The 72,089-nt window shown below is 41.0% G+C and overlaps 2 pseudogenes; one reads left to right on the top strand and one right to left on the bottom strand.

The window, feature by feature from the left end:
• Window positions 1–10,944: 10,944 nt before the first annotated feature.
• On the bottom strand, window positions 10,945–14,161 carry LOC132483141 (UDP-N-acetylglucosamine--peptide N-acetylglucosaminyltransferase 110 kDa subunit-like; annotated as a pseudogene).
• Window positions 14,162–39,051: 24,890 nt separating this feature from the next.
• LOC132476143 (centrosomal protein of 78 kDa-like) lies at window positions 39,052–57,655 on the top strand (annotated as a pseudogene).
• The last annotated feature ends 14,434 nt before the right edge of the window (window positions 57,656–72,089 follow it).

Here is a 72,089-nt window from a genome sequence, read left to right as displayed (position 1 = left end):
TAGACAAAGCCTCCAAGAGACAAATAGCCCTTAGGGAGAGGGAAATAGTCTTTCAAAAAGGTTGATGCCCAGAGGAGGCGTTTTCAGTCATCTCAGCTTAGAGGTCAAATATCCAAAATTAAAAAGGTTAAAAAAAAGAAGAAGAAAGCAAGGAAGAAAAGAAGGAAACAATTTTCTTATCTCATAGTAATAAGGCAGTTTTCCTTAAAAAAAAGACTCAAGCCATAAATTCTCTTTCCTAATCAAAATGTGCTTTTCCGGGCCTCCCTGGTGGCACAGTGGTTGAGAGTCCGCCTGCCGATGCAGGGGATACAGGTTCGTGCCCCGGTCTGGGAGGATCCCATATGCCGTGGAGCGGCTGGGCCCGTGAGCCATGGCCGCTGAGCCTGCGTGTCCGGAGCCTGGCTCCGCAACGGGAGAGGCCACAACAGTGAGAGGCCCGCGTACAGCAAAAAAAAAAAAAAAAAAAAAAATGTGCTTTTCCATCTTTAGACTATTCCTCTTATATCCTGTATTATTCATGATGTTTAATTCTTGAAATAGCACATGGCTGAAAACAGAAGCTAACCTCTTGTTCACTGTGAATTAAATCTTCTTTTCCTAGGACCCATCTACAATGTACAATTTGGGGTTGGCCAACATAATTATTTTCTCTGAAATACGTTACAGCATTTTGCCTTTTCAATATATAGTTATACAATACATTGTTAACACAACATATTTAATATAGTCAATATAGTAAATACAACTATAACACACATGATATGATGCCACTTTGGCGATTTTCTTCATCCATGTAATTCTGAAATTTGACAGTATAGTTTTCATATTCTAATGAGCTGAGTATTACCTTTGCAAGGATAGAAAAATAAAATAAATTCATAATATTCTTGGTGGTTTGCCCCTGGGGTGGATTACCATAATGGGGGGATATTTGAGCCTTTCCCCAAGTCATTAAAAACCCTCCAGCGAGCAGCCCCTTGTCCTCTCCAGGGAGTGGGGGGAAAGGATCTTTAATCATAATAATCCTGGGGGGAGAAATCTCGGAAATAAGACATCTGCTTCTGTGCCTTGTTGTTTTGCAGAATAGCAATGATTGCCTTAGCAGCTTCTATTGCCATATGTATACAATAAGTAAATGAACAGAAAATTGAATGAATGCATAAAAGAAGGATAAACCCACCCAGCTTAACAAACCCACTCTCTCACCTGCTGTGCCCCGAAACATGAAAGAAAGAATCACGGGATCATAAGGATTAATAAAATAACAGTCTCTGTTAACAATATTGACAGGAGGTATAAGGATAATTTGTCTGATGTGGGACCAACAGCTTAACTAACTGCTTAATTCTTTTTTTAAGGGCAATTCATTCATTTATTGTTTAAAGATTGCAAGACAACATCTGAATTTTTGTAGCACAATTTAAATGTTTTACTTTTTTTGATAAAGCAGAGTATAATAGCAAAAACAATTAGTTTCCAGTAATATCTATATCTCTATTCAGAATTAAGTCTTCCACAGACATGTAACCTGGAAACAAAAGCCTGTTACAATAAGCAAAGCTTCAACGGAGTGGCTACTTTTCGGGCCAGGGAAAGGTTCATCCCTATAGGAGGATGATGTGCTATGTAAAATGGCTGCAAGGTCACAACCTTGAGGGCGTTGGAAGTCTAGTATCCTATTCCACATTAAGTAGTTCGGGGAACTTCAAACGTCCGTTCATCTGCAACCAAGCTGGCAACCTTTAACTGATATTTCAAGCAGGTAAGAAATAAATGAAAAGAAATCCCTACATTGACGTTCCTTGATTTACACTGTTAAATGGTTCATTAACATGTAATTCTGTCTAAGAATTACATTTGAGACTCCTTGCTCAGATTTTGGTTAACAGTACAAATCTTTCAGAAATTCATGTTTTTATTAATCAATAATTTGTCAGCTAGGATACGTTCAGGCATCAGCTACAACTTCAAAATAGGTGCACTGCCTCAGCGCTTTGGAAAGACATAATCTAAAACACTAATAGCAGACAAAATATCTGTTACTAGACAGCATATGTGCAGTACAGCAAGACAAAAACATATTCATATGTGCCACGGACCAGCCTCAGAAAGAGGATTTCACCGCCCAGGGTCAGAAGGGACGGGGTAAGGAACTGAAGTAGCACTGACGAATGGGGTCAGAAGGACCAAGACAACTGATGGTTGCAAGGCAAGTTTTATTATGCTACAGTTGCAGATTATATAGACTAGAAAAGGGAAGGTTGCCAGACAGTGGTTTACATTATCTAATGACTGTCTCGGCTCAAGGTTAACTTCCCTGGGAGAAAACCCATAAACCCAGAATCATCCAAAATAACCTGCACGTGCAGGGTGGAGACAGATTGGCTTGTCTCATTTTCCATTCTTTCTGATTTCTGGGCCCTGGTGATTTATCTCCCATGGAATGGAACAAGGAGGGGAACAAGTAGGGACAGTCCCTTCGAGCAGCGGCGGCATGCCTGGCATGTCTGTAGCCTGCTCTCAAGGCCGACTGCTTCCCACAGGTCCCCCTTTTTTATTTTTTAATTTTTGCTGCAAAATAATTCCATGAAGCTTAGTGCCGAGAGTAGTATACTGTTGCATGTGGATACGAAACAGACATGAGAAGATTATTATCAATAATAGGCAAATTATGGCCAGGGTAATAAATCCTGACAACCCTCTAGTAATCCACGACTAAGGGTTTAACCACTTTAAATGATCCAGTAAAGTTTGAATTACATCTTCTGGTGAAATATCATCAAGATGTGCATTTTGTATATCCTGAATTTCAGCATTTAATTTCTTAAGATCAAGACTAGTATTATTATCTGACCAAACACTCAGCAGATGCATTTTTACTTCTTCCCATTCCCAAATACAGTCATTGTACTTGTAAGGAATAACACAAATCCACGTATACTTTGCATGACAAGCTAAACGCATCCTCAATTTTAATGCTGCCATCTGATCTCCAATCCTCAAAATTGCGTTTTTAAATTCATCTAACTTGTTATTAATCTGTAAATCTATGTGACTTTGTAAAGATTAAGCAAGACTGGTATTTTGAGATAATTGATTAGCAAAGTGAGCATGATTAATACTCTGTGAAAGAGCAAGATGGGCAGTAGCCGCGGTAGCAGACAGAGCAGCCAAGGCAAGTAAACTTACTATTAGCCACCCAATAAAGCGTCTCCTTCTCTGCAAGGCTTTGGAGAGCTCCACCCATGTCTGTACTCCAGTATCTTCATACCAAGGTTCTCTCAGATGTACAGGCACCATAACATATATGGGTTGCCTTAGTATAAGCACAGATTGTGTTCCTGCAGAAGGGAACATACAACTGCTAAAAATACAATGAACACAGCTAATATTATATCCTCCTTTGGAAGAATTACCGATGTTAATAGAACCAATCAAAAGTGTATATGGAGGAGCAACACAAGTTATAACAGGTGTATTGGAATAAGTTAGAGCTAGTTTCCATATATCCCAGTTCTTTTGAAATGTGATAAACCTATCTATGATGGGAATAGAAGAGATAAGAATTGACCCCTTGGTATGATCTGTAGTACACCATATTTGGTTATTATTCCAAGATGCATTGCAACATTCAAAATTGGATCCAGCAAAGTTAATGGTCATAAAAGGAGGAAATTGAGTTTTTGATTTTCTGTTAAGAATAGTAACCTTATGTCCAACTATAAGTATCCCTTGTCCTCCAAGTTAATGCTTCACACAGAAATAATTTCCTGAATCTTCACCTGGAACCTTGGCTATAGTAATAGCGGAATCCCGAAGTGGTGAGGCATATGAGATTCGACCTCTAATATTAATAGCTTGCCCATTTTTATACCAAATGATGGTATCCTTAAGATCCTCTCGTCGGCTGGTAGCCGGGCCTGTAAGAGTAACGTTGGTTCCTGTAAAATGAAGGTTCATGCAAGCAAAACAGTGTAATAAATGAGTGATAACATGTTTATTAGCTTCTCGGGTCTGTGCTGTAGCACAGAGGAAACCAGAATAAGTATCAATAGTGACATGAACAAATTGTAATTTCCCAAAAGACGGGATATGAGTAACATCCATTTGCCATAAATGACTAGGTAATAATCCACGAGGATTAACACCATAATGTGGAACAGGAAGGTGAGGTAAGCACTGTGGGCATTGCTTAACAATTTGTCGGGCGGCTTCACGAGTAAGGGAAAATTGTTTGCGGAATGTAGCCGCCGACTGATGGTGTAAAGCATGCGATTGCTGTGCTGCTTGTGAAGCAGTTTGATCATAACTTACCATAATATGAGGGTGTCCAGGACATGGACCATGAGTATCAACAGTATGTAGATAATGAATGCAATGCCTTAGCCATTCTTTTTTTTTTTGCGGTATGCGGGCCTCTCACTGTCGCGGCCTCTCCCGTTGCGGAGCACAGGCTCTGGACGCGCAGGCCCAGCGGCCATGGCTCACGGGCCCAGCCGCTCCGCGGCATATGGGATCCTCCCAGACCGGGGCACGAACCCGTATCCCCTGCATCGGCAGGCGGACTCTCAACCACTGCGCCACCAGGGAGGCCCTCCTTAGCCATTCTTGACAGCATGACGAACGGAAAGGAGGAGGACGGTAAATTGGGATATGTCCTGCTTTAGGGGAAAGAGATTGAGGAGGAAGAGGAACTTTAACTTTATTTTGGGGAGGAAAACGCACAGGATAAAGATCACGTTTAGATCGAGTTAAAACATCTGCAGTCGCATTAAGATTAGACAATGGACCAGGCAAGTTAGAATGAGCACGGATATGCAGAGCTGCAACACGACCATCGTGGGAACCAATAAGCTGTTGAAGCAAACGAAAAGAGGATGATAATTCAGGGTCATTAGTATGTCCTCTGGTCGCAGTCTCAGAAGAAATAATAAGCTGATAAGATATTTACTATCAGAAAACAAATTAAAAGATATAGAAGGCAAATGTTTAAAAGCCATAATGACAGCATACAGTTCAACACGTTGAGCTGAAGTCAAGGAAGTTTGTTTAATGAGTTTGGTTCCATCGTCAATGATTACAGTAGCCACTCCTGAAGAAGAACCGTCTGTAAAAACCAAAGGTACATGAGGAATAGGCTGTTGCCTAATTATAGAAGGAAAGATATAACAGTTAACTTTGTCGAATTGGATCAATTTATCAGCAGGGTAATGGCATTCCAAGGTACCTGAAAATCCTGCAAGAGCAAGACCCCATTCATTACTATGTTGAAGAAGCCAATTTTGTTGACTAACTGAATAAGGGATAATAATTTGAGAAGTTTCTATACCCAGAAGTTGTAAGCATCTAGTTCTACCTTGCATTATTAGCTTACTACTAAGTTCAAAATAAGGGTTAATAACCTTAGAGGATGTAGTTTTCATATGAATCCATTCAATAATTCCAACAGTTTGCCAGAAGATGGCAGTAGGCACATGAGGTGTTGGACTAGTAATTACAGAAATTGGCAGGTGAGTATGTATTCGAGTTAATTGTGCAGAGCTGATAGCTCTATTAACTATTTGTAAAGCTTGAAGTGCTTCTGGAGTCATAGAGCGTGAAGTAGAAGGATCTGAGTCACCTTTAAGAATATCAAACAAAGGCTCTAATTGAGCAGTAGTAAGTTTTAAGGAAGGCCTTGGCCAATTAATATCTCCAAGTAATTTTTGAAAATCCTTTAATGTTTTTAAATTATCAACTCGAATTTGCAGTTTTTGGGGCCTAATGGTAGTGTTATCAATATATTTTCCCAAATAGAAAAATGGAGATTGTCTTTGAATTTTTTCTGAGGCAATGACCAAGCCAAATGATTGTAAGGATTGTTGTAAAAATTGAAAAGCAGTCTCTAATAAAGAAATATTATCAGTGGCTAAAAGTATATCATCCATATAATGTATGAGATATAACGTTGGAAACCTTTTGCTCACAGGAGTTAAGGCCTGAGCCACATATTTTTGGCATAATGTAGGACTATTTGCCATGCCCTGAGGCAATACTTTCCATTGAAATCTCCTCATGGGTTCCTTAAAATTTAAGGAAGGCAAGCTAAAAGCAAAATGTTTTCTGTCTTCAGGAAACAAAGGAATAGTGAAAAAAACAATCTTTTAAATCTATAACTAAAAGATGATAATTGTGTGGTATGGCTGTTGGAGAGGGTAGACCTGCTTGAAGAGCTCCCATTATTAGCATAGTTTTAGTAACAGCTCTTAGATCCGGTAATAACCTATATTTTCCAGATTTTTTCTTGGTAATAAAAATAGGAGTATTCCAAGGACTATTGGAAATTTCTAAATGCCCTAATTGTTCCAGTACTAATTGTTCTGCAGCTTCTAATTTCTCCTTTGTGAGGGGCCATTGGTCCACCCATACAGGGTCATCACTCAGCCAAGTAATTGGATCAGCAGTGAGTGGAGGAGAATCCAAGGCCCCTAAGAAAAACCCAAACCTTGTCTATCATTTTTTATTTTCACATCAATAGGATAGACAGTTCCTTGTTGATTTGTCCCCAGTCCTTTTGTGGGAAGAAATCCTTGATCCAACATCATATTAGAGACTTGAGAATTTGGACTATAAAGTAATACTCCCATTTCTTTTAATATATCTCGGCCCCAGAGGTTTAAAGGCAGCCTAGGCAAAACATAAGGCTGGAAGTATCCTGAATGGCCCTCACTATCTTGCCATAATAATAACTGACTACTTTGCATAGGAGAAGAACTCTGTCCTATTCCTTGAAGTTCTGTAATAGTAGGACTAACGGGCCAATGTTTATGCCAGTGAATCTGTGTCATAACAGAGACATCAGCTCCAGTGTCTAACAAACCTGAAAAAACCTTTCCATTAATGGTTCATTTCATTTCTGGACGTTCTTTCCCTATCTTCTGAATCCAGTAGGCAGCATTAGATGATCCAAAAGCCTTTGTGTCTCTCTTTTGATGTCGTAAAATTTGTCCATGAGGTACAAAGGGCAAAAGTAGCAATTGTGCAATTTTATCCCCAGGAGAAATCATTATTATATTTTTAATAGTTTGTGCCATGATTTTTATTTCTCCTTCGTAGTCAGAATCTATGACTCCTGGCATAATAGTTAAACCCTTCATGGTGACACTACTTCTTCCCAATAATAGTCCCATCAAGCCCTTGGGTAAAGGTCCATAGATGCTTGTAGAGAAGGCCTGAGGACCCATTTCAGGAGTTAATACATATCGGGCGCAGGTACTGTGGTCCAGTCCTGCGCTTCCTGCTGTTTCTCTGGAGAGCAAAGATATTGTATGTTTTTGTTTTTGGTTAATGTCTGATTGATAGTTTGAGGAGGATACACAGACATTGCCCCTATTATCTGTTGGGGCCGAGGAAGGCCCCGCGAGGAGTTTCCCGACAGTGGTGTTCCATCCTTGTGGGCCACTGAACGACAATCTCATGCCCAACGTTTTCCCCTATTGCATTTAGGGCATAAACCAGGGATCTTCTGACCATCTGGAGGGTTTTGAGTAGGGAAGGAAGGACCAGGGTTACAATGAAAAGATCTACATCCTCCAGCAAAATGACCTGCCTTTCCGCATTTAAAACTAGTCTTTGTTCTCTTTGGATTGTTTTTAAACCCCACTTTAGTTAATGCTGCAGCCATAGCAGCACCCTGTATATAAGCAGGCCCAATGTCTGCACAAAGGCGAATATAATCCTTCAATGTTCCCCGTTTTCTCCAAGGTCGAATCGCAGCCTGACATGCCTTATTAGCGTTTTCAAAAGCAAGTTGCTTAACTACAATTGTACCAGTGAGTCCATCCACAATGAGCCTCCCCACCGGCTGTAACAATATATCTACAAAATCAGCATATGGTTCATCAGGTCCCTGTCTAATTTTTGAAAGATCCTCAGTTTTGTGTGTAGAAGATAATTTCCTCCAGGCTTGTAATGCCAAATGATTTATTTGAGGATAAGCAACAAAGGGATAAGTTAATCGATCTTGTAAAGCGATATATGGTCCTTCCCCAATCAGCATATGATAATCAACTGGAATATCATGGGTAGCATTCTTTTCTGCTTGTTCAGCAGCCCGTTCATAAAAATCAAACTTCCATATTAAATAATCTCCACCATTTAAACAAGCTCGTGCAATAGACTGCCAATCAGCAGGGGGAAGAGCTTCTCCTGTAATAGTGTCAACCATAGCAGTAGTAAAAGGAGCAGTGGGCCCATATTGAGCACAAGCAGATTTTAAATCTTTCAAAACTTTAAAAGGAAGAGCCTGATGCTCCCTAATAGCCTGTTGAGGATTATTAGGATCAGGTCTTTCCGTGACAGGACAACAGAAAATAGGATCTTCTCCTCGTTTTATTGCTGCTTGTACAGCACGTTGCAAGGGACTGAGCATTTTTACAGATGGAGAATTTTGAGGAAGACAGTCCTTACTAATTTGCAGCTTTTGCACTGACTTATCTATTATAGCCATTAGAAAATCATCCTCAGGATATTTCTCTCTTTTATGTTTAAAAGCCTCATCTGTTAAGTCAAAATGTTCCTCTTCATCTGAAATATTTAAATTAATTAGCTCTTTCGGTTTAGGAAGTGGCGACACAGTAGCTGATAATACAGTCTTTTCTTCTGTCAGAGGCTTATGTTTTTCTGACTTTACATTCAAATCAACACTATCATGAGAAGAACCTAAACATATTTTTATCAGATTCCACAAACTAAATGTAACAACGGCAGTATGAGTAGGCCCTCGAGACTCATAATAATTTTTTAAATCTTCTCCAACTTTCTGCCAGATTTCTATGTCACAGAGCCGCCATCAGGAAACCAGGGAGATACATCATGGATATGCTGCAAAAATTCAGTCAACTGTGAGGTAGAAACTTTATTACCCCGAGCTTTAAGCATCAAAAGTAAAACCAGAGCAAATAATTCACGGTCCTTTGAGCCCTTTTGCCCCATCTTATTTTACTTCTGACTGTTGCCTTATGCCTCTATTAGTTTCACTTTTACTCGTGTCCACACATATTTTGCATAAGGGTTCTCTTACCTGCACTTTCTTTTTCTTTTAATTGGCTTCACGCTTCAGGTCCCTGTTCGGGCGCCACTTGCTGCAGACCAGCCTCAGAAAGAGTATTTCACCGCCCAGGGTCAGAAGGGACAGGGTAAGGAACTGAAGTAGCACCGACGAATGGGGTCAGAAGGGCCAAGACAACTGATGGTTGCAAGGCAAGTTTTATTATGCTACAGTTGCAGATTATATAGACTAGAAAAGGGAAGGTTGCCAGACGGTGGTTTACATTATCTAATGGCTGTCTCGGCTCAAGGTTAACTTCCCTGGGAGAAAACCCATAAACCCAGAATCATCCAAAATAACCTGCACATTCAGGGTGGAGACAGATTTGCTTGTCTCATTTCACATTCTTTCTGATTTCTGGGCCCTGGTGATTTATCTACCGTGGAATGGAACAAGGAGGGGAACAAGTAGGGACAGTCCCTTTGAGCAGTGGCGGCATGCCTGGCATGTCCGTAGCCTGCTCTCAAGGCTGACTGCTTCCCACACATATGTTGGCTTGTTTAAACCTTAAGCCCTTGATCCTTTGTTGAAATACAATAATTTCATTCCTATGGTTTTCAATACCAAAAACTCAACGTCCAGGAGGGCTAAAGTCTAATTTGTACTCCAAACCAAGTAGCAGTGCAGTTCGCTACTACTGAGGCTGAATCCATAAAGACTTCAAGACCATGACCAGAAGACAAGTTATTATATATAATACCCTAGAAGGCCTGAAACATATGTATATGAATACATAGCTGGTCCTTCAGAGCTTTTTACCTATAACATGTTTTTTGATGAAAGTTATTTAATGTACTGGAGATAACTGTGACTTACTGATCAAATATTTGAATACTTATACTTACCTGCGATTTCATTTCTGCTGAAAGAAAAAGGAAGAACAGGACTCACCTAAAAAAAACAAACTTTAGAAATGAAAGTAAAAATCTTATCACACACTATCACTTTTGGAAGCAGCATAGAGGGGCAGTCAACGGTAAAACAAACACTGGTGAAATAGGTCAAAACTCTAGGCCAAAAATCCATTATTATTATCGTCAGTGACAGTACCACAACTGTGCCCTTCATAATTAATAAGCACTCCTAAGAATCTTCATTTGGCACCAGATGATGTGTTGAAGAGAAACACTCTGGGAGGTTTTGAATCACACTTGGTATTTTGTTAGCCAAGTTACAGGAGAATTTTTAAAGTGGGGGAAGGGAAGAAGGAAACGGACCAGAAAAAGAATTGAAGCCATCATCTACAAAACAACAAAGCACTGAGATTTCCAAACGTTATGTCAGACACTAAAGTGACTGATAGAGGCTCAAGTGGTTTATAAAACCTATAAAAAGACTACACCAACAAAGTCCCCATTTATCGGTAGAGTTCAGAAACTAAAACAAGGAATATTTTAGCTTAAAACCTTATCTCAAGAGAATCATATACACTTCACATGAATAAAAATACCTGAAACCAAACATTTTTAAAAGCTCCAATACCCAAAATATAAAGAAAAAAATTAATTCAGAAGACTCAATCAATCCATGATAATCACAAAACGGCTGGGCAATCTCTATCTCCCTTCCACATTAACCATCCATCCCCTGGAAGACCAAGGGAGATCAGACCTTCCAGACTTACCTTCCAGACTTACCTTCCAGACCTTCCAGACACCTGGCTGCTGCAAAATTCGATGGAGACTCCTTGTGGAACAGCAGTTTCGCATCTCTTGGGTCTCTCCCTATCGTGATCATGCAGGAAGCAAGTCTGGCTGTGCTATTTCTTATCATTGTCTGTCACCCATCTGCACCATGATATTGAAAAAGTAGTTCCCTTTCCCCCAGAAGGTTGAGGCTCAGCTACAGGGGTAATTCTCCTGGGCACACAGTCATTATTTAGGCCGACTCAGTGACTTCAACAGGCTTAATCATGTGATCAGGTTTGTTGCCAGCTGCATAATGCTCCCACATCTGTAGGTAGAGCCGCTCTAGTTCCATTGTGTATTGTTTGGTGTTGAACAGAGGGCTAGATGTTCTCTGCTTCCAGACTTTGCCACGAATTTTCTTCAGGTATTCGAGATCAGTTCCCAGTTTCACAGCTAGCTCTTCATATTCTTGTCGATTTTTAGCAATCAGCTCAAGACAGCCTAAACAAGTGAGCTGGGAACCTGCAACTCGGGAAGCAAGAGTCTCTCCTGGCATAGTCACCATGGGGGTCCCTGCCCAAAGGACATCCATCCCTGTGGTGTGGCCATTACAGAGTGGAGTGTCAGCTGGCCTCTCCGAACATGTTCCTCTTTAGGAGCAACAGGTGAAAAAATGATACGGTTTGGGGGAAGGCCCACATTTTGCGTGTACTGTTGAATATTAGCTTCTCCTGCTGCTGGAAAATGCAACAGCCACAGTACACTATTGGGAACACGCTTCAGAATATTTGCCCACATCTGCAAAGTAGATGGGTCAATTTTGTATAACTGATTAAAGTTACAGTACACAATGGCATCTTCCGGTAACCCGTACTGAGAACGTGTGGTTACAATAATGGTACAGGGAACCTCCTCTCCAGTGACAGCCTTATTGTTGATCAGGGTAGTTGCCAGTCCATTGCTAATACTGAATCCATTAATTGTAATCTGAATTTGTCCTCTGTTAATCATTTCAATAACTGCTTCTGCAACAGTATTCATAGGAATGACAGGCATATTAAGAGCTGTATTACTGCTGTCTGCGTTGTCTTCTCCATCAGGACATTTCATCTTGACTATTTGCACATCTGATAGACTATCAAGAAATGCTTGGAGGTCGATGCCATTCAGCACAATCCGATTGTCATAAATGTGCCCATTGGACTTAAAATCGATGACGGCTTTTTTCTTCAGGTGAGGGAACATATTAGCATGATCACCAATAAAGAACGTATGGGGCATATAAGCCAGTTTCTCAGAATACTGCTCAGCAACTTCAGCAGGTGACGTTTCCTGATCAGTGATGATATAATCCATGAAAAGCACGCCACTAGTCCCAGGGTACCCCAGCCACATTGCCTGAATAGGAGCTGGCCTGAGAGCAAAGAGTTCATTTCGAGCACCCCTGGTATAACCATTCATATTTACAAGGATGTGTATACCATCTTGATGGATGCGATCAGCTGCTTTCCCATTGCATGGAATCTGAGAAAGATCAGTGAAATGATTGGCTTCTGCCATCACCTTCGCTCGGAAGTTTGTGCCATCATGTGGGCTCAGGGCATAACAGAATATCTCAAATTTATCAGGATTGTGCATGCCTGGAATAGACTGCATAAGGTGAGAAGTAGGATGATTCCCAAAGTCAGAACTCACGTATCCTACACGCAGTCGACCATCACTGAGCTTCAAGTCTTTTGGATGTTCATACGGTGGTTTATGAAGGACACTTATATTAGCCAAGCAGAGGTTCCCATGCCTCTCAGCAATAGCCTTCCTGAAGCCATGAGGAAGAGGATAGAGCATACTATGATGAGGCTGCACAGAAGGCAACCTATTCTTCTCCAACTGGTCAGCCACAATGCTGACCAACTTCTTCATTCGCTCATCATAGTCTGTCCAATCACAGACAACCTGCAGGCAATGAGCCAAATGACAATAAGCGTCAGGAAAATCAGGTTGAAGCTTCAGAACAGTGCGATAAGAAGCAATTGCTTCTGGAATATTCCCTGAATCCTGGTGAATGGAAGTCAGATTGCTGTGGGTATCCGCAAATGCAGGGTTGATCTGAATGGCACGAGTATAACACTGCAAGGCTCCCTGAACATCCTGCATCTCCCATAGAGTGTTTCCCATATTACAGTACGCATCAGCAAAGGTAGGACTGATTCGAATAGCCTCCTTATAATGCATCAGAGCTTCGTGCAGTTTTCCCTGCTGCTTCAATACACTTGCTAAATTTGAATGGGCATCAGCAAAGTCTGGGCAGAGCCCTAATGCTTTACGATACAAGCGAACTGCCTCTTCACTGTTTCCCTCTTCTCCTTTGATATTGGCTAGGTTATTCAGAGAGTCTGCATGGGTGGGACACAGCCGGAGAGCTGTATGATAACAATCTTCTGCTTCAGAAACACTGCCCTTCTCTTTGAGAGCGTTGGCTAGGTTGCAGTAAGCATCAGGGAAATGTGGTTGCAATTCAATAGCTCGCCTGTAGGTGTCTATTGCCAGATCCATCAGGCCTTGCTCAGAGTATACACAAGCCAGGTTGCCATGTACCACTGCATGATTTGGACTCAAGCTTAGGGCACGAAGGTAAGCTGCCACAGCTCTGTCAAAAATCCGTGCCTCATTGAAGACATTTCCTAAATTGATATAAGCATCCAGAAAATTGGGGTCAAGGGTGACAGCCTTTTCAAAGTGATGAATTGCAAGCCAAATCTCCCCTTGTGCATTGAAAACACAGCCAAGATTACTCCAAGCTACTGCAAAGTTCGGTTGTATCTCAATTGCTTTCAAATAACATGCCTTGGCTTCTTCTAAGCCACCCAGGGCTTTGAGCAGGTTCCCCAGGTCACTGCGAACACAGTACAAAGAAGGATTGTACTGAAGAGCAGAGACGTAAGCTTGTACTGCCCCTTCCATGTCGCCTGCTGCTACCAAAGCGGCTGCCAGGTTAATATAACCATCGATGAAATATGGTTTGAGACGCAACGCATGCCCGTAATGCTCAATTGCTTCCTGCAACTGCCCTCTTTCCTTGTACACATTCCCCAAATTCGAATAGGCTTCTGCCAGAAGAGGGTTCTGTTTAATTGCCAGAGTACTAAAGTGGGCAGATCTGTCCAGCCTTCGACACTGGAAGTGTATAGATGAAAGTAATAAAAGTACACCAGTATTGCCTGGCTCTTGTCTCCAGAGCTGCATGCAGTGTCTCTCAGCTGTCTCAAAATCTCCTGCCTGATATTCTCGATGTGCCAGCTCAGCTAACCCTTGGAAGGAAAGCATACGTTTCGTTGGTTCTGTGCTGTCGGCCACGTTGCCCACGGAAGACGCCATCTGGAGCTTCTGGAGAGAGTGAAAAAAGGGGGTAATGGAGTCCCGCTGCCGCCACTACTGGCAAGAATGTTTCTAGTGGTAGCAAACATGAGCGCAGCAGCCGTACCACTGTTTTGGCACGCTTAAGCAGCAGCAACAGTTACAGGCACCGAACCTTAGGAACTATGGTTGGCCATCTACCTCTCATGCTCTTGAAATCTTAATTCTTAACCCTGCCCTCTTCCACCATTTTTCTCCTAATCAGGGAATAAAAATTACCTATCCATTTGCCTTAGAAGAAATCAAAAGTCACTAGGCCTTTTTAAAATATTGTTTTCTGTCCAGTTGGAAATGAAATACATGACTGACTTTTCTTCATCGTTCATATAGTCAACGTGGAAAACATTAGGGCTGTGAATTTCAATACAGTAAGATGAGAAAATTTTAAATTGGCCTTCCCAAACCACTAATAAGTAACTGATGTTGTATAGAATGCTAAAATCTTAGAGACCGAGTTTGATATTTTAAAAGTTCTGCAAACATTAGCTAATTTCTCCTCATCAAATTTCTCATGCCTCAAACCTGAGTATTACTTTTTAAAAGATAAATTTATTTATTTTTATTTATTTATTTTTATTTTGGCTGCGTTGGGTCTTCAGTGCTGCGTGCAGGCTTTCTCGAGTTGCGGCGAGCGGGTGCTACTCTTTGTTGCGGTGCCCAGGCTTCTCATCACAGTAGCTTCTCTTGTTGTTCCACAACTCTACGGGTTCCTTTTTAGGTCCTATGAAGAACCCTAGAAATTAGTTCATGTCATTATAGGTTTTTGCAAAATTGTCAAAAGTGAGATATTTAATTTAATTTAATTTCCATCAGGTAAGTCCAGCGTCTATTTCTTTGTCAATTTTCCTTCTATCATATTCTGCTATGTTGGATCATATTAGATTGGTAACAGGCTTTTTTGAAATCTGGCTAAGGAGATGTTTTAAGTGAGGCTATTATGTGATTTTCAGACACCACCATATGTAATTGACTATATAATATCCCATTACAGGAATAACTTCCAGTACTCTTACTGACTACTCTACTGACTTAACTAGCACAAGACACAGAAGCGTAAGGACAAAAACCACCTTACAATATAGCCATGTCTTGCACTTCACAGCTCTCAAAGCATGTGCGTTTGAAGAAGAAAAAAAGAACTGAAAAGTATAAAACCAGAAGTTATTCTGTGGAAAATTATTTCAATCATCAGGCATGTGAAAGATAAGTCAAAGATTCAGTTTTCTTCAATGCTTAGTCAAAACGGAAATTTCCTTCTGTCAAGAATATACTCCAGGGCTTCCCTGGTGGTGCAGTGGTTGAGAGTCTGCCTGCCGATGCAGGGGACACGGGTTCGTGCCCCAGTCTGGGAAGATCCCAAATGCCACGTAGCGGCTAGGCCCGTGAGCCATGGCCACTGAGCCTGCATGTCCGGAGCCTGTGCCCCACAACGGGGAGAGGCCACAACAGTGAGAGGCCAGCATACCGCAAAAAAAAAAAAATATATATATATATATATATATATATATACTCCAGGGGCTTCCCTGATGGCACAGTGGTTAGGAAGCCACCTGCCAATGCAGGAGACACGGGTTCGAGCCCTGGTCCGGGAAGATCCCACATGCCGCGGAGCAACTAAGACCGTGTGCCACGACTATGGAGCCTTCACTCTAGAGCCCGTGAGCCACAACTACTGAGCCTGCGAGCCACAACTACTGAAGCTTGTGTGCCTAGAGCCTGTGCTTTGCAACAAGAGAAGCCACTGCAATAAGAAGCCTGCACACCGCAACAAAGAGTATCCCCCAGTCGCTGCAACTAGAGAAAGCCTGCGCACAGCAACGAAGACACAACACAGTCAAAAATAAATAAAGAAAGAAATAAAAGAATATACCCCATCAATAATGTGTGTAATGGAATGGGGTGAATGAGTATTTTATCAGAATTCCTGTAATGCACAAACCTATAGCAGTACTGAAATCAGTAATGCATTTATAATAGTAAATATTTATGAGGAAGTAATCCATAGAGGTTTTCTCAAAGTTAACAATGAACATTAATGCGACATTATCAATAATAAATTGTGACACTGAAATAAACTTTTCTAAACTATTAATAACTAAAAGCAAACTCTAATCAACCATGTGAAAAGAAATCTATGTCTATAAACTACAAAGTTTATTTCTTAAAATTTTATTTCTAAAACACATAAACTGTCATATGAGGAGGCAGTTAAAGAATATATAGCTACAAGAGTAGGGAAAAAGTTTTATAGAGACACATCTGGCAGTAGTTAATTTTCAAATGTCATTTTTCTAGATTTTGTGACACCTATAGTATTGATACTTGAAAGCATTTAAAAAATTGTAATTTGAAGATTTGCTACTTCCAGGTAGAGTAAAATATTTTGAAGCAAAACAACATTTCCACTGAGAAAAATTTTAAAAGCCAAATAAAATAGTCAGCCTTCAATCAAAAAGTTCTAGACATACCAAGAGATAGAATCATATGACTAAAATTCTAAGAAAAGAACAGATAATACAAAAATATTTATATACGATATTGTGTATATTTATCAGGAAAAGTCTTTATCAAGAAAAGACTTTAAAATCATCAGAATTAATATTACATTTTATTTATATATAGATATTTATATATTTATATAAAGAACATAAAGATAAAGCCCTAGTTAAGGCAGTGACAAAAGCAGTAGCAGTGGGAGTGAAAAGAAATGGTTATATTCAAGGATATTTTGTCAGTAAAAGTCCAAGATCAAATGTCTGACTGCATACATGGGATGGATAGACGGAGTGGGAAAAATCAAAGTGAACTATAGAGGTTCTAGTGAAGATGGGGTTTCCATCACCCAACCCAAGGGGTTGCGATCATCCCCAAGGTCTAGGAGACTCAAAGGGTAGGTCATGGTCGACGAAAAGTTAATTGCTGAGAAAATAAGACTCCCAGTCTCTCCAGCTCCTTACACTAGTTTTTTTTTAAACATCTTTATTGGAGTATAATTGCTTTACAATGGTGTGTTAGTTTCCGCTTTATAACAAAGTAAATCAGTTATACATATACATATGTCCCCATATCTCTTCCCTCTTGCATCTCCCTCCCTCCCACCCTCCCTATCTCACTCCTCTACGTGGTCACAAAGCACAGAGCTGATCTTCCTGTGCTATGCAGCTGTTTCCCACTAGCTATCTATTCCTTATACCAGTTTTGTTTTTCTGCTCATATACGTAGCAGCATTTCATTCAAGGGGAAAGTCATTGATCTGACTGGTCAAATTAAACACCATAGTTCAAGGCACATTTACAGTGGTTAGTTCCTCCACAATTTAGAAAGTAACGTTCACAATTCCCCTCTTCCGACACTGTGGAACACATTGGCCATTCCTCCAAAGTTTCCACTCCATAGAGTGGACCAGAGATGACGTTAGCCCAGAACTGAGAGCTTGGCATGAGATGGTGTCAACCCCACCTAGAGCTCTGGCATAAGTTATGACCCAACCCAGCTCTACAGAGAGTTCTGCATGGAATCTTGTCTCAGCCATAATAATGTGATTCTGTTTTTCATTTGGTTTTCTTCTTTGCTTAACTTTCCCTGGCCACTCTGACAAACAAAATTTCAGGCAATCCTGGGCCACTCACTAACTTTATTCCATCTAATGTTATCCAGATTCCCAAGAAAATTACTAACTATAAAGGGGGAAATTTGGAACATGGTGAGTTTAACGTGCCTGAAATATACAGGTAACTGAATCCAGTTAAGTAGCAAATTATTTGGATCTCAAATATGCCAGTAGAAGAGCAGACTAAGCTCAATTTAATGTACTCTTACTGGAGACACATGTAAATTCTGGGTCAGTTTTGAAAATGTTAAAAGCACATAGCTGAGATTAAAAGAAAGAAAGGAACACCTGCATGTTTCAGAAAGTAACAGAGAAATTAAATCCAGAGAAATAAAAGCAGACTGATGTGTATGGGTTCCGTTCCTTAGTATAGGCCTTATGTACATAGGGGCTGGAGCTAGAAATCTAACATTACCTTGAGGCCAGGAATTTAGACTCAGGATGGAACAATATGGAGAAGTTAGTACAGATATCCTACAGAACTTTCATGAGGAACTGCTTAGTCCATTAAGAGGGCCAAGGGAGGTGGTGAGGAAGATTGATATCTCTTGAAAACCTTCAGGTACAGAAAACATCAACACCTCTGAAAAGTAGGCCTGTCCTTCCCAGAGTTGTGATGGCCAGGTTGTCACTAACCTGTAAGGCCCTGTATGAATCAGAAACTGCAAGGAGAGTAATTCAAAGAAAACCAGATGCAGGATGGGTGTGGCAATAAATCCTAGGACCCTATCAGAAACAAAATTAAAACCACTCTAGAGGGAAATTTTAACAAACCAGGGCAGAGAGTATCCTAACCAGAATAAAATAATAATTCTGAGGAAGTTACTTTACTTATTTAAGTAAGATTCAATGCATTCCCATGGCCAGGCCCTTTTGAAGAATTCTAAAACATATACAAACAATTCATTTACATCTTATATATACCACCATCCAGAGCAAAATTCACTTAAGAACTGTACTGGTGGAAATTGGGCAGCACTATGGAGAAAATAAAATGTGTTTACCATCAAAAAACATGAAGGTAAGAAAGATAATGTCTAATTTTTAAATTATCCTGTGGTTTCTTGAAATCTTTTGGAAACCCAAACTAGAGAAACCTAGGAGGAAATGAAGATTTAAATATTTAGAGATTTATCAACTCATCTATAAAAGCTTTATTAATCTCTTCTTTTAATAACATTCCTGAGAGGTATAAATGTGTCCAGTGATAGGGTTGAATAAGCCTGAGAGAATTTCAGTTGTTTACTATTCTTGGTCAGCTCTTAAGACCTTTCAGGAGCATTTTGATTTTCATGGCCTCATCCAACAAAAGCAGGATATTTTACAGAAAGTCCTGGTCCACTTTTTGGCTTGCTTTTGTGTTTATGTTTTTGGTGTTTTCACATCGGGCGGTACATTAGGCTACCTATTGCATACTCCGTCATTCATGCATGCATTCATTCAAACAATATTGACTGAGTTGAGACATTTAATTAACACTCAATAAATGATGTTTAGATGAATGAATGTGGTTTCTATCAAAGTAAGTGTAAGTACTGAGAAAAATTACAGAATGTATGATCCCGGCCCCACAAAAGCTAATAACTGTGTTGAGGATATAACATATGCTGATGAAATAACTAATATATCATATTGGACAGCGTCTAAGTTCAAAAATGAGTTTTTATAAATAATCAGAGCCTAAGGAGCACAAAGAAGGGACAGTTCATTATGGGTTGAATCTATCAATAAATGTACATTTCAGATGAGATTTGAGATTGACCTCAAAGAAGAGGACTTAGATATATGAACAGAGAACAAAAAAGGCATGGTGATAGCATGTGCATAGATAGTGTGGCCAATATTTATGTTCTTCATTAAAGATAGTCAGAGATAACCCAAATGTAACTGTTTTCATGGGTCCATTCTCAGTATCCAAAGAAAACGGCAAATCCTATCTTAGTAAAACTAATGAAAAACACAGTCTTTAACAAAGAGATTGTGAAGGAAAGGGGGAGAGAAAGGCTTGCATCCCACACCACACAACAAAACTTACTGAATTATTTGTTTAATTGTCTCCCTCTGAAAATTTCCTCTCCCTCTCTCTGTACGTGTCTCTTCTCCCACATCTGGCCACACTCTACCAGCCATCTTTCCAGATCTTTCCAGAACTCTCCATCCTAGTTTCATTAGGCCACAATTTAAACATCTCACAGGTCTCCAGGATACATCCCCATCACTTATTCCACAAAGACAAACAAAGGACACTTCTCAGGATCACGTTTCTTTGAAGGAGGAGGTCATGAGGAGTGATTATAGATAATATAAGGTGGAGAGCAGTGACTTAAAATACCATTTTTCAGCTTAGAATGTGAATACAGGGAACTTTGGGAAACTAGAAAATCTAGAAAGGATTCACTGATAATTATTTACGTTCAATGAATAAAATAAAATGTAATAATACGGCTAAACTCTGACAGATTCACTTTTTCAAAAGTTGCTTTCACACACTTTCACTATTGGGATGTTTGATAAACACACCTTTCCTTCTTTACTTTCTTCTTTCTTTGCAGATACTGGCTCCAAACTTTCAAACAATAAGAACCTTCCCATAAGTCCCTTGCCAGGCAAGATTAAGGTATAACAATCCAAACAAAGTTTTGAAGAAGATAACTGCTTGAAAGCACAGGAAAAGAGCTGGGTTTCTCTTATTCAACAGTCACATAATGAGTAATGTGCGAATTGGTTTAAAAAGTCTCTCTGCATGAGGGGCTAAGGTTAAGATTAGAACTTCTGAGGCCAGAAGAGCAAAATGACTACAACAATCCACATATTTTCAAGAGCTGCCCTTTGGATGTGAGGGATTGATTTTTCCCACTATTTTTTTCAGCAACCCAACTGGTGTCTTTATTAAACGACATAAGGGAATACAGTGTGGCCAAGGAGGCTTATATTTCCTTAGCCCCAAGTCAGATATTCTCCAGTGACTGTCCACTCAAATGAAAAAGAGAGATTTACAAGAGGAAACTGGATACAACTGAGTGTACTTTAATTTTACCTGAATTATTTGTTTTGTTTTCAATTCTCCGCTGAAGTGCCTACATTAATATATTTTTAAGAACATTTCCTTAAGTTGAAGTATTCATTCAGTATATTCATTTACTATAATTTAGAAAAGCCAAACGATTTAGGCAAATTCATTTCTATATGGCCACAGCAGTGTATTGTGAACTAAATGACACCTGGCAGTTCTTTACTCAGATACTAACTCAATTAGAAGGCAGAACAAGGATACCTACCCATTCAGGGAAGGAAAGGTCACTTAGCCTCTGTAGCTCCCTTAGGTCTCTTATCATCACAGTAACAAACTGAAGACTAAAAACCATATGATCATCTCAATAGATGAAGAAAAAGCTTTTGAAAAAAATTCAATATCCATTCATGGTAAAAACTCTCCAGAAAGTGGGCATAGAGGGAACACAGCTCAACATAATAAAGGCCATATATGACAAGCTCATAGCTAACATACTCAATGGTGAAAAGCTGAAAGCATTTCCCCTAAGATCAGGAACAAGACAAGGATGCCCACTCTCACCACTTTTATTGAAGGTACTTTTGGAAGTCCTAGCCACAGCAATCAGACAAGAAAAGTCAATAAATAAAAGGACTCCAAAATGGAAAGGAAAAAGTAAAACTGTCACTGTTTGCAGATGGCATGATACATAGAAAATCTGAAAGACACCATCAAAAAATTATTAGAGCTCAAAAATGAACTTGGTAAATTTGCAGGATACAAAATTTATATCTAGAAATCTACTGTATTTCTATACACTAACAGTGAACTATCAGAAAGAGAAATTAAGGAAACAATCCCATTTACAATCGCGTAAAAAAGAATAAAATACAGAAGAATAAATCTGCCTAAGGAGGTAAAAGACCTGTACCCAGGGAACTATGTGACACTGATACAAGAAATTAAAGATGACACAAACAGCTGGAAAGATATACCATGGTCACAGATTGGAAGAATTAATATTGTTAAAGTGACCATCATACCCAAGGAAATCGACGGATTCAATGAAGTCTGTATCAACATATCAAGGGCATTTTCCACAGACCTAGAACAAATAATTTTAAAGTTTGTATGGAAACACAAAAGATCCCGAATAGTTAAAACAGTCTTGAGAAAGAAGAACACAACTGGAGGAATCATGCTCCCTGGCTTCAGACTGTGCTACAAACCTACAGTAATCAAAACAGTATGGTACTGGCACAAAAACATCGATCACTGGAACAGAATAGAGAGCCCAGAAAGAAACCCATGCACTTATGGTCAATGAATCTATGACAAAGGAGGCAAGAATATGCAGTGGAGAAATGTCTGGGCTTCATTAGGGATGGTTTCATCAATTAATTTGTTTTCTTAAATGGACCATACTTTTCCATGTCTTTGTATACCTTGTGATTTTTTTGGTTGAAAATTTGTCTTTCAATAGTATAATGTGGTATCTATGGAAATCAGATTCTCCCACTTTCCCAGGGTTTCCTGGGCTTTTGATTGTTGGAGGCTGTAGTAGTCTGTTTGTTTAGGGACCTTTCCAAACTATTTTTGCAATGACTGTTTTCCTTATCGTATGTACGCACTGAAGTCTCTGTTCCTTTAGTTCATGTTTAGCTAATGTTTTGACAGAGATTTCCTTGAATTCCTGCACCTAAAACAAACAAAAATAAATACACACAAGCACATCCACATGCACACTCAAAACCACACACCTCTGCCCATTGTGCAGATTGCTGGATCACTCCTTCAACATTTAGCTGACCTGCATTGAGTTCAGGGCTCAGCCCATGGTAAAAGCTTAGAGACTCCTCTGGTGTTTTCAGAACATGCATCTTATCTCGAGTATGCATGTGGCTTTCCTAATTTCTCTGGACACATGTGTACTTTTTGTAGGTTCTAATTTCCCAAAGAATCTCCCCCAACTTTGGCTCCTGCATCTTCTGTGGTCTGTTGTATTTCAATGCACAGTCTTCTGCCCCAGGCATCTGTGCTTTGTTGGTTCACCTTGCACTTTTTTTGAGCAATGACCACTGCTTTTCCAGACTGTGTTCCAAGTTAGCTAAGACAGAGATAAGCATCTTGTGTCAGTCCTTCAGGTAGCGCCCAGAACAGATAGGTTAGAACAAATACACATAATAATCTGAGAGTACGGTCTCTTCTGCTCCCTCCTGAAGCAGGATTGAGGGTCCCATACTAGGAATGGTCTGCTGCTACTTTAAGACTATCACTGCATTAAGACTCCACCACTTTAAGACCATCACTACACTAACAGTGGATGGGACAAGGGCAAGTAAAAATGCCACAAAGCTTTCCTGCGATTTTCAAATTGCCTCTTCCCTGGTTCACTATGTGTTTGGTTGCTATAAATCTTTGGCTGATTTCAGGACTAAGAGAAACTCAAAGAACCCCACAGCAAAAAACAGTATAATCAAACTCTCAGAAGCCAAATGACACAGAAAGAATCTTTTCTCCCAAAGGAGAAAGAAAAAAGAAATTTGTTACAAAGCAGGGATCCTCAAAAAGATTAGAGCTAATTTCCTATATGAAACCACGGAAGCAAGAGGCCAGACATATTTAAAGTGCTGAAAGAAAAAAGAATTGTCCACCAAGAATTCTATATTTGGCCAAAATGGTTTCAAAACTTAGGGAGAAATTAACGCATTCCCAGATGAACAAAGGCTGAGGGCATTTATTTTACAACTTCCTACCATTGCCCTATGAGAAATGCTAAATTGAACCTTCAGGTTGAAATGAAAGGACACTAGACAGCATCTCGAAGCTGTAGAAAGAAATAGAAATCTCCAGTAAAGATAAATACATGGGCAAATACTAAAGCCAGTATTGTGTTATTGGCTTGTAGCTCTACTTTTTATTTCTTACATGATTGAAAAAACAAATGTATAAAATAATCATAAATCCATGTTTTTGGGCTCACAAAGTATAAAGCTGTAATTTGTGACAATAATAATGTAAAGAGGAGGAACGGAACTGTAGAGGAACAGAGTTTCTGTGTGCTACTGAAGTTGGTTTCAACTGAAATTATATTGTTTTAACTTTAGAATGGTAAATGTCATCTTCTTGATAACCACAAAGAAAATATCAATAGACTATATGCAAAAAGAAATGAAAAGGGAATCAAGAGTTCACCACAAGAAAATCGGCTAAGCACAGAAGTCAGTAATGGAGTAAATGAGGGGCAAAAAATGCATAAGTCATACAGAAAACAAGCAGGAAATAGACAGAATTAAGTTCTTCCTCATCAGTAATTTTTGAAAAAGTAAGTGGATTAAGCTCTCCAATAAAAAGATAAACATTGGCAGAATGGACTTTAAAAACAACCATAATCCAAGTATATGCTGTCCGCAAAAAACTCACTTGATTTCAAAAGACACAAGTTGCTTGAAAGTTAAAGCATAGAATAAAATATCCCATGCAAATAGTAACAAAAAAGAAGGAAAGAGAGACAGAAAAAGAAAGGAAGGAAGGAAGGAAGGAAGGAAGATAGATCTGGGATGGCTATGTTACTATCACACAAAATAAACTTTAAATCAAAAACTATCACAAGAGGAAAAGGAGGCCACTATATGTTGATAACAAGTTCAATCTATCAAGAAGATAGAACACCTGTAAACATATATGTACCAAACAACCCCCAAATATGTGAAGCAAACATTGACAGAATTGAAGGAAGAAATAGATAGTTCTAAAATAATAGTTGGAGATCAATACCTTGCTTTCAATAATGGAAAACACATCTAGACAGAAGATCAGTAGAGAGGTAGGGGGACTGAATAACACATTTAACCAACTAAACCTAACAGCCGTATATAGATCACTCCACTCAACAACAGCAGAATACACATTTTTCTCAAGTACACATGGAACACTCTCCGGGAAAGACCATATGTTAGGCCACAATACAAGTACCAATACATTTTTAAGAAATTGAAATCATACAAAGTATCTTCTTTAGCCACAGTGAAATGAAGGTAGAAATCAATAACAGAACCATTGATAGCCATTTCCCATCATGCCTGCCACACATGATATAAAGCAATGAAGGGAAAAACATAATTTACCACTTAGAAAAGTGGGAAAGAGGACATACCATTGACACAGAGTGTGTGCTGTTTCCCATTGTCAGGGACAGAAATAAATTAGCATCATTTATTCATTAGTGTGTTAATTTCTTGGTCAATCATTGGGCAGCCAGTGTTTCTGCCTGATGGGAAGATTTCCTATACTCAGTGTTGGGTGGAGCCAACCTTGAAAGGGACACTTTAAAGGATTATACTGTGATGGGCTTCGCAGTATCCTTCCTCCTATGCCAGTATTTAGGCTGGGGTATTTCCATGGAGTGTGTACAATCGTAGGCCCCAGTTCACCAGAATTTAGTTTGACTCGTTCTGTTAATACATTCCCTCAGTACTTTGTCTTTTGTATCCTTTTGCATTTACTTCATTCTTTATTATCACTGCGAAACAACTTTGTTTCCTGTTCAGATGCCAAAAAGTGGATATCAATACGTCCTGAGTTTTACACATCACAGATCAGTTTTGGATATCAGGGACAGAGACAACAGCTATTTCCAATGACTTTGAGACATACTTTGAACATGTGATTAACATGTTGAGTGTTGAAATGTGTGTTGAGCTCATTATACGTGCTCTAAAAGGTTTCAAACTGCAAATATTTAAAAATCTCTATCTTTGAATAGTTTTCCTCTGCTGTCCCTTTGTGTCAGACTGTTAATGTGCAGTCTGGCACCTTCAGATAATGTGGTAACCAATTATTTACATGTTGTTTTACCCACAGAGAATCTTTTTTTTTTAATAAATTTATTTATTATTTATTTTTGACCGTGTTGGGTCTTTGTTGCTGCACACAGGCTGTCTTTAGTTGGGGCGAGCGGGGGCTACTCTTCATTGTGGTGTGCGGGCTCCTCATTGCTGTGGCTTCTCTTGTTGCGGAGCACGGGCTCTAGGCGCTGGGGCTTCAGTAGTTGTGGCACGCGGGCTTCAGTAGTTGTGGTTCATGGGCCCTAGAGCACAGGCTCAGTAGTTGTGGCACACGGGCTTATTTGCTCCATGGCATGTGGGATCTTCCTGGACCAGGGCTTGAACCCATGTCCCCTGCACTGGCAGGCGGATTCCCAACCACTGTGCCACCAGGGAAGTCCCCACACAGAGAATCTTAAGGTCAAAGCATACAACTCGATTAACTACACTTCCTCCTGTTCACATTTCCCTCATCTTTTCTTCATCTTCTGTCTATGTTTCCTTGGCCCTGTTTATATTAAGTGCTTTTGCCATTATATTTGATTGTATGTATTCCGGTGAGTTACCACAATGCTTTATGAGACACGCTAGGATATAAATGCATTTAAGTAATATATATATATATATATATATATATATATATATATATATATATATATATATATATATATATATATACACACACACACATATATGTAGTTTGCTTGAGTGCAGTGTTTTTTGTTTTCTGTACTGAATTCATTAGCATGGGTCGGTATAATATTTAGCATAGGTCGATATGTAATTTGTAAACTAATAAAGTCTTAAAAGTGAGGAAATAAGTCTTTCAAATTTAATTATTTATTTTAAAGAGCAGAATAGCATACATAAACAGGTGCCTAATGAAAACTTGTATTCTAATTTGGAACTCTCATGAACACCTAGTTTTCTGTTCTTCTAATGGTATGATCGTAGGCCAGTTGATTATTTTTATTTTTATGGCTTTAACTTTAGAATAATGAAATATTTGTAAATTTTAAAAAGTATTTTTCTTTATTTGATGGGGGTGGGATACTGGAGAAATGAAAGGTCAAACACCTATTGAGGAATCCATACTTGTCTATATAGTGTGTACTTTTATTTCAATAACTGATTTAAAATTCCTAAAAGGATGCTATAATAAGTTATTATGCCATTTTACAGACTGAATTAAGTGAATTTCAGGGAGGTATGAAACTTGCCTAAGGCTATCCAGCTGCCAAGTGGTAGAAGTGAGAATTAAATCCAGGTATACCTATCGCCAAAGTTTCTGATTATCTCTTTACATCATCCACTTTTAATAGCCAATGCTTTTCTGCTTACAAATATGACTGAGGTTTCCAGACAGTCAACATTGCTTTTTAATCAGATAGAAAAATTACTGTTGCTTCTCTAAAGACATATACCTTTTCCATTAAGTGACTTTAGTTGTTCAGATAATACTTCCAGACAGTAGTCATCATACAGTTGGAGACTAAGAACAGAACTCAGGGATGTGTCTAGCACTCAGTAAAGACCAACTGGGCTCACTGATGGTACTTACGGTCATTTCCTCTAGACTAACATAATCTTATTAATAAGACCCTAATAATTCACAGTACTGCCCTTGCCTGATTGTTTGTTCTTCTCCCTCTATCACTCTCTCTTTCCCCATATGATTATTACTTTTGACAATTTTTGGTGAATTAAATTCAGGGATTAGTATTCAGGAGCGCTAGTCACAAAAGCAGAGAATCTTAGCTGACACCAAAGGAAGAAAATAGAGAAAAAGTATAAATTATATGAATACACACATATCACACATGTATCAACTATATGTTGCACTTCTCCAAAATCTATTCGGTATCTGCACATTTATTGTATCTTAGCAGTAAGACAAGAAATGAGCGTAACGCTCTGTTTACAAGATACAGAAAATAGACCCAAATATGGAAATTACTAGCGATGAGAATGGGGAAGAAAGACTACAACAAGGAATGTAGATGATATTTTTGTTTCTTAGCTATGATGCCAAATATTGAACTTTCAACTTGAGACAAGGAGGCCATAAAACGTTGTATTAGTTTCCTAGAGCTGCCATGACAAAGTCCCAGAGACTGAGGAGGTTAAACAACAGAAATTTACTCACTCACAGGTGTAGAGGCTAGAAATCTGAGATAAGGTGTCAACAGGATTGATTTCTTCTGAGGTATCTCTTCTTGGTTTGTAGATGCCATGTTTTCCTTTGGTCTTCACATGGTCTTCTCTCTGTGCATGTCTGTGTCCTAATATTTTCTTTTTATAAGGACACCAGTCATATTGAATTAGAGCCCACCCATTTGACCTCATTTGACCTCAGTTACCTATTTAAGGACCTTATCTCCAAATACAGTCAGATTACGAGGTATTGGGGGTTAAGACTTCCACATATTAACCTGAGCAGGACACAGTTCAGGTGATAATAGAAGATAAGAGTAATTTAAGCAAGTAAGTAACTATTGTTTACAGTGAGTTGCTTAAGGATATGTATTTACTCAAGAAAAACAAAAAGAAATTACATAACCCTCTGTGTTATACAAAGATATTAAATTAATCATCATAACATCCTGTGAGGTGGGCATTAAATTAGACTAAGCAAGAGTAAGCAACTTGTCCAGAATTGTATAGTTGGTACTTTCCAGAATTTAAACCAGGTATTTTCCCAGTTCCATTCTATTTTATATATTCATTTCATTATTTGAAGTGAATTTTGAGTCTTCATTTTGCTTAGTTCCTGAAGTTATATGGGGATAGAATGGAGTTGGATATTTTCAGTGACATTCACACATGGGGAAGGAAATTGAGTCCAGAAGCTTCAGCAATGTTTCCATGGAGAACGCTAACAACAGAACCAGAAACACCGTTATCCTTTTGGTTCAGTGATCTTTCCTATAGCACTACAAGAATCAATTTTAAGAAGCCCCATGTTTTCCAAACTTTCACCAATGGGCTCTGTAGGGTCCTCTAACAATATCTAAGAGACTAACTACTTTCACATTCCAAGCCACTTAAGATAAGGAGTTCTGATTGTTCTCTGTGAGGAAATCAAGTGACAGTCATAGCTGGTAATTTAGGATCGTTTCTTCAGGGCCCAGGCAAAACCTAATACACAAGTGATAACCATTGTTAAGTGCATCTTTGACAAGGATTCATCAAGTATCAAAGAGGTCTATAAATTGGGAGAAATTATGATCAAAGACAAACATAGACCACAGATATTTAAGTAATGCTCAATTATTTATGAGTTTAACTTTGGTTAACCTCATTTTCCTTCTTCTAGACAATTTCCAATTCATCTCCACAAAGAGACCAGAATACTTACCTTCCAAAACAAGATTTATTGTGTTCCTTTAATTCAAAGCATACAGTGACTTCTACATTCACTCCACCAAGTTTTGCTAGGAGAGAAAAGGAGACATTATATTTTGTCTTGAATTACATATGCCACCATACTTGACTTAGCTCATCCTACTGGAAGCACTTTGACGGCAGATTCTACAGTCTTGTCTTACATCCTCTACGGAATCAAGCCAAGGGAATCACACATAGTTACAGCTGGAAAAACGTTTGTTCTGGGTTGATACTTTTAGCCTTTACCACCAAGACTTTATCACCAAGATCTATCTTGACAGTCTCTAAACAGGAGACCTTCTTGCCTTCCGTTTTCATATTGACAAGGAAGGTAAAGGGAAGAACTGAGAAGTACCCAAAGTCAGCTAGCAGCCAGCACAGATAAATCATCTGTGGAGATATTGTTTTTTTCAAAAGATATAAACATAAGAGGAAGTCCTAGTGTTTGAAACAATTGTGCATAATAAAAAATTCCATGAAAACCTAGAAATCCAGATGCAGATCAGTAACATATTGGCTAAATAAGCTGCTATGTTCATGCAATGGACAAGTGTACAGACATTAAGAAGAACGAGATACTCTTTTCTATGAGATTCTCTTTTCACTGAACTCATCAGTGCTGCAAAAACAATGTTACATAATACTTTTTCTTTAACATTATATCAGGCATCCTCATCTTGTCCTGCATTTATTGCCAGTGTTACTAAAGTTTATCATTTACCTCTTTCTCTTGTAGACATATAATTTCTTCTTATTTTGGAAGCATTCATCAATCCCTATTTTACTCTTTCTTTTAAATTACAAATGAATATTGAATTTTATAAACTATCTTTTGCGGGATATTTCAAGTGATTGTATAGTATTGCTCTCCTTGGACCTTGTTATATGGTAAATTATATTTTGTTATTTTATATATGCTATTTATTATATATCGTATTATGATTACTAATTACATTTATTATATTATAATTACATTATAATTGAGGTAGCATTTTGTTTTAGATAGGCAAACAACCAGTGGAATAGGAAGCATCTTAAAATTAGATGCAAGAGCATAAAGGAATTGAGTTTAAAATAAAATTCACGTTTTGGATCAGCAGCAAAAATTATTCAACAAACGTGGGAAAATATGGCTATCATTACTAAATTCTAGATACAGCAAGTAGCTAAAAGTTAAAAAATAATGAAACTGTAAAAGTATCAGAAACCTGGGAGACATGAAATAAGGTATTCATGAGGAATACCTTTCTCAGATACAAAGAAAAAAGGATACATTTAATTATATAAGAAATAAAATTTGCCTCATGGCAAAATGCACTACAAAGGTCAGAAAACAAGCAAAAGAAATTGGGAAATATATTAAGAAATGGATATGCTTTCTTTACAACTTTTGAGGAAGCACATGTTTCTTTTTCCTTTAACCTGTTATGGGGGTATTAATCTATAATGTAAGTGCATGGTTCCTTTCCTTTAACCTGTAATGTGAGACTTAATCTATATGGTAAGTGCATGGTTCCTTTCCTTTCATCTGTAATGTGAGTGTCAACATGGGGCGCTGTTTCCAAGCACAGACTTTGGATGTTCCTGTACTGGTCCCATCACTGACCATCCACAAAAACTTACAAATGTTGCTTCACTTTCCTGGGGGTAAGAGTCTTAGCTAAGAAATGGAAGCAAAATAGAACTTTCCCGCAGGGATGATAGAAGGTTTAAAGGAGTAAATATGTAAGTGACTTAGCACAGTGCCTAGTACAAGAGAGATCAATATAAGTACTTGTCATTTTTTAAAGAGACAGATGAAAGAAATAAAATGTGGTGTTTTCAATCTATTGATATATATCCTTGACATTAAACTACCTTTTCATTCATTGGATTACCTAACTTGCTCATGCTTCTTCTTACTCTAGTGAACTTGGGTAGCTAATATCATAGTTTAAAATTTTTGCTGTTATATTTACAAGTAAATTTGACCTGTAAATTTCTTTTTCCTTACAGTCCTAATCTATTTTCAGTACTAGGATTATATAGACTTCATAAGATGAATAAAGGAGCATTCTTCCTTCGCTATCTCTAGAAGTTTTTCCTTGTTCATATTCATGTTATCTGTTTAATAGAAGTTCCATAGAATTCACCTCCCAAATGATCTGGCTGGGTCTGGTATTTTCTTGGTGAAAGATTGTAAACTATTGACATAATTCCTTTACTGGTGAAAGAGCTCCAGCTATAAATTTCCTCTTGTGTCAGTTTTGGTAAACTTTAGTATCTAGGAAATTGTCCACTTTACATAAATGTTCAAATTTACTGGCATTTCATATATTCTCTGCTCTAACATTGTCCTGATTCTTTCTGTATATTATTTACTTATGTTTTTGTTTTGCTTAATCAAAGTGTGTTTTTTAAATCTTTTCAAAGAATATTCTTTTGACTTACTAAATCACTTCAATTTTATACTTTTTTCTGTTTTATTAAGTTCTGCTCATATATTTATTATCTATTTTTCTATGTTCTCAGGGTTTATTGTTTTATTCTTCTGATGTCAATTAAAACACTTGGTTATTAATTTTAAGAAATCTTTTTAGTTATAAATAGTTGAACTTTTTGAAGATTCCAGATTAGTTGTAAGTATCTAAGGGTCAGCTCGTCCACACTGTTGCTAGCCTAAGGCTTAGTTCACCCTACCGCAATGTATATATTGACATTTTTTCCTCTCGACTTTCTGTGTTTTGCTACTTCTCACTTTTCTTTGGAGAGAAGCCCTTTGAAATAACCTTAACTTATTTTACAGCCAATAAGTCTTTAAAATAATGTGTATTTTTTAAAGATAAATCTACTTATATAATTAGGCAGAAAATCTGACCTGCCATATTTTTAAAAACAGCATAAATACACACTTCTCCATGATTAATCTGCTGTATTACACAACCTTCGAGTTTTTAGCTTTATCAATGACATGTACTTGAAAAATGTTTTAAAGATCCTACCCAGTCTTTTAAAACATCCTTGTTCCTTGTTTCAGTTGTAGTTTTATGTATATGTTCTGCCTTGCACCTGATTATTCCAACATCTGATGGATGGCCTTGGGAATATAATTCTGGTATTGATTGTTTTTTGCTGATTCTCTCCACTTCTAGCTGATTTCTTCATTATTGTGTAAATTTAGATCATGAGCTCATGTTTAGCTAAACTTTATCTGTGGGAATGCTATAGGCCTGTGTTGAAGGTCTACCTCTCCAGAAAGGGTTTAGTTCTGTGTTTGGAATACCACCGATTTGGGAGCATTTTAACTTAATTTCTTAGCTTCTGTTTGCAAGACCGCACATAAATTTGCAACCCAAACACTGGGAACACAGATCTGGGGTTCAGAATTCTCAAGATTTCCTACCTGTTTCCTACCCAGAGCAGAGGCCAAGAGAATTTGGTCTTAGTCTCCTTTTGCCAGCAGATATTTTTTTCTCCTGGCACACCCTTTCATTGAAGGTGAAGCTAGGGATAGATAGGTTTAGTTCTAACTTCCCATCTAGTAGGGATGGAGTCTTACCTCCTGCCTCTCACGTGGTCATGGCCATTTATAAACAAGTCTCTATGTCAGGTGTGTCATTAAACTATGGCCTGTATTACAAATCCAGACAGATGCCTATTTCTATGGCCTGTGAGCTATGAATAATTTTCACATTTTAACTGGTAACATTTTAAATGGTTACCTAAGTACCTAAATAATATCCTCAATTTTGCTCTTTGGTCTACAAAGCCTAAAATATTTGCCACTTGGCTCCATAAAAACAGGATTTCCAGCTTCTGTTCTAAGCTATCAAGATCTTCAATCCACTCCTAATATAGCTATAACTCTCATACATGTACCACCCTTCTTTCATGGGTCCTGGAAATTTCTACTGCATACTTCAAAAATCAACCACGCACTTAAAAATAAGTTGTGTACATTTAACCTAGCATACCTAACCGTTTTCCTTCAGGAGAGTTTTTCAAGTAATCTTGCCCACCGTATTCTTTAGAGCTTCATTGATAATGGCAAAAAATTAAAACAACTTAACATTCAACAAGTGGGAATTGTTCATAACAATTATAGAAGCACATACAGTAGAAAACTATAAACTCTTATTGAAACAGTGAGACATAACTAGTTTTATTCTTAGAGAACTATGTTTATTTAGGTCCCTTTTGTTTAAATAAGTATATTTCTGTGTATGTATGTATATAGTCATGTATTTATATACACATACATTATTTGTATGATATAGTTATATAAACAAATGAAATACATACCTATACACATACCTTTGATTTACATTTGTATACATACACAGGAATATAATTATATATATTATATAGTTATATACATTGAACTGAAAACTGGTAGTATACATATATATCGTGTATAAATGTGTGTCATCTATGTGCATGTGTAGAAAAGCAGGTTGAGAGATATGGAAGCATGAGTTAGACAGGGTTCACGATTATAAAAGTAGTTATGTGTAGGTAGTGAGGTTAAGGCCCATTTGATTGAAAATATTGCATATTTTTACATCAATTGTTATGATGAACAGATTCCTATGTAAATAAAATTATAAATAGCTATACATACTTGTATGTGTAATGTATAATTAAAATATATATAGTTTTATAGATGTATTATATTTATATTACATAATATAATTGTCTTATACTAACACATTACGTATTGTGTTATATAGAATATATTAACTATAGTGTATTATATCAGATAATAATAATTATATATTTATAATATATATAAATATATATATTTATAATTTATATATTATGATTGTTTTATAATCAATATTACAGGATATATCATATTAATATTATGAACATATTAACCATATAAATACATTTCATTACCCATATATTTTGTATATAATATACGCTAGGCAAAAATATATATTAATATAATACATAATTGTTATACATTAATATAAATATTAGTATATTAAAGTTATATATCAATATAATATTTAATATTGGTATATTTATGTTATATTTAATATATACATAGCTAATGCTCTTTAAAGCCATCTGCTACAAGTAGAATAAGACCAGGAGTATGGCCAAAGAAAATTCTAAAAATATTAGATTACTTATACTCATTTATATGTCATTTTCCTGGAATCTGCATCTGGCTATTAGAGAGGACACACAGCAAAATCAACACAAAGTGCCCAGGAGGACATAGGATCCTTTATTTATTGGAACCTCAAAGGAAACACAGTGCTATCCAGTCCCCCATCAAAGAGCCAAGAGCAAACCTTGAAGCACCCAGTAAAAGCCCATTCAAACAAAAAAGCTTTCCCACTTAAACTGGAAAAAGTTAAGTTCCCAAGAGACCCCCTACACCAACCACCAAAGCTCATTTGGCAGTAAAAGCAAAATGTTCACCGAACAACAAGAAACCCAAAACAATAGTTGTTTTAGCACAAACAAAAAAAAAGCAGCTAATTAGTGTCTCTCCTGTTTGAAAGAAGGGGGTGGGAAGTGGGCAGAAGACCTGATAGGAAAGATAAAAAGAAAAGGAAAAGGAAAATAAGTTTCCAGTTTGACACTCAAGCTGTCTTCTGTATCCATTTTGTCAAGACCACCAAGTCAATGTGGAGGCTTTTTCCTCTTTCCCTTTTCTTTTCATGAGACTGATCACAACCAGCACTGCAGATTCCATCGAATTAAGGAATGCTGTTGCCTACATGTGTGAATGAGCTGTGAGTAAAGTACTGAAGTACAGGACACCTAAAGTGAAACGTCTTCATGAATGTCCATGTGGCTGAGCAGGAAGTTAACCTTTCATAGATGTGCTAAAGAAGAAGAATTGGCTTTTATTTTATTTACTTTTCCCTGCACTGTGTTGAATGACTATCATCTACAAGTTCAGGCTACTTTTTGCTGAGGATTAATGCACTGGGAGAGCTGAGAGAAAACTGAACAGTAGAGCTGTCTTTTTCTTGACCAGTTCACCTTACTTTCCCAAACTCTAAGTCTTTCCCTAATTCTTTCTCCTTTTTATTGTAGTAAAATGAACAGAACACAAAATTCACCATTTTGATCATTTTACAATTCACTGTACCATTCAGTGGAATTTAGTACTGTCCCAATGTTGTGCAACTATCACCGCTGTCCAGCTGAAAAACATTTTCATCACCCCAAGAGGAAACCTACACCCATTTTAAGGAGTCAGTCCCTATTTCCCTCTGTTCCAAACCCCTGGCAACCACTAATGTATAATAGTTGCCATATGTATGGATCTGCCACTGCTGGACATCTGGCATAAATGGAACCAAACCATATGTAGCCTTTCGTGCCTGATGAGAAGTTGTGCAGTGGTAGGAAAAACTAAAATGCGATGTACTGTATGATGTATGTTTTACTGAAGTGGCTTGGTCAGATTATAATGATTTATGATAAAATCATGTAAAGCAAGCATCACAATTCTCCAGGAATGGTCTGAAGAATGCTAATGTTAATTATGAATATGTGAATCCTAAATCTTTCATTTGTATTGACCTTATCTCATTAATTCTTCTCCCAACACTGCTATAACTAGAGTTGAGTTCTAAAATGTACCTTCCTCTTTTCCCATAGAAATTGTCCCACAATTTCAAAAAGTTCTCAAAGGTGAAAAAGTGCACACGACGTTTATCACGTTTGCAAATGCCAATGGAAATGCTAAGCTAACACTGTCCAAAATGCAATATTCTTCTGTGAGAGCACCCAACTTTAAACAAATACACATATTCTAAATACAGCTTAGATCTGTGACATGTTTTGGCCACTGAAGTATGAGCAGACATGTTGGCCTTAAATGAGCAGAAGAGGCCTTAAATGGGCTTGTGCGGTTGGGCTCACCTCTTATGTTTCAGTGAACTTTTAGAGAAGACAGGGCCTGGGAGCTGCGGCCTCACTGTTGGGCTCCAGACAAAGAGGTGTGTGACAGACCTCAAACTGACCCAAAACACGGAGCAAAACTAGCCATCTAGAGGTCTAAAAGAGAGCCACTGCAGCTAGCCCATAGGTCCAAGAGAAATAAATTCTTGTTTATGTAACTGACTTTGGTGTGATTTGTTCCAAAGCATTATCACAGCAAGAGCTGACTAACACAACATCCTCCAAATCATTGTTATGTAAATGGATGCTACCATGCCTACATTTAAGGCAACTGTGTACTCAAATTGTGAGAATTCTTGAACTCTTGGTGCCTCTCCAACACAATGTACATGGCTAAATTTCCACAAATAAGTTCACTAATATACCACAAAGATCTCTCTAAACTTTTATTAAATGTAATGCAAAGTTCTTTCTTTTCATTTTCTGCTTCTCCATAGTTAAAATGCTGTTTATCAATGTAAAACGGTTCTTGCCATTTGGCTTCTGTCGTTAGAGTCTTTCGAACTCTTTGGCTTTTCAGCTCCTAGGCTGTAACATTTGAATCAGCAAATGCCCCAAGGAGAAAAGCTGCACCAAGTGTCAAGCTTGCGTCTGTGTTTCCCTTCTCTCCACAACTTGGCCCACATGTCTTGGTGTCTCTCTAACATTCAGACGCCAGTGAACAGAAGTTTTCCTACTCTATCCAGCTTTTCTAAAATTTCTTTAGACTTTGCCTGATCTTATGTTATTATTCAACTATCATCTCAATTACCCCTAGGAAGAAAATTTACAATTTTTAGAGAAAATGGAACCCTGGTACATTGTTGGTCGGAATGTAAACTGGTGCAGCCACTGTGGACAACAGTATGGAGGGGTCTCAAAAACTAAAAATAGAACTACCATATGACCTCGCAACTCCACTCCTGGGTATAAATCCAAAAAGAACAAAAACATGTGTTTTCAAAGACACGTATTTGAAAAGATACATGCACCCCAATGTTCAGAGCATCAGTATTTACAATTACCAAGATAGGAAGCAACCTAAGTGTCAGCAACTGATGACTGGATAAAGAAGATGCGGTACCTATAACCAATGGCATACTACTCAGCCTTAAAAAAGAAAGAAATGTTGCCATTTGCGGCAACATAGATGGACTTGGAGGACATTGTGGTAAGTGAAATAAGTCAAACAAAAACAAACACTGTAGGATATCACCTATATATGGAATCTAAAAAATACAGCAATCTACCGAATATAACAAAAAGAAGGGGAGACACAGATATAGAGAACAAACTAATGGTTGCCAGTGCGGAGGGGGAGGAGGGGGCAATACGGGGTGGGGAAGTGAGAGATGTAAACTACTGGGTGTACGATAGGCTCAAAGATGTATTATAGGGGCTTCCCTGGTGGCGCAGTGGTTGAGAGTCTGCCTGCCGATGCAGGGGACACGGGTTCGAGCCCTGGTCTGGGAGGATCCCACATGCCACGGAGCAACTGGACCCGTGAGCCACAACTACTGAGCCTGTGCATCTAGAGCCTGTGCTCCACAACGAGAGGGCGCGATGGTGAGAGGCCCATGCACCGCGATGAAGAGTGGCCCCCACTCGCCGCAACTGGAGAAAGCCCTTGCACAGAAACGAAGACCCAACACAGCTAAAAATAAATAAATAAATGTATATTAAAAAAGATGTATTGTACAACACAGGGAATATAGCCAATATCTTGTAATAACAGTAAATGTAAAGTGACCTTTAGAAAGTATATAAAAATTTTTTAAAACAGAAATCATACTGAAAATTGGAAACAATTTAAATGTCCATCAACAGGAAAATACACATATAAATTATTGTACTTCCCTACATGGGAATCCTACATAGTGAGGAAAGTACATGAACTAGACAGATCTTTACGTGTCAGCATGGATGAACCTAGCAAAGATAACACTAAAAAAAGCAAGTAAGAAGAGAAAACATAGTAGAATACTATATGAGGTTTAAGAATACTTAAAAATGTAGCCTAAATAGAAAGACATCCATGCAGTGATGGAGACCAAGTTCAGAAGAGTGGTTACCCAGGGTCAGCTGGGGAGTGGCTGTGTTTGGGAAAGTGGTCACAGCAGGCTCTTCAACAGGAATGGTAATGTTTCAGTTCACACGCTGGCTGGAGGACGGAGGAGTGTCTGCGATATTATAATGTGAGCATGCTGCATGTGAAAGCCATTGCTGACCACATCTAGGGGATCTGATACGCGGGAGCTGGTAGTGGGTGGAGGCATCCAGAAGGTGGTGGTAGAAGAGGAACGTTGTATGCATAACACCTAAGGCCTGACCAGAGAACGACCGCTGTTCTAGAAACTGGACACAAATCCAACTTCTACGACCAATGTTAAAAGACAAACTGAGGCATATTTAAAATAAGACTTTACGTGAGCAAAAATAGATTCAATTCAGGCACCACCAAAGTGGAAATGGTGAGGAGCACTCCAGCCACAGGAGCTGCAGAGATGTTTATTTTAAAAGGGCAGAAGCAAAGCAAGGAAATGACTGACCTGTTATAACTTTAAAGCCTAGTTGGTGGTTTGTGACTCGTTGTCCTCAGCAGTGTTCGCCACCCTGAGGCGTTGACAGGCTTAGATTTTTGTTGGTTTTCGTAGGCGGCCGCATCACTAGAGACACCGCAGGCTAACGGCCTCCTTGCAGGGTTAATTTACTAACACCAGTTGTCTGAGTCCTTACTCTTACTCAGTCACTTCACTTCCTACGCCTCAGTTTCTCTTCTGGAAAGTGGATATTCAGTAGTAAATTCTCTGTGGAGTTGTCAGTACCAAACAAAGTGATTATTAGTAACCACGATCATGTCCTGAATGCATGGAACACGTCACCATTTGCCAACTACCGTGTCAAGTTAGCAGAAACTACAGAAATTAAGAGCTCTCCGCATAAATTCACACACCCGTGCACCAGGTAAGGGACCACAGGCAGACGTTCACTCAGCCTTTCGTGTGTCCCTCACGGAGTGCACGCTCTCTCCTGGGTGGGGGGAGCACAGACACTTACGGGAGTTTACTTTTAAAATGCGTCGATACAACCAGGTCTCAGTTTTGTTTGGATGAGTCAGCAAACGCTTTTTGGAAAGCCCAAAGTCTCCACACCTCGTACGTTTCGGGCTGCCTGAGTCTCAGAGCTCAAGCCCCTACTCTTCAGGACGCGTCACCATGGGAGACAGGGCTGCGTGCGGACGCACGGCGAGCGTGCTGACGTCCTCGAGCCCCGCCCCAACGGTCCCGCCCGCTGACGTAAACCCCAGCCCCACGGCGTGGAGGCCCTAGATGCCTGCGCCAACACCAGGCCACGCGGGGTCTCCGGAGCGCGGCATGCGGGGGTTGGCGTAACTGGGGCCCGTGGCCCTGTGTCTTCTGGCTGCGACGCCGGTCCTGCGCACGCTGCGGGGCCGCAGCCGCCGGGCGGTGGGCGCCCGAGGGGCCGGGGCCCCCAGGCGGGTGTGGCCATCGTGTCCGCAGCCAGCGTTCCCGAGGCCGTGCTCGGGCCATGATCACCCGGTGAAGCTGCGCCGGGGCAGCGCGGCCGACTTCTTTCCGCGCTCTGAGGACCTGTGCGCGCTGCAGGACTTGGTGCCTCTGCCCTCCGTGCGCGCTTCCCTGCGGGACGCCCCGCTGGACTTAAGGCCGACCGCCTCCGCGGGGTGCACTGGGCGCCGCTCCTTGAGCACCCGCTGCCCCTGATCTGTATCCAGAGCTTCTTCCAGCCACGGCTTGTCGAGACAGGTTTGTACTTCCCGCTTCCAGGGCCCCTCGTGTTGGCGCTGAGAAGCGGGGTTTTCGATGGTGCAAGGTGGAGGGTGGGCACTAGAACCAGTGCCCAGTGCCCGGGTGTGCGTGCACTAGACCGGGCATGCGGCCTAGGACTCTTGCCAGCTCGGTGACCCCGGCCGAGTGCCTTAAGGCTTCTAGGTCTCAGTGCTCTCTTCTGTAGCGTGGGCTTAACAGGTCCCAGTCTCTGTGGTGGTTACAAGGATGCACTGTGTTAATGCTTCTAGACTCTACAAAGTAGAACACTTAGCACAGTTTGGAGCATCGTTAATTGTTGCACAGATGTTACCTGGTCTGTTGAATGACTTTGCCTGGTACACACCAAAGCGATTAGGGAATGGATATATCCCAGCTTCATTTCCTTTCCATTAAAACAGGGTTCAGGAAAAAATTTTTTTTTTCAATAATCGTATCATATAGTGCAAAGATCACCGATGTGAAGGCAGCTTAGGGTTTGAATTCCAGGGCTTATGCTGTCTGTGGCCTGGGCAGGTTTCTTTTGGACTACAATCCCCACACTTGTAAAATGACATTAATAACCACTCTTTCTGTGGGTTCTTAGAATTAATTAAGCAGGTTATGTGTGTAAAGTAGCCTGGCACTTGAATGAGTTGTCAGAACCAAGAGCTGCTGGAGACAATGCTTCTGCCCTAGGTAATCTCCCCTTCTACTGGGCGGCAGGTAAACACAAGCACAGTAGTCAGTGCTCTGGAAGAAGTGAGTTCTGGTGCTACAGAGCATAGAATCTTTTTTTAAAATTTAATTATTATTTTATATTGGAGGTTATTTGATGTACAATATTGTGTTAGTTTCAGGTGTACAGCAAAGTGGTTTAGTTATTCATATATCCATTCTTTCTCAGATTCTTTTCCCGTACAGTTTGTTCCAGGCTATGGAGTAGAGTTCCCTGTGCTATGCAGTAGGTCCTTGTTGATTATCTGTTTTATATAGAGTCGTGTGTATATGTTAATCCCAAACTCCTAATGTATCCCCCCCACCTTTCCCCTTTGCAGAGCACAGAATCTTGGAAGGGAAAGTTCAGGGTAGGCTTCTTGGAGGAGGTGCCATCCTTTCTAAGGATATGTAGAAGCTCCTGGGGTGGCAGGAGAGAGCAGTGTGTGTTGAAGTTTGAGAAATATAAGAAAATATGGCAAAACTAATGTACAGGACTGGAACTCAGGGTTTGGGAAAGAAATGAGAGTTGATACTGGAAACTCAGTGGGGCCCAAGAGAAGGGGGTCTTGTTTGTCCTGTCAGAAGTTTGGGTGTTTATCCTGAAGGCTGTGGGAAACACCAAAGAAGAGTGAGATGGACTTGTGGTTTAGAGGCTCACTCGGACCTCCATGTGGAAGGCAGTTGATTTGGTGCAGGCTGAGTTGTAATCTGAGGGTCCCACTTAAGTTATAAAAGGTGGGACTGGATTTTGCAGATCTGAGAGAGAATGGGTGAGGCCTGGTGACCAGTTAGAAAAGGGAGGGCAGCAAGCGTGGGTGACAGTTTGCAGCTGCATCTTTTTGAGAGATACAGAGCACAGTAGGAAGGGATTGGGGGTGGGGAGAGGATCTTACTTCATCTTCAGTGCTTTAGAGGGGCCTGGTAGACAGGTCTGGACCCAAGGTACAGATCTGGGCTTTTTGGGAGGACAGGTGTTTGAAGGCATGGTTAGAGACTTAGGTTACCCACAAGAAGATCCAAAGAATCATAGGTCTGAGAGATTTTTAAGTGGGTATATTTGAGGATGTTTATAAGCTGTGAGAAAGTAACCAGCAGAGTAAGGGTATGAAGATGTAGGAGAGGAAATGATTGTTCATTTGTTTTCAAAAAGCTGAATACTCATCGTGTGCCTGGACCTTTTCCAGGATCTGGGGTTCACACCATCTGTTATCTCTTCTGCAAGGATAGTTCAACTCATCCCCTGGTGAAGAGAAGTCAGATTATTCTTTGCATCCCATTCAGGTATAAGAACTGTTCTGTACCTCTGAAGGGACTTTACTTAACCAGAGTAATAAGTTAGAAATCAAAAGAAATTAGAGCTGGAAGGGACCTTAAAGGCCACTGTACTTAATTTTGCCTAATATTTTACATTGAATGTAAGAAAAATGTATTGTAGAGCCCATTCTCTTCAGAGTTCCTTCACTGAACTTTCTTTATGTCTTGCATCCAGTGGGTCTGTCTTGTAAATTTTGGCCCCCTCCTAAATTTGCTTCTTCATCCATATTACATTTGGCCCAGACTATGGCAGAAACTCCTGGGTGGTTCACGGCCCCTGGATTCAGTTCCTCTAAGTTCATCCGCCTGCTCGGGTTCAGTGATCTTCTAACATAAAAAGATGTGCTTAAAATAATGCTGCTAATGGCTTGCCCACACAGTTACTGCATAGTAGCCGCCCAGCGTGTGCTCTGCACGGAGGCGTGTAATCTGAACTGTGTTCGGCCAAGCCTCATAGGGCTCTTTGCCCTGAGGAAGGGGAGCTTTTTGTGATCACTCCCTTTATCTAGTCGGTCCTTCAGCAGCGGGGCGCCTTTTTCTAATCAGCGGAGGCACCCTTACTCAGCCAGTGGTAGCCCCAGGTCTCACCACCTGTGGGATACAAGCCATGCTTTCTCCCAGGCTTGCTTGGGCCACCATCTCTTTCATTTCTGTCTCTTCTCACACTTGGACCCCTGGCCTTTAGTCATCCCCACCTGCAGTATTTACAGTGCCCAGCAGGAGTCAGGCTTGAGTGTCTTTGCACAGGTGCTCCCTGTGCAGTTAATGCACCTCCTACTCCAACTCTGCATAGCCTCATCTTTCTAGATTCTGCTTCAGGGTTATCATGAAGCCATCACTTGGATATAACATTCTGCCTCCAAAGGAACCTCTGTGCATAAAGGTTATGTTTCTTTATCTCATGTGATTGAAATTTTGAGTTTACACATGTCCCTCGTTATAATGAAGGCTTTAAGGGCAGGGGTCGTTTCTAATCCTTAGCACAGAGCAGATGCTTTTTTTAAATGCTTTTTAATGATGATAAAATGTGTGTTTTAAATCACTTATTTTACAATAATTTTGCTTTAGCTTCTGGCAGAAATAAAGTTTACAGAAGTCGTGTTCCTGTGAAAAGAAATAAAGATGTGACCTTCCAATTGTGTAAAGCTCTTAAACGCTGTGTAAGTGCATCGGGTGCGCTAAGGAACGTGGAGCTAAGTGGGCTAGTTGTGAGAGAGAGTGGCTTAACTATGTTAACAAAGGTCAGCCTTCATTGTGTCCTGCCAACATTTGATAGTTGCTTTTGGGGCAAATTAAACCAGTAAAATTTTAAACTCTTCCTCCATATTAAAGGGATTGAATAAATTGGCCACTTTGGTGCACCTGTGTCTTGCGAATTGTCCAATTGGAGATGGAGGTTTAGAAAGTGAGTTTCAGTCTTGTTTATGTCTCTTCCCATCAGACTGGTCTCATGATTTCCTACACACCATGTTACTTCCTGTCTACCTTTTCTTGGTGTTGTTCATGCCTGGATTGTCTCCTGTACCTGCTCAAACCTTGGTCCATTCTCATTTGTACCATGAAATTTTGTCATGCTGGATACTGTCAGAACTAATTTTACTTAACTTTGTGTTAAGCCACAAACCACACATTTTGTATATTTTCTGTGTTTTGTGTTTGTCTATATTTTTATGGTTTCTCTTCAAGAAATATTATGGGAAGGGAAATAGCAAGATATAAAGAGCAAAAAAGTCATCATTCTCTTTAAATTGTTAGAACATCTATGTGCAATCATAATTATGATGCACTGTGTTATGTGTTAAAATAGTAAATACATGTAACGTCCCGTAGGAGCAGCAAACTCAGTGGTGTTGGTGAGGGTGTGTCATGGAAGTAATCACAAAGCAGGTGACTGTTGGTTTGGGTCCTGAAACATTAGTGTGCCTTCCCTGTGTCCAGTAGTGGTCTGGAGGGGTCAGGAAGCCTGCTTTCAATTTGAGGGAACAGAGAGTTTGAGGTCCTCGCTCTTCTATTGCTCTAGTATACTGCATAGCAGCTAATAAAATACTGGGTTTATAGTTGACGTTTAAATCACTGATTGATCATGAAGATTGGGATGTATCTTTGGAAATGAAAATAGGAAGAATCTTATGCTTTTTCTTTTTTTCTTTTTTTTCCTATATCTGAAAAGGTATGTAGTACTTTGCTGAGTGGTTGGGAATAAAGTTTGCAGTATTCAGTGTATTCAGTTTTAGTATCTAAATAGAATTAAACTGTTGCTGTAAACTGGAATAGCACTTTGTTACTGACAAGTTTTAGAATGCATCTGTTCGTCCATTACCTGTTTGGGCAGATTGTAGTTAATGATTTTGAGAATGTGTCTATAAACCTCCAATTGACTCAAGAAAAGCAAATAAGTCAAGATTGACAAATGTATGGGCTCTTCATCTTATTGTGTGTGTGGATTTTTTTTTCCTTTTAGTTATTTGTCAAGGTATAAAGAATTCTATCACACTTAAGACAAGTTAAGTAAACTTCACGGGGTGTATTCTGACATGGCAGGGAGCAGATCACATGGCCTAGATCTTAAAGGTGATTTTATGTTTAAACTTTCATGAAAACATATGTGATTGAAACACATTAATATATTGATACAGAGGGCAGTTAATTTTTGTATTTTTTTTTTCGGTACTGTTGTGGCCTCTCCCGTCGCGGAGCACAGGCTGCGGACGCACAGGCTCAGCGGCCATGGCTCACGGGCCTAGCCCCTCCGTGGCATGTGGGATCTTCCCGGACCGGGGCACGAACCCATGTCCCCTGCATCGGCAGGCGGACTCTCAACCACTGTGCCACCAGGGAAGCCCTAATTTTTGTCTTTTGATACATGTGAGTGCAGCTTTCATTTTGCTGAAAGAATATGACCACTTTTCAGTTTGGGATTCTACCATTTAATAAAGATAGTCCACTTCATTTTAGAAATAAGAGATTTAATATATAATACCTAATAATACTTTTATGTATTTTTTTTACTAAAAACATTTATTGTAATACTGTGAAGAAACTATGCCGTTATAGTCTTCAAGACTTAAATGAATCAAGTGTTTATTAGCTGCTGTAGTTTTTAAACTAATAAAAATCAGTACATCAGCAATTTGTAAATACAGTTTTTAAAATAATACCTTAAAACTTTACAGTGGTTATTATGACTGTATTTAGGCCTAAAGTTACTTAATAATTTGATATGAAGGCTTTTTAATAGTTTGATGATGCAGCTCAGGGATAGGTAAACTCTGGCTGGTAGGCCAGATGCAGCCCATTGCCTGGTTTTGTAAAGGAAGTTTTTTTGGAACATAGTCGCACCCATTGTTTACATGGTAGTTATGGCTACTTTCACCCTACGCCAGTGGGGCAGAGTAGTTGCAACAGAAACTGTATAGCCCACAAATCTGGAAATGTTTAAATTTAGATTTTAAAAATTGAAAACTTCTTTGAGCCTATACAGGGCAAGTCCATTGACCCCTGAGGTAGCAAGCAGTCAAGAACTTGGGTGCTGAAGCCAAGTGGCCTAGGTTCAAATTCCCTTTCTCCCATTTCATAGCTAGTGACCATGGGCAAATCACTTAACCTCTATGCCTCATTATGAGGTTTAAATGCACTCATTTGTATAAATAGTGCCTGGCGCATACTAAGCACTGTGTAAGTGATTGCTGTTGTTTCTCCTTGGAGCTTTTATAAGTTATTGTTAATAGAAAAATGACACTAATGATTTTCCTTTTAGAGTAACAAAGGCACTTTGAGTCTTTTATTTTTTCAAGAATGTAATAAGACTTTTTTCATTGACAGTCAGTGTTCCCTGTTACCCAAATTTACTTTATGAATATAAAGAACTGAATGTCTTTAAGACAGTACTTTTGCTTAAATGTCAAACCATTATTTTTCCAAGGCACATCAAACTGGCTGTGCATAGTCCAGGCCTCTAAAGCTTGTGTGCACACCCTAGGTAGCATGTGAGATATACATTTTGTAAATATAGTTTTTAAAATAATGCTTGAGACTTCCCTGGCGGTCCAGCAGTTAACACTATGTGCTCCCAATGCAGGGGGCTTGGGTTCGATCCCTGCTCCAGGAACTAGATCCCACGTGCCTGCCATAACTAAGAGCCCACATGCCCCAACTAAAATATCCGGCATGCTGCAACTAAAGACCTGGCACAGCCAAACAAACAAATAAATAAATATTTATAAAAAATAAGTAAAATAAAATAATGCCTTAGGAGTTAGGAAAAGAAAATATTAGAACATTTTAACCTTTGTATTATTTTTAAAAATCTGTGTAGTTTATCATGTACATAAATTATAAGTATGGAACTTTGTGTATATAATTTGTTAATAAATAAGATGCATATTAAAAAGTTTTCTTATGGTTTGCCCAGTCAGGTGTTTGGAGACCACTGGAGGACAGAATGATGAAATTTAGAGCCTCAGCAATGATAGAATTTAGAACCAATTCCCTGACTTAGAAGATAAGGAAAATAATTCATAGACTGTAATTGAGTTGTCCAACTTTACATAAGTGTTCAGAAACAGGCTATCCAGTGGCTAGAATCTAATCACTGACCGAGTAGAATCTGGGTCACTGGACTCGTAAACCAGAAGTGACTGTTGAATTTCTCAGGTTGATGCTCCTGGCATATATGCTTGATATGTATGTGTGTGTAAATCTCTGACATAATAAGCCATACTCAGTAGGCACACCCTGTTTCCTTATTCAGGCATCTTAATTTCATCCCATTAAATCTTTGACATATCAGACTACCAGAAAGCATGAAGAAACCTGGGCTGAGAGTCTTCATTCCAGGAGACCTGATCTTGACTGTATGGCTGGTTTGAGGCGCATCACTCTGAACTGCACCACGCTCATTGGTGACCTGGGTGCAAGTGCTTTGGCAGAATCTCTTAGTGAGGATTTATGGCTTAGAGGTAAATTCTAAAATTGAAAATATTGAATTTTTAATATGAAATATGCTTAGCTTTGGGCATGATACTATTGTGATACGATTTTTTTAAAGCCTCATTTTACTGATAGCTTTTATTTTGCTTTTAAACTTTCTCTAAGAGTTGCATATATCCTTTATAGAAAATACAGAGTAACAAGAGAACAATTACCTATAATTTTAATACCCAGACATAATCACTGTTCATTTTGGTGTATATTCTTTCAGTCTTTTTTTCCAAAAATATATTTGTACACTTAGGGATTACAAAAATAGAATTGTAGTATACTTGCTATTTCATATTCCTGCTTTTTTCACTTAATGATGTATCATGTAGTATTGCGTCGTATTGATATCCCATAGTTTAATCAATTCTTTGCAATTCGATTTAGACAGTTTGCTTTTCCCTGTCAGAAACAATGTGAATACGTTGTATATACATCTCTGTGTCCATCGGGATTACTTCTGTAGAATAAGGTACTACAAGTGGAATGACTAAGTGTGACATATTTTTAAGACTTTTGATACACATGGCCAAATTACCACCCAGAAAGGCTATGCCAATTTATAGTCCACCCCAACAGTAGATGTGAAGCCTGCCTCTCACAAACAGTGGCTTGTAGCACTTGTAAAAAAATGTAAAACTACAAAAATGAGTACCTCTCCATTTTCTATGCAAGTGGGATTACTCCAAATTTTATAACTTTTTTCAATTAATTTAGTATGAGCATTTTAGCAAGTCAGTAAATTTGCATCTCCTGCATCATTTTTTGTGATTGTTCAGTATTTCATTATATGAATATGCCACAGTGCACGTAGCTTATCCAAGCTTGTATATAAGCTTTGTCCAGTTTTTCAGTTACAAATAGTACTCTGATATATATCCTTACCTATATCTCTGACTATTTCTTTTGGTTAAATTCTTAGAAAGAGAGTTGTTGGATCAAAAGGGTATAGACATTATTTAAAGGCTTTTCTTACAGAATCTTGGCTTAATCTGATAGGAAAATAACTACATTTTGTTTTATTTTGTATTCATTTGATTTACTGGTGAGGTTTACTGGCTGTTTGTATTAATTTGGCTAGTTGGTTAATTATACCCTGTGTCCATTCTTCTGTAGTGAGAGTTTGTAAGGGTTGTATCATATCCTGTCAGATCCGTATGTCTTACTTGCTATTTCTATGTGCCATGGGGGTGTTGAAAGACTCCAGTTATTTTAATGTGATGGTCCACACAACACTTAAAAAAAAGACTCATCGTAGTTTCCTTTCATGTAATATTTTTTAATACCTGTGCTTTGGTGATGATCCCTTTGGTTTAAATGAGTAGGTTGTTCAGCCCCAGAACTACTAGAATTCATGTTCAGTTTTTCTGGTTTTTGTCTGACTTTTTATGGAGAGAGTTCTTGACCATCATACTTTCATGATAGGTTTTTACTATGTATTCTCTATTCACACATTGTTTGAATTTGTTATTATTTGTATCCTCTTAGACTTGTCCTTTTTTCCTCTAAAACTAACAGTTATTACATTTCTTCTATTTTGTTTTCCCCTTTTAGCTAGTTTCAAGTGTGATTTGGAGCTGAAGATCATGATCAAAAGAATGCAGTGCATTTCTGAGCTCCACCAGGTTTTGCTTGTGAGGTTTACATGCCTCTGCCGCCCTTGCTAATTATGAACTGAGATTCATTTTGTGATGCTTTTTGCTCATACGTTATATACAGTTATTGTTCAGTTCTGTAATTGTAAAATATGTTGGATGATTTATTGATACTAAAGCCACGGTTATCATTGCACATTCAAGAAGAGGTTTTTAAATTGGATCATGCATTATGTGTGTGCATATACGTTTCTGTTTTTTTCCATACCCAAAATTACAAACCTGCCATGACTTGTCTTGTGCAGGACTCTTCCACACGTGAGAAAATGAGAGTTGTCTATATGTTAAATCTGTAGAGTTAGGAAGTGACCTTTGTTTTTCATCGAAAGCACTTGACCTGCAGCAGTGTGGCCTCACCAGTGAAGGAGCAAAGGCTTTACTAAAGGCCCTTAAAACCAACAGAACTCTGCTCGTTCTGGATATAATGAAAAATCCACTTGTTGGTATGTGGTCACTTTTTTGAAATTGATAAACACGTAGCAAAACAAAAAGAATTTGTTCACGTATTGACAGTTTTTTAAAATTTAATGTGTTTAACTTTCCTCATCACTCACAGTTGGCCCTTGAACAATGTGGGGTTAGCGGTGCCGACCCCTACGCAGTTGAAAATCTGGGTATAAGTTTATAGTCAGTGGTTCCACATCTGTGGATTCAACCAACCTTGGATCGTGTAGGATGATAGTACATATTTATTGAAAAATATGCGTGTGTCAATGGACCCGCGAGGTTCAAACCCATGTTGTTCAAGCTTCAACTGTACTTTTCTAGTGTTGCACTTCCCTTATGTTTTTAGCAGATAATGTACTAATTAAAGTGATTTTTACTTGTAAATTGTTCTTATCTCGACTCTGAATAGAGGTGAACCTAGATACTAAGCCTACTTCCACCAAGAGCATTTTTTCCTGTGCAACCTCTGAATTCTTGCCAGGAGCACTTTATTCATTTGTCAGAATCACAAGCAATTTTTAAAATATCTTCTGTGTGCCAGATATGGGTTTAGGCACTAGGGATAAAGCAGTGAACCAGACAGACAAAAGTCTTGCCCTCGTGGAGCTTACATTCTGGTGAAGGAGTTCAGATAGAAATGAGTAAACAGATAAGTAATATAATTTTGAGAGTAGGAAGTGCAAAAATACCTTAAAGTAAGGAGAGTGAGGGAGTTCAGATAGAAATAAGTAAAGAGATACGTAATATAATTTTAGAGGGTAGGAAGTGCAAAAATATCTTAAAGTAAGGAGAGCGAGGGAGAGCAGGTAGGACTCCATTGGATAGGTTTGTTAGGGGGCAGCTTCACTGGAGAAGTGGCATTTGAACAGAGACATGAATGAAGAGAGGAGCAAGCCATGGAAGAACTGGAGTAAGCACATTCCAGGACAAGGAGGCAATGAGTATGCAGGCATGTAGGTGGGTGGAGTATTTAAGGAAAAGCAAGGAGGCCAACATGGCCAGAGTACCGAGTGAAGAAGAGTGTGGTATGACATAAGGTCAAGGAGCTAGCCAGGGGTCTGCTCTTGTAAAGTCTTGAAGGCCAGAGTAAAGATGTGGATTATTCTAAATGAGTAGAGGGGTTTGAACTGGAAAAAGGCATGATCCAAATAGTATCTCAATAAGGTGACCTGGTATAGAGAATGGACTTGGGAGGATAAAGAAGAGAAACAGGGAGACCAGTTAGGAGACTGTCACAGTGCTCCAAATAAGAGATGTTTATGGCCTAGGTTAGGTTGGAAGTTTGGAGTAAGTGAAAAGTGGTTGAATTCAGGTTGTGTTTTGAGGGTGTAGCTATCAAGACCTGCAGATAGGTTAGATGTGGGGTATGAAAGAAATAGTAACAAGGAGACAAGTCGTTGATGATTATGTGTGCAACTGGGTGCTATCACTTAGAAGAAGGGGGCTGATGGGAGGAGCAGCTTTTGAGGGAATATATCAGGACTTTGGTTTGTTATCTTGGATGCCCTTTAGGTATCTAAGCGTCTGGATGGTGCTCAGACTGTACTTTCTATCCAAAGGTATCTAAAGCCACTTTAGATGCAAAATGTTTAAAGCCGGCCTTTGCTGCTGCCAAAATAGTAGCCACTGTGGGCAGTCTGCAAGATGGCATCTTAGGTTTTTGAGGAAGAAATTAGAATACACAAAGGGGGAAATAAGTGTATAATTACATAATGTAGATTTCATATTTAATTTTATGGGAAAAGCAATAATTAGTTGGCTTTTGGTTTTAAATGGAAATAGCCACTCATTGGGAAATAATTACTCTAATTTCAATTTATTTTACTTTAAATCATTCTGTGCTGAAAGCAGTTACCAAAAAAGGTCTCCAGAATGGAAGGAGTGCCAAGTCAGAGGTATATAACATGTTTTAATTCTCTCGGAAGAATTTCTCTTTAATGGCTTGTTTTTCTTTCCTTCTTAAAAGAAAATTATCAAGGTACTTTCTGCCATCTTAAAACTAAGTTTTTAGTCAAATGAAATGGCTTTTCTGTCTTTGAAAATGTTGTGTGATGCTTTAATTTAGCTTCCCAGAAATGCAGATTGAAGACCTTTTATTAACTTAAAATATCTTAATTTCTAATGAAGATCAAACCCTCCTAAACTACCTGTAACTTAAATGGCATATTTATCATTTCTCTCTCAGTACCAGTGGATAACTTCTCCATCGGTGAAGGAACCATCCAAAGCTTCTAGACAGAAAAAGAGAACTATAATTTTGGAAAGTGGTCGAAAAGGAAAAGCTACTATTAGAATTGGTAACTCTTTTTTTCTTTTTTTTTTTTTTTGCGGTACGCGGGCCTCTCACTGTTGTGGAGCACAGGCTCCGGACGCGCAGGCTCAGCGGCCATGGCTCACGGGCCCAGCAGCTCCGCGGCATGTGGGATCCTCCCGGACCGGGGCACAAACCCGTGTCCCCTGCATCGGCAGGCGGACTGTCAACCACTGCGCCACCATGGAAGCCCTCTTTCTTTTTTTTAACGCTACTAGAACTTATACCCCTTATATTTTCTGGTGTGCTAAAATTAAAACAGCTTTAATGGTTATTCCTTAATGGTTAATTACTTCCTTAACGGTTAGCTGTTAATATTATTTGTGGTTCTTATGGAACGTACCTAGGATGTTCCTGACACATAGTGTTTAATATTTATTAGATATTAATTTTAATATGATAAAGCTCTTGAAGTGACAAAATCCATATCCAGATACGAGGTCACCTTTTCTCCCTTCCATGTGGGGTCCAGGCCTTAGGAAAGAGGGAAGCATGTGATGTGTCTGTTGACAACCCCAAAATAAAATAAAGTAGGCAGAGCCCTTGGCACTTTACAGATATGAATACCTTTTATTGTCATCAGAACCCTGTGAACAGACAGTGTTTTATAGCAGTGCAGACAGGTTAGGGTCAGGTGCAGCGGGGAAGTGGGATCAGGCAGGATAAGAACATGGGGAGATTGGTGGGGGGTGCTGTTTCCAGAGCCTTTACTAAGGAAACAACAAAAATCACAGATGATAATGACTGTTTTTTCAAAATGCAGGAATCAGTGGAAAAACTAGAAATGATCATGTTCAGAATTGTGATCAGTTGTGTCTTAGTAGAAGTCAGTTACTTTCCCATAAGCCAGAAATAACACTGAAAAACAAGGAAAGATCCCATTTGCAATAGTCACAAAAATTAGTAAATATCTAGAAGCCAGTTCAGTGTTCTCCTGAAAAAGTTAGTGCAAAAGGATAGATGAAACATTTTAAACATATATGTTAACATTAATAAAATGTAATGTTAACATACGATCTATTAATATATAAAGCCACTGGCAGAGGGAAACAGAGATCGGAGGAAAAGTCCAGAAACAGGTCCCTGTTTACTTGAGAATTGTATTTTAACTTAGACAATTTTACAGTCTAACTTGACTTTTGTCTAATTGATTGATTGAAGCATTGATAATTCATTTAAACAGAAATTAGATATTTGCATCATAGCATACACAAATTCTAGTCAGTCGAAAAGATGCAAAGGCAACTAAATGCAAGAAGCAAATATAAAATACAGGAGAGAATTTCTGTGTAAGTGTAGGGAGTACAGAAGCCTTCCTAAGTAAGCCATAAAACTCAGAAGCCATAAAGTAAAAGGTATTTAATTCCATGAAAATTTAAAACTTTTCTACAGTTCAAGACGTAAACAAAACAAAATGACAGACACCAAAGTTCGGTAGTGTATTAACATATAAAGGTTACTGTTGATATAGAGAAGAACCCACAAATAAATGAAAAAGGATAAGCAAATTTTAAAAAGGCAGGGGGTGGTTTCTACCTGTATGAGCAAACAACTCGGAAGAAACACAGCTGGCTACTAGACAGTTGAAGAGGGGCCAACTTCTTTAGGAAATGCAGATTAAAACCATGGGATTTTCTTCCCCTCTGATGGGCAGAAATTCTAAAGACTGATAACATCTGGTGTAGACGAGGGAACAAACACACTTTGCCTATGTTAAGTATAATAAATGTGTTCAATTTTGGAGTGAGGTTTGCAGCGTCCATCAAAGTCCAAAACTCTCTTGCTCTTTGACCGAAGACTTTTACTTCTAGGCACCTGCCCTCTGCCAGTACTCTGCCTTGCACAGAAGTGTGCATAAAATCAGGCACCCGCAAGTCCAATGAGGGATACTTACATAATGGGGAAAATCTAGAGACAACCCGGATGTCCTTCAGGAGGGGTCTGATGAAGGAAATTAGGATCCATCCGTGGTATGGAGTAACGTGTGTGTGGAGAATGGGGAAGGCCTGTGAGCAAACTGGGAAGATGACCTGATACGTCATGAGGTCAAAAGGAAAAAGAGCAGGTGTAGAAAAGGACATTTCTATGATTCCACTTAGAAACCCACAGTGTTTGTATTTGTAAATACTATGTATGTATATATGTACATACGGAAACACGCATATATACACGTATACACATTTGTGTATCTGATCCTGAAAATGCACAAAAGACTGTTACTGGCAACCACCTCTATGGAAGGGAATAGATCTTTATATTTTTACTCTAGTTTTCCTAATCGTGTGCAAATTTAGAGTTAATTTTTTATTTAAAAGTTAGGCAGTCAGGAGAGGCCTAGTGACTGTTTCGTGGGCTTCTCTCGCCTCAGGATGCACTCTTCGCGCCCTTCCTGTTTCTGGTTTGTCTTCTGGAGCAGACACCACTGAAACGAGCGTCTTGTCATCGCTTGCCAGCTGCCTGCGGTTCTCTTGCGCCCTACTAACCGTCACCACCTTTGTGAGATGCTGTTTCACGCTGAGGTGGTGCCTTTCCCCTCACACACACCCCTCTGGTACCTTGGGAAGTCCAGGGGTTTCTCAGTGGGCATTCTAGAATACTCATCCCAGAGATGCAGTGGGTTTTTCAGCCACATGCATTTGGGGAAAACTCTGTTCCTGTATGAATTATCCTCTTGGGAGTTCACGATTCACCGGAGCTCTTGAGACGCTCTAGGAAGTTGAGTCCAGAAACCCATGTAGCCCTGTTAATTCAGGATTTCCTAAATTTCTATGACTGACTGTGGCACCGCTTTTCCAGTCACCACCATCCTTATCAGCTTCCGTCCTAGACTCCCTGGGGAGTGCTGCTCAGACTCTGTCCTGGAAGCTTTGTAGTCCCAGGATTACCTGCTGCTTCCACACCCACCCGGCCCACTGCTAGCGCTCTGTCAGCCTGGCACCTTCTCCCTGCCCCCAACTCATTCGGCCACAGGCCCTGCCCCTGCTGTGGGATTTAGTGATAAGTCCTGGGAGCGGTGGCCCAGCACAGCCCACGGCAGTGCTCGGTGTGGCTCACAGGGTTTAAAACACACAATTTGAGCCCTTACTGGAACATGGGGAGATGATTTAAATCCAGATGTCTTATTTCATAATCCCCGTGTCTCTGAAAGTGGGAGAAACAGGCTGGGAGGGCCGTATGTTTCAAGCAAAAGGGAGGCTGTGTCTCTGTGGAAGTAAAGAACGGGCCCTCACAGTTAACAGGTCACGTAGGGGGTTTGTGCTGAGTCTGTCATGTTGGGCCTGTTATACTCATTTATATGACCGTTGGGTCCTTATTGGCATTTTCACTTACTGCCCATGCTTGAAACTCCCCAGTGTCCCTGTCTTGATCACGAGCCCTAATTCTGTTGACCTAGAAAGTTCTTTGTGGGAGCTTTCTAGCAGGCCTCTCCCCCAGTGTCCCCACCCTCCAGCCCCTGTGTCCTAGTGCTTTTTCTACAACGCAGAACTCCTTGTTGTGCAGACCTGATTGCTCCTCGTGCTCCAGGATCCGATGGATCCAGTTCCCAGGAGAGCGTGTCTGCAGGGCCCTCTGCGGTCTGCAGTCCTGCCCCCAGCCAGGCACCCAGCACCCCAGGTGCTGCAGAGAACTTGCTGCGGTCCCGCGTGCCTTGGCAGAGACAGCTGTCTGCCAGATGCCTTTCCTTCGTCTCCCCCTGTCCTGACCCTTCCCACCTCCCTTCCACTGAAACCTTCAACCTTCCCTTGGGCAGAGGTACTTGCTAAGCTCTGTGCTTCCACAGCGCTTATCCTGTGGAATCTGAATTCCCTCCACAGCCGTCTTGCTAGGTTGGGAGCAGCTGATTCCCCTTCATCTTTTTCTTCCTTCCCTCAGCCCCACAGCAGGGACACTCTCAGGCACCGTGCAAATTTAATCTTCAATTTCTAGTTGTTATGACATTGTTGCTGTCAGGATACCACCTACGTTCACAGTAGGATGGGTAAATGTGTGGGGGACGACTGTAAATACAGATTCTTTGTAAATCCAGGTTCTTAATTCTTCCCCCTTTTAATATTTTTCCCCTTAAATCACGTGTCCTTTTTGCTGCTCCAGCTCTATAATTGGACTGTCACCTGGGGAGCCTGAGGCAGCAGAATATCAAAGAGGGTAGACACTACATTTTTAATGTCAGTGTCAACCAGGATACCTACTACCTGTGCAAAGGGGGGCCCAGAATTCAGGCTCAAAGCCTATTACCAGATACTTGGTTTCTCTGCTTGCGTCTCTTCTGTCTGTCGACGTGCACTTGACTCCTATTAACTTTAACAGGAATTATGTGTGTGCCCTGAGGGCCGAGCATAGCTTTTAATGGGGGCTTCCTCACACTGCTTTTCTTTGCTGTTTACTTTTCATGAATCCCACCCTGTAGAAGTGGAAGAATAAAATAGGATGTGCTTGAGAAAATTGAGAGAGTTATGACATATTTTCCTTGTAATCCAGAATAGCATGTCAGCTCTTCTTCTGTTTGTCTCCTTTGGTTGTCAGTGGAAGATAATTTTGGCTTGCTCACTCTCCAAATCAGAAACTGAAGTCCAATACTAACGTATCCTAGATGAAACTTGACCCATTCATTTTTGAGAGTCTGTATGATCCCTGTGCAAGGTGCGGAGAATGAAAAGACAACTCTGTTGACTTCAATCGATATTTACATAGCATTGAATGTGTTCCAGATGCTGTTCTAAATTCTATCAGTTATCTACTTTTGCATCATAGAACACTTCAAGACTGTGACTGAAAACCACAGCCATTTCTTTTGCTCAGGATTCTTTTCAGTCAGCAGGTGGGGCTGGGCTCAGTGGGGTGGTTTCTTCTGCTGGTCTCATCTGAGATCACTTATTCAACCAAAGTCATCTGGTGATCCACCTAGAGTCTAAATGGCCCCCCTCATCTGTCTGGCAGCTGGTGCTGGCTGTGGGCTGGGCCTGTTATTTCCAGCAGGCTAGCTCGGGCTTGCTTCCATGGCAGTGATGTTTTAAGAGGGCAGGTATAGAAGCCTCATGCCCTTTGAGGCCTCAGCTTGGAAGTTGCACAGCATCACTCTTGTTGCAGTCTCTTGGTCAAAGCAAGTCCACAAGGCCAGCCCAGATTCAAAAGGTGTGGAGCACTAGACCCCACCTCTTGCTGGGAGGGCTGCAGAGAATTTGTGGCCATTTAGTCCTCACATCAGAGAGGCACAACAGAGAGATTTAGTAACTTGTTCAAGGTCACACAGCTTGGGACAATACAGTGTTTTAAGTGCTTTGAAAGCTGCTGCTCATTATTTTTAAATCTTACCGCCACTATTCGGACCAACTTATTTTTTTTCTCTGCAGCCTTGTAGAGAAAGGGTCATTCACATTGCTGTGTGGCTGCCATGGGTTGAAAGCTTCATCTATGTTGTACCACTGAGCTGTCATAACTAGTATGAAATGGAGATATTATTATTATTGCTAATATTCAGATGAGGAAACTGAGGCTCTTGGAAATTAAGTATGAGTCGTATAAGAGAATGTTAACTCACTGTTCCATATGCAAGAGTGATTTCCCTAAGTAAATGATAAATGTGCTGGCACAGATCTTTTTTTTAATCTCTTGTTTGCATCTGGAAAATGGTTTTTAAAACTTTTCTGTTGCTTTGTTAATGGCAGTTGCACATTGCAGAAAAATAGCTGGAAGAAAAAACATGTTTTTCAGATGTCCAGTGCAGGCCCAGAATAGAAGCAAGATGAATATTCCATTCTGCATTGGCAACACCAAAGGAGATGATGCTTTAGAAAAAAGATTTCTCGACAAATCTCTTGAACTCACTATGATCTCCCTGAAAGGGCATAGGTGGTGAGTACGTGTCCCATCCAGAAGCTTGTCAGAGAATTGGTTTAGTTTTCAGACGCTGAAGGAGACACATCTAGGAGCCTGCCCATCCTGGAGTAGCAGTTATTGTAACTAGTTGGGAAAGACCGTTTGTTACGGGGGTGCTCCTGCTGCTGCTTACAGGCCCCTTAGCACGATTCCACGGCCGAGTGCATGGGGGGGGGGCGCACCTTCTAGGAGCTTTGGTCAAAATTTCCTTTGAAAATCTCTGCTCTGACAGCACAAAGGGTGCCATCCCCTCTCTCGTGCAGCTGGCACAAGCCTGTTCAGTGTAAGAACAGACACTGTTGCTCCCCTGAACATCAGAGAGAGTAGTTAATTCTGTGAGCTCCATGGAAGATGTATGTTTTCACGCATGAGAATAGCTGCCCGCTCCCTGCCCCCTGCACAGCAGGCTCATTGAAGAGTTGAGCTAACCTAGGTTACCTGTGAGCATGACGGTCCTTCACTGCCGTTGGAAAGGAATTTTCTAATGACTGAGATGTGTGACGCTCCTGGCCACCTGCAGGGGCTTTCAGGTGGGAGGTTGGTCACAACGGCCTCAGGTGCCGTGACTCTCGCAGGAGCTGGTGACGGGAAGGAGGGTCATCCTGATGCTCAACCAGATGCTCCTGTTCTTAACGGCTGCATCGGTGGTTCTTCTGGGTCCATGGGAGGCATTCAGGCCTCTCTGTATAATGCTGTCACCATCGAAGATGTCAGAAGCTGGCAGCCTTCATGAATCATTTTTTGGAGATGCACCAGCTATGAGCACATCCTAACTAATATACACTCTGCCCTTGAACAGTGTACAAAATTGAAAGTCACCTGGGCATGGCTAAAAAACACAGTATTTTTTTTCGAATGAACATACTTATGATAGATTTTCTTCTTTTTTCAGAGAACAGAAAAGCATCCACAGCTATCCCAAGCTGTTGAAACTTAACCTTAATTCTGACTTGAACTGGAAGCTTTTAAAAAGTCTTCTCTTACTTTTCTACCAAATTCCAGCTACTGTTGTCTTTGCTGCTACTTTTTCTGCCTAGATCTCATATTCAAAGCTGCCTATGGGTTTAATTATATGGCAATTGCAGGTTATTATTTTTAGAGAAACACAGACACACAGCATGGAGGGTGGGTGGGGCCCTCTAGGTGCTGAATTTTGATCCTTTGCAAGATGACAGCAGTGGGGTCTTCTGGATTCTTTCTCTATACGGTTATTCTCATAAAGCGATAGAAGTGACTTACTATATGTTTATATAGCAAGGTCTGTTTTTACTACCAAATAGTTTATATATCTATGCATTTATATCTCTGTGCCTTTATATTTCTAATAATACGGTTCTTGTTGGTATATGTTGAGACTTTGAGAATTTGTTAGGATCCTTGACCTTGTGCATTAGAGTGTTAGGTTCTCAACAGTCATGTGCCTCCCCTTCCCCCTCCCCTCTCCCTTTTTAAGCTGCTTCACAAGATTTGGAAGCTCCCTGATTCACTTTTCCTTTCCTTTCAGTGGGTAGAAGATCGGTTGGTTGGTTGGTTGGTTGGTTTTGTTTTTCAGTTATGCTGTTAAACTAAAAATCTGTGTTAAATTCCCTTACTGTTGCTTCACGTGATTGTTCTCCTTCTGGTGTTTGACCAGTGATGCCGAAGAAGGAAGATCTTTGCTGACTAGTCTTTTCCCCTATTGTTCATCCATTGTCAGTGTTTTATGTTGACCGTGTGAAGGACATTAAAGTCCTAAAACATCTAAACCTTTGTCAATGAATTTCTTTACATGCTTTTTTTTTTTTTTTTTTTTTCCTTTTTGCGTTATGTGGGCCTCTCACTGTTGTGGCCTCTCCCGTTGCGGAGCACAGGCTCCGGACGCGCAGGCCCAGCGGCCATGGCTCACGGGCCCAGCCGCTCCGCGGCATATGGGATCCCCCCAGACCGGGGCACGAACCCGTATCCCCTGCATCGGCAGGCGGACTCTCAACCACTGCGCCACCAGGGAGGCCCTACATGCTTTTTAGATGGATTGTTCTTTTAAAAACTTTATGCTGGGAAAACTTGAGTCTAAAAATAGCATCTGTGAAGGGTATTTTTTTCAGAACTGTGTAAGACTTGAGTCCTGTACCTCCATGTTTTTAATGATCCAGCGTACTGGTAGCTTTCTGTTGGCTTTTGGAATGGACATTATCAACAAACCACCTTACAACACAGCTAACGATATAAAGTTGTATGAACTTTGTCCCACTTAGGCTGGAAACATGCCACTAGGACAGTTGTGAGCCATCTTTGTGTTTCACTGGATTGTGTAATGAGGACTACACTGATCTTTCGTCCCAGCTCTGCACCAATTAGTTGGGTTAGTTGGGTTTCCTGCTTAGGGCTAAACCTTGCCAGTCATGGTTCTCTCATCTGTAAAAAGGAGGATTGAAATAACTCCCCCACTTATCTCAGGGATGTTTGAAGAGCTTAAAACAAGGGCTCAGTGCAGGATGTGACTGTTTAAACACAGTAAATGTTTCAACAGCAAAAGCCGGCCAGTCCATGGACGCCATCCAAGTGTTCACATATAATAGTGCTCAGAGTCTATTTTGCCTACTTCCTCATCCATTCATATGATGGTTCCAAGTCCCTGTGGTTTGTACCGGCCCCAAATCTCTTGAATCTCCACTTATTTCCATTCCCATTGCCACAGCCAGCTCTGTCAGCCCTCAGTGGATCATTTCAGCAGCCTCATCTGCCCCCACCTGCCCCTACCAGCACAGCCAGTTGGACCATCACTTCCCCTTCATGCTCCTCCTTGGTTCATAAAAATCCCAGACTTCTGAGCCCAACGGTCACAGCTTTGTGGTGTCTGGTCTGGCTTCTTCTTTCTTGTGTTTCTGGTTCTTGGAATGTGGCGAGCATATATGCCCGTGCTACGTCGGGTAAGCCTGGAGTTTCTGCCCCCCCTCAGCAAGACTGATGTTCCTTCAAGACACCTGCCAACCTCCTGAGCTTGTTTGTGTCTCCTGCATTGGAAGGATGCTCTTTTCCTTTGTTCTTATAAGCGTGACCCTTTTATCCCATCACAGCACCTCCATTCTGTGTTTTCCTGTGCCGAGGGTGTCTGCTTACGTGCCTTCCCCATCGGAGCAAGGAACAAGCCCTGTTTCTCCACCTCCATCACCTGGCATCCTGCCTTGCCCTTAGGAGGTGCTCAACGACTATGTGTTTAATGAATGGAAAGGCAGGGCTTCCTGAATTTTGCAAACAGCCTGCAGTAAAGGCAGAGGTACAATCTCACATACGTGGATGTTTTAATTTTTCAAAAGCTTACTATATAATTTCATTTTAAACTAAAATTTAAAATCTTGGAGGGCTCCCAGACTCTTCTTTACATATGTGTGAAAGTGTTTGGAAAACGGCGAGCAACTGCATTCATACCAGGACAAAGGGTAGTCACTGTTGTCTGGAGCACAGATCGCTGGAAGATACTCATTGAGCGAAAACCTTGACCTTTGAATGTCTCAAGTGAGTGAATGGACGCCAGTCTGCTGACCACGTGGAGAGTGGGGAAGGGGAGATAAGGATGCAGGCCCCAGGTCTACAGGCTGCGGGAGCCACAACTGGCCAGTCTTTAAGGTTAAAAGCAAAGTGGACAGACAGGTGTCTTTCAGGCCTTGGGAAATCTGTGTAAGCCTTGGTGGCCTCACGTTCCTTCAGATCCTCCGGAGTGTCCTCCTTCTTCTCCCAAACTGTTTTTGTTTATTTTTCTCTTTCAAAATTTGACAACACATAACCATGTTAATACCACCTAAGTGAGAAAAAACAGATTTGCTCCCACGTTGCTTATGTTTACCTGCACACACTGCTTTATCCCCAGCACTGTGGCTCTGTTCTTTGCCTGCACAAGAAACAAAATTGTTCTGTTCGGCGCTAGTCTATGTTTATCTAAACGTCTAATGCTGTCTCATCACAACTTAGCAGATGCTGGAAGGTTTGGCCAGCCCTTAGGTGAAGTATGTGATGTAACAAATAATTAGTCCCTTTTCTCCCCTTTAGAGCTTAAGGAGCCACTAAGACCCTGTAAAATGGACAAGACCCATTGATAGATGTCCAGCTCTGCCTAAGGCCCTTGCAGGTCTGGCCTTGTATCACTCTGGGATTAATGTTTGTTGTATTGTGTTCTTTGGATGGAAAATAAAATGAGGAAGAATTTTCTCACATTTGATCCGAATGAACATAATTAAAAAGTGAAATGCTACTGCGTCTGCAAAGAAATCAATCACTTTAATTGCGAAGAAGATTCCCTGCCTCTGTTAGTAATGGGGCTCTTGGTAATTTAGAATCAGAATCCATGACAGCTTGTGATGAATTGGGTCCTTTTGGGCTAAAGAAGGTAAGAAGTTCTAATTACCCCTGGATTATTCCAGAGTGGGTGGAAAAGCTTGATCAAAGAGATATTGGGAGAGATCTAGAAAAGCTAACAGTGAGCAAAGATTCATTGAATTTCTTTTTAAGAATCTACAGAATAAAATAGTTCGTTTGTTGTGACAGAAACAAGAGCCTGTGGTATTTGAAATCCCAGAGCAAATTGGATTTTCTAAGAAAATAGGGAACTGGGCATATGAGAAAAAATTTACGTACCCAGAAGTCCTATAGTTAGGTTATAGAAATTGGCCTTGCTTCCTTGTTAGCACACGAGAATACTGACAGCCTTGTGCCTCACTTGGGGAAAAGTATGGAATTCATCCTTTGAGTGTTTAAATGTATAAGTAATTGGCACTAAGTTGAAGGCAGTCCAAAATGTTTGATTCAAATGAAAGCATAATTTAAGTTAGTAGAAAAGTACTCAGGGTCCTAATGAATGAATCTACTGACCCAATCCCTTTTGGTATCCTAGCCTTTGTTTCTCTTCAGATTGCCAACAATACCTGAAGAATAGGCTGGATTTTAGGATGATGCGTTTTATTTTGAATTGTGTGTGTTGATTTTTATATATCTATATAGATGTAGATATATAGTTATAGATATGATTTCAAACTTAAAGAAAAGTTGCAAGATTAGTACAAAGAACTCTTGTATATGCTTTACCTAGATTCACCAATTATTAATATTTAGCTTTATTTGCTTTGGCATTCACTGTCTTTCCATATATACATGTTTTTTTCTCCTGAACCCCTTAAGGGTAAGGACACATTTTGCCCTTTTCCCTGGAAATAGTGATTACTTCCTAAGCGAAACAACATTTTCTTACCAAACCACAGCACAGTAGTCTAAGTCAGAAATTTAACATTGATACTGTTGACTGATCTACCATCCATATTCAAATTTTGCCAGTTATTCCAGTAACATCCTTAATGGCTAAATTTTTCAGGCCAGGAAGCAGTCTACAATCATGCATTGCAGTTAGTTCTCATGTCACTTTGGTCTAAGTATGAAATAATTCTTCAGCCTCTTTGTTCCTCATATTATGAGAGTTTGTGACGAGTATAGGCTGGTTGTTGTGTAGAATGATCCTCATTCTGGGTTTGTCCTGTTTCCTCATGGTTCTTTCATGTTCTGTGCTTTGGATGGGGTTCCACAGAGGTGACGGTGTGTCTCTCTGTGCATCCTTACAGGAGCCCCTTGATGGTCATCTGTCTCATTAGCATCTTGGTTAAGGTGGTGCCCCCGCACTTTCTCCACTGTGAAGTTATTATTTGTCCCTTTGTAGTTAATAAGTAATTTATGGAGAGATATTTTGAGACTCAAAGTATTCTGTTCTTCATCAAACTTTTGAATTACATACTGGTTCATAGAACCAGTAATTCAGGTGGATTTATTTGATGAAGAAGGTGAAGTGATTCTTAATGCTTATTTTCCACTAGTAGTTTTACAAGCCACTCTTCTCTCTCCCAAAGGAAAACAAATCCTAAAATATAAGCAGCGGAGCTGTGCAGAACAGTTCATTGACAAAAGGCAACCGTTGGAGGATATGTATTCCAGGAGCTCTGAGAGTAACAAACATATTTTGAGAATGTGAACAGTATGAGCAAGTGTGCTTTCTGGTGAATCAGGGAAGGAGGAAAAGAATCCCCTGATCAGGCTATGGGGACCGACTTGCAGACTTTTCCTTCCCTGACTAGTCAAGGTTGTTTATTTCTCAATAGTTGTAGAAGTACAGCCCTTTGGCCACACAGACCTTTAATCTAAGAACCAGATCATGAACCACATAGCCTGATTATGCTTTAAAAGATGTGATATTTATAATAACCTGAAGTTAAAGTTGCTTCTAATGACTCTAGCCCAGCAGAATAGCCCCCAAGAGAAAAGTAAAATCTTGGCTTCCATCTAGCCAGGTGAAAAGCTGTAGGCATCCCGAGAAATGAAACTTGAAGTTGAAATGTAAGAAATGTAGGAAGTCACAGGTCATTCTGGGGGAAAAAATTAATGATCTTATCCAGCAAAGTAAAAAGCGGCTAGAGGCTGAATCATTCTTTCCTGTTCCCTTCCCCCAGTTTAAAACCATAGGTTCTGTAGGTTGAAAGTCCAGGATTTGAAGGAGAAATCTTTAGGAGTTCTTAGGAAATGACAGGTGAGCAGGTTAATAACCTCAGGTAGGAACAATTCTGCTGTAAAACACACCGGGGAAAATACTCCTGAATTTCTGATGAATTTAAATCTTGGGCAGTCTAACATATTTTCTAAAGAACTATGTTCAAATTAAGGCTCCAGCTGATGTTACCCAGTCACCTCCCCCATTAAGCCATCTCCAGTTCTCCCAATGACATATTGTTCAAGATATGGTGTCTTCCATGAGCAAGGTTCTTGTGGATACAGGGACAAGATATATCAGTTAGGATTTTGTTGGTCACAGTACATAGAAACCTTGGTCCCAACTGGCTAAAGCAAAAAAAAAAAAAAAAAAAAGAAAAAAATTATTGGTTGATGTAACTGAACAGTCCAAAGACAAGGGCCAGCCCAGATCTGGTTTACTCGAGAGGCCCATGTTGTGTATCCTTTGGAGCCACCTTTCTGGGACTCTGCGTCTTTGTCCTCCTTCATGTCATGCTTCATGATAACCACATTGGTGACATTGCCTCTTCAGAACGGGTCTATAGCTCTGCTTTCCTCGCCAGAGTGTCCAGCCTCACTCTGCTTGGGCTGCCTTAGATCAGGTTCTCGTTCCTGTGCCAATGAGTAGGACCTGGAGGAAGGGACATGCTAACTGGCTGGAATACAACAGGACCCATCTTTGGAGCTGGGTAGGTGGCCAATCCCACGTAAACCATATAGAAGCCTGTGCAGTTTGCCAAATAAGTTCTGCTTTTTGTTGCCCTTATGGAGTTTACAGCTTCATCAGGGAGGCAGACAAACAAATAAGCAAATGGATACAAGATATGAAGTGAAAGAACAGACCTGCGAGAATAAATGTCAGGGAGACACAGTCCAGACGGCGAAATGGGAAGTGACATTTGAGTTGAGATCTGAATGGTTGCGCAGGAGTTAATCAAGAAAAGAGGTTAGGGAGAGACAAAAGCCACGTGAGCATTTGGGGGAACCTTTATCACTTTATTTTCTCTTTGGAGAGTTGGTGTGTGATGCTCAAAATATTGAACAACTAGTATGGTACCCTAAAGAGGGCCAAATTACAAGTGGCCAAAGGAGGATGACTCCAGGAAAGCACCACCTTGCCGTAGGTGGCCACAGATGAGTGGCCCACTGCTGGGGTCTGAGGCCCACAGGGCTAGGGCTGGGGCAGAGACTGTTAACCAACTAGGATGGAAGTAGTAGGTAGGTATATAAATAACTGGTGTGGCAGCAGAGGCGTGTACCTGGTGGATTTCAAGCCTGCGTGTACCCCGTTTTTCTGGGCCTCTTTCCACTGTTTACTGAGCACCAAACCTCCCCATGCGATAGTCAATAAATGTTGACTAAACATATAGATGACTATATTGATAGCGTGGGAAAATTATCTACATTCATGCCTGATTGATATTGATAGAAGATTTCGCCCCAGAGCAAATTAGCAAATGCTTCCCTAGATTCCGCAGAGCATCTCAGACATTGATTTTCAACTAGAGGCTTCTGGGATTTGAATCAGCATCTGCCTGAGGTTTGCAAGTTGAGGGGAATCTCAGCCTGGAGACACATGTTGATTCCACGTAAAGTGTTGGAAGCCCGCACGGAGTAATAAACTTACAGTTGTGTTCTTTTTGAACCATTTAATACTTATTGACTTAATGGGCATGTTAAAAAAAATCATGAGATGAAGCATTAACATCTTGATTCCTGTCTTTTCTTGAAGGGGGAGAAAATTTGGGCCTGCATTGCAGCATGGAGGTTTGTCTGCAGCCAGTAGAGGCTGCCTCTTTAGATGGTGGGCTCTAATTTGCCTTTCTTCCACCTTTCTCACTTTTTTCATATTTGTGACGTACTTGCCCTTGGGTACCGGGTCTGAAAATAGCAAGATTTAAGCTTTCTATTAGAAAACCATCGCAAGGTCAAAAGAGTACGATGATCCTTGGCATCACCCTTCTGGCCTTTTCCACTGTTTTAACCCCAGCAGCAGGAGCATAAACTTTCCAGCTGTGTGCAGGACTCAGAACTGAGCCAGAGCAATCCCCAAACCAGCTGAAGTTAGTCTGTTAGCTTTGTGCAGGCTGGAAGCTTTACACAATCATTGCCAGTCATACCTTCTGGTCATTTCCCTTTAGTGTACAGTTTCCACCTCCAAGTTCTTCTCTTACACCCTGAGAGGCTGGCCCAGAACTAACCTAGGAGCCTCCACTTGGGTGAGTAATTGTCATTAGCCTCCCTTGAGTCTCTTAAGCATCTCTCCTGTTTAGGGCTGAAGTCTAGTTCTATACGATTTCAAGTAAAAACTCCCATCCACAAGTCACTGATCCATTCATCCAACCTTACCTAGTTAGTTAGCAAAATGGGGAATCGTATTGACAAGATCATTATCCTTAAGCGATTTGGAGCCTAGTAGGGAAATTAAAATGTCAACATGCAATTGTCATACTCTGGAACAAGTGCCTATCAGGTAGGGTTGCAGATAAAATACAGGACACCCGGTTAAACTTGCATGGTTTGTTTGTTAAATCTGATACCCCTACCACCGGGGAAAGTCTTGGGTGCAAGGGAACACAGGTGAGGAGGACCAGGGACGTCTTCCTAGAAGTACTGCCATTGAGGCCAACATGAGAGGGCTTAAGTCAGAAGAGGTGCAGGATAGGGGAGGGCTCTGTGAAGACAGCGAATAGCACGTGTGAAGGCCCTGACTTGAGAGCCGCCCCAGGAAATTCAGGGGCCTGAGGTTCAGGATGTGGGAGTGTGGAGGATGGAAGCGTATGTCAGGGGAGGGGAGACTGGAGACGTGATGAAGTCCTGCCATGGAACGTGGACTGGATCCTAAGCACAACGGGCCAGCCATTGTAGGACTCGAAGCGGCAGAGTGACGTAAGATAGGCATTTGAGAAAAATCCTTCTGGCTGGAGTGTAGTGACTGATTAGAAGAGGGAGTCTGGAGACAGGAGAAGGCAGAACGGTGCTTGCTGCAGTAACGATAGTGAGTGATGGCGGAGGCTGTGAGGAAGAGAGAAGAATGGATGAGCTCCTTAGAGGATGGATGGGTAGATGTGGGAGATGAGGGAAGAGAAACGTCGCGCATGAAGATGGTTCCACTCAGTGGCACAGGAGAGGTAAGGAGAAGTGGGTACTGCACTGCCACTGGCCTGTTGGCCTCAGACCGGCTCCCTGTCTTTCCACTGCTCTGCTCCGTGTCACAGGGCTGATCCTGCAAACCCCATCGCCCAAATTTCCTCGCCAACTCTTTCCCAGGTAGGTTCAGGCAGTGGAAAACATTGGCCAGAGGTTGGAGGGCAGGGGGATGGGAGAAGCCAACGTATTTTTCCCTCGCCCTCCACTCTCTGTTCGGGCAGCTGCAGCAGGGTTGGTGGCCGCTTTGCTCTGAGTGGCTGCCTCAGGCACTTCACAGTGCTTAGTATGATAATCTCAAGGTCCATCCACGACATTGCTGCAAATAGCGTTATTTCATTCTTTTTATGGCTGAATAATAATCCATTGTATATATGTACCATATCTTCTTTATCCATTCATCCATCAGTGAACATTTAGGTCGCTTCCACATCTTGGCTATTGTAAATAGTGCTGCAATGAACATTAGGGTGCATGTATCTTTTCTTTCTTTCTTTTTCCTTCTTTCTTTCTTTCTTTTTTTTTTTTTTTTGTCACACGGCATGTGGGATCTTAGTTCCCTGGCCAGAGATGGAACCCATGCTCCCTGCACTGGAAGCACGGAGTCTTAACCACTGGACCACCAGGGAAATCCCAGGGGTGTACGTATATTTTTGAATTAGAGTTTTCTCCGGACCTACGCCCAGGAGTGGAATTGCGGGACCCTATGGCAGCTGTATCTGTTGTCTTCACGTCTCACATCAACCACCTGCACTCCAGTCCTTGCTCTCAACGTCATCTTCGGGGAACCCAACCTGCGACAGGTACTTTGACAAGAAGAAATGGCTCAGGGAAAAGCTACCTGCACAGGGAGGAGATAGAGGCCATCGACCCTGGGGTGCGGTGGGGAGAGTGGGCACAGAGATTTGTCATTTCACCCCTGATACTCAGCCATCCTGGCTACCCCACTCTAGGTCACCTTGGGATACAGAGGTGACCTGGTTAGAGTCCCTGCCTGTGCAGGAATCTAGGGGCACCAGCTGGTCTGAGTAATATTAGTGCAGGGTCTCCCCCATGGCACTGGGGTTATTTGGGATGGGTCATCCTCTGCTGGGGGCCCCTCCTGGGCACTGTGTGGGGTTCAGCAGCATCCCTGCCCCCACCCATTTGATTCCAGGGGCCTCTGCACCCCAGTAGTGACCACCACAGATTTTCCCAGACATCACCAAAAAACTGGGGGAGGCGGGGGCAGGATGGCCCTGGGTGAGGACAGCTGTGTTGAAGCAACCAGCCTGTCCCAGGGCAAGGTCTGCCCCAATCCCGTCAGAGCCTGCATTTAGAACTGCCCCTTCCCTTTCCCAGCTCCCCTGCCCTGCAGTGGTCTCCGAGACATCATCCCTATGTAATAAATCACACCTTCTCAGTTTACTGTCCCCAGCACCTAGAAGAGTGTCTGATGTGTAGTAGATGCTTCATAAATACTTGCTGAATAAAGGAGTTGAATAAAGGGATGGGTGGATGAATGAATGAAGGTTACAATGGAAGGAGGGGGGAGATTCCCTTTCTGGCTCTCGGGGGTTGGGAGATCAAGTGACAGATCCATCCTAAATAGGCTGACCAGCCTTCTGGAGTTCCCCGGGAATGAGGGTTTCCCCACAGTTCCAGCGCTCAAACCTGAGCAGTCCTGGGCAAACTGGGGGCGGGTGTTGGTCACCCTATGTAAACACAGTAACAATTCCAACTGCAATAGCAATGGCCAAGGACCTCTAGGGTCTTATTGACCAGGCAAAGTTCTTTACCTGGTGGGGAAAGTGGCACAGGAGGGAGGGAGGAGTCTCAGGAGGAACATCCCACACGACAACGTGTGCCAATGGCCCTGGGCCCAAGGTCACACCTGACCAGGGCTGGCTTTTTTTTTTCCTAATTTACTTTTTCCCACATGGATATGCAATTGTCCTAATGCCATTTATTGAAAACTCCTTAATTTCCCCACTTTCTGTCATATCAAGTTCTCATATATCTGTTTCTGGACCTTTATTCTATACCATAGAGGTATATGTCCCATCCTAGCAACACTAGGGCTGTTTCATCACTCTAACTTTATTTTTTATTCATTTAGTTTTTTGGCCGTGCCGTGCGGCATGTGGGATTTTATTTCCCTGACCAGGGATCGAAACTGCGCCCCCTGCAGTGGAAACTCGGAGTCTTAATCGCTGGACCTCCAGGGAAGTCCTCAGGGCTTGTTTGACATCCATCGAATGGTGGTGAGTGGACACAGGGAGCAGCTGTCTGTGAGCCATCCTGTGTAGAAATGCAGGGTGGAGGGCAGGCCAGCTGGAATGGGAGGGGAAGTGGCGGAAGAGGGAGGGAGGGTGGGCGGGCGAGAGACAGAGAGTTTCCGGAGACAACAGCTCTGGCCCTGTCCTAGGGCATGAAAGCTGAGCTCCTAGTGCCAGGAGTCTTGGAGCCGCAGCCTGTGAGCCAGGGTGACTGGCTCTACTCCCTGGTGTGTGTGTGTGGGGGTGGCTCTAGGCTTCTCAGGCTGGGAATGGGGTGCACGGAGCAGGGACAGAGTAGGGACCCTTCTCTCTGGGACCTCGCGGGCCATCCTTAGCTCACAAAGCTGAGCCATTCCTGGCCCTAAGGGTGGGGTGCTTATCCTCCCTGTCCCCTGGAATGCACCCTCTCACACACAACTTCCCCGTGTGTGCTCCCAGCAGCCAAGAGAATCTGTTTGTAAAAGATTTGGGGGATGGGGGTAAACATACAAACAAGAGCAGAATGGATACTTTTTCAGAATGGGAATGGCTCTGTGTAACCCCACCCCCAGGGTAACCACAGTCCTGACCTCTAACACCCTTGACGAGTCAGCCTTGGTCTGGGCTTGCGGACCCACGGAAGCTTCCTCATCCCCTCCTTCAGACCCAGTCTCTCCCTCGGCGTCTTTGTGAGAAGCACCCGGGGAAGTGGGACTGCTAGGCTGTACTGCTGCTAGAACTCCACCTGGGCTCCACCAGGCTCCAGCCCCCAGCCCTGTGCACCTCTCTGACCCTGAGGCACCTCAACTGGTAGGAGTGGCATCACCTTCCCTCCCGGGACTTGTGACACGTAAGGCAGACACCGAAAGGACAAGCGTTTGGCTCCCTGCTGGCAAAGGGCAGGTGCTCAGTGGTCATAAGTGTCCGTATCAGTGAGGGTTCTCCAGACCAACAGAATCCACAGGGGGTGTTTGTGTGTATATACACACACACGTACATATGTACATGCATACAAAAATATACAGCTGTGTATATATGCAGTATGCATACAGACATACACACATAGAGTACATACAACACACACACATATATACACACATATAAAATGCACAGTTTGTATATATACAGTATGTATACACATATACAATACACACATACATATACACTATACATACACACATAAAATGCATAGTTTATATATATACAGTATGTACACCTACGTATAACATGCAATAGACACCTAGGTACATATATATCATACATATATACACACATAGAAAGATATTTAGGTGTGTATATATATATATATAGTATGCATACATATATAATATATGCAATACATACACACACATATAGACACACATATACACCTACATATAAAAGCATGTAGCATAAAAATATATATGTACTGTATATATAAATTCATCGTATATATACATATATCATATATATAAGATATATACACATACATATACACAATGTATACACACACATACACACCTATATGTAAATATATGCATGTAAATACACATATAAATACATACACAAGTGTGTCTATATATAGTATATACATATATACATATAATACCTATACAACGTATACACATACAGGTATACAACATATATACACACCTATATATAAATATACACTGTATACATACATACATACAGTGTACATATACTGTATATATACACACACCCATATATCAATATATGGTGGTGTGTATATATACAGCATGTTCACATTTATAATATGTATACTATATATATACACATACATACATGCATACAATATATACACACACATATAGGCTTGTATGTATACTGTGTATAGTACTTACACATATACTACAGACGCACGCACATATAAACATGTGTATATACATATATAATATGTATACACACATATACAAATTAATAGGCTTGTGTATATTCAGTATTTTTACATATATAGTTTTGTTTTAAGGAGTTGACTCGTGACCGTGAGGCAGGCAAGTCAGGGCAGGACTCTGGGCTGGAGACACAGGGAAGAGCTGATGTCCCAAGGCCATTGGAGGAACAGTTCCCTCTTTCTAAGGAACCTCATTTTTCTCTCCAGTCCTTCAACTGATGGACGAGGCCCACCCACGCCATGGCATTGACAATCTCCTTTACGCAAAATGGACCAATTTCAGTGTTAATCTCTTCCGAAAAATACCTTCCTGGCCACATCTGGAATAATGTTTGTGGTTGCCGGGGCCCCACGCAGTGCGCACATGAGATTAACCATCCCCGTGGCGACGATGACACTTTATTTTCTCCCTTGACCTCTGTCACTACTATTCCAATTAAAATGGCAGTGCCATGAGGGCAGGGCATTTCCTTTTTTGCCAGTACTGAGCGTCCGCGGTCTGGTGCCTAGCATAGGCTAAATACACGGCATTTTTGTGAACAGAAGCAGGGATTCCGGCTGTCATATTTAATGAGGAATTATAGTCTTCTTATTGGGGGGGAGGGGGCTGTGTGTGTCACGGTACGTCAAGGGCGGGAGTCGAACCCGCCACCCCAGGCCCCGAGGGCTCTCCTCGGGTCCCCACTTTGGGCCGGTGGGGGTGGCCGGGGGCAGCCGAAGACATGCGTGCGTGCGTGCGTGCGTGCGTGCGTCGTGAGAGCGGGCGAGTCCACGGGGTGGGCCGCGTGCGCCCTGAGTGTTTCGCCCCGGCCCCCGGCTCACTGTGCTCGCCTCACGCCGGCCCGAGTTCGCAGCAGCGCTGGAGGCCCGGGGCCTGTGACCACAAAGAGGTAGCCGGGGGCCGGACGGGAGCGCGGCGGCGGCGGCGGCTGAGGCCCAGGCCAGGCCCCCTCCCCTCAGCCGCCCGCCTGCCCGTTTGCCCCGCCCCCGCCGGCGGCGCCGCGCCCCTCCCCCAACCGCCAGACTAGCACGGTGCGGGGGCCGCACGCGAAGACATGGGGGAGAAGCTGGAGCTGAGGCTGGAGTCGCTCGTGGGGGCCGAGCCCGCCGTCTGCCTGTGGCCGCTGCAGGTCTACGTAAGTGCCACCCGTGCCCTCCTCCCGGACCCCCGCCCCTCTTCCCCCACGGCGCGCGCTGAGCCCACCGAGAAACGGAGCGACTCGAGTCGCCAGACCTTCTTTGGAGCCCCCCTTCCCCCCCCCCGCCGTGGTTCTCCGCGGCCGTTTCCAGCCCCCGCGCGCAGGGTGGGCAGAGGGGAGCCGGCGCCGGCCGGGGGCGCAGACTCGGCTGCGGGGACCCCGCGCTTCCGA

This window comes from Mesoplodon densirostris, chromosome 2 (genome assembly GCF_025265405.1).
Source record: "Mesoplodon densirostris isolate mMesDen1 chromosome 2, mMesDen1 primary haplotype, whole genome shotgun sequence".
Classification (NCBI taxonomy): Eukaryota; Metazoa; Chordata; class Mammalia; order Artiodactyla; family Ziphiidae; genus Mesoplodon; species Mesoplodon densirostris.
The sequence above is the reverse complement of the archived record's forward strand: the minus strand, read 5'-3'. Positions and strand labels throughout refer to the sequence as shown.